At 37.0% G+C, this 72,089-nt stretch overlaps 1 protein-coding gene across 1 annotated transcript; it reads left to right on the top strand.

Annotated features, from left to right (window-relative positions):
• Nucleotides 1-10,311: 10,311 nt before the first annotated feature.
• Nucleotides 10,312-56,063, top strand: ADAM7 (ADAM metallopeptidase domain 7). The gene is given in 22 exon segments (XM_030879238.1): nt 10,312-10,496; nt 21,144-21,261; nt 22,622-22,698; nt 23,736-23,928; nt 25,215-25,268; nt 28,621-28,689; nt 31,466-31,635; nt 33,674-33,765; nt 35,253-35,385; nt 36,229-36,397; nt 37,837-37,926; nt 38,953-39,148; nt 39,555-39,657; nt 40,640-40,826; nt 44,968-45,048; nt 46,181-46,259; nt 46,785-46,870; nt 46,872-46,891; nt 47,480-47,579; nt 54,252-54,345; nt 55,597-55,705; nt 55,964-56,063. Coding segments are annotated over 22 exon segments (2,505 nt in total).
• The last annotated feature ends 16,026 nt before the right edge of the window (nt 56,064-72,089 follow it).

Here is a 72,089-nt window from a genome sequence, read left to right on the forward strand (position 1 = left end):
CAGTATGGTACTGGCACAAAAACAGAAATATAGATCAATGGTGCAGGATAGAAAGCCCAGAGATAAACCCACACACATATGGTCACCTAATTTATGACAAAGGAAGCAAGAACATACAATGGAGAAAAGACAGCCTCTTCAATAAGTGGTGTTGGGAAAACTGGACAGCTACATGTAAAAGAATGAAACTACCTAACACCATACACAAAAATAAGCTCAAAATGGATTAAAGACCTAAATGTAAGACTGGACACTATAATAAAACTCTTAGAGGAAAACATAGGAAAAACACTCTTTGACATAAACCACAGCAAGATCTTTTTTGACCCACCTCCTAGAGTAATGAAAATAAAAACAAAAATGGGACCTAATGAAACGTAAAAGCTTTTGCACAGCAAAGGAAACCATGAACAAGATGCAAAGACAACCCTCAGAATGGGAGAAAATATTTGCAAATGAAGTAATGGACAAAGGATTAATCTCCAAAATATACAAACAGCTCATGGAGTTCATATCAAAAAAGCAAACAATCCAATTAAAAAATGGTGGAAGACCTAAATAGACATTTCACCAAAGAATACATACAGATGGCCAAGAGGCACATGAAAAGATGCTCAACATCACTCATTATTAGAGAAATGCAAATCAAAACTACAATGAGGTATCACCTCACACCAGTAAGAATGGCCATCATCAAAAAATCTACAAACAATAAATGCTGGAGAGGGTGTGGAGAAAAGGGAACATTTTTGCACTGTTGGTGGGAATGTAAATTGATACAGACACTATGGAGAACAGTACAGAGGTTCCTTAAAAAACTAAAAATAGAACTACCATATGACCCAGCAATCCCACTACTGGGCATATACCCTGAGAAAGCCATAATTCAAAAGGACACATGTACCCCAATGTTCATTGCAGCACTATTTACAATAGCCAGGACATAGAAACAACCTATATGTCCAACGCTAGATGAATGGATAAAGAAGATGTAGTACATATATACAATGGAATATTACTCAACCATAAAAAGGAATGAAAGAGTGCCATTTACAGAGACATGGATAGACCTAGAGTCTGTTATACAGAGTGAAGTAAGCCAGAAAGAGAAAAACAAATATCGTATATTAACGCATATATGTGGAATCTAGAAAAGTGGTACCGATGAACATATTTGCAGGGCAGGAAGAGAGATGTAGACGTAAAGAATGGACATGTGGACATGGGGGGGAAGGGGAGGGTGGGACGAATTTGGAGATTAGGTTTGACATAAATACACTACCATGTGTAAAATAGCTAGCTAGTGGGAACCTGCTGTACAGCTCAGGGAGCTCAGCTCGGTGCTCTGTGATGACCTAGGTGGGTGGGATGGGGGTGTGGGAGGGAGGTCCAAGGGGGAGGAGATGTGGGTGTACATGTGGCTGATTCACTTCATTGTGCAGCAGAAACTAACACAACATTGTAAAGCAATTTTACTCCAATAAAATAAATAAATAAATAAAGTGTACTGGACTTCCCTCTGATAGTCTTTTCAGCATGGACTCTAGAACTTTTAGCATGGATCTAGAGTAGCCTTTTAGAGCATGAATCTAGCACTAGCTTAGCCTTACTACTAAGATGTGATCCCCCCTTACTCTACTGAATGTTCTGAGTGATGAACAAAGTCTCTCCATTCTGGTTCTGAATTTAGCTCGTAGAATTACTAGCTGAGCTTTTGTAACTGTTTGGTTTATTACTCCTCTGTAATTATTCTTTCTTCAGAAGTCACTATTTTCCTGATTCACGAAGTTTTCTGTTACACACATGCACAAATTTTTGTTCATCCATGAACTCTATGGACCCAATGTCAGATTTCTGGAGCACTTTCTCTGCTACACTGATCTACAAATCCTATCTTCCTAAGGATTCTCCCACCCAATTGAACTCTCTCCTCAATTCAGCAGAACCATAGGCTATGTTTGTGTTTCCTCTTCTTGTGCTGCATTTCAGGTTGAAATCAAGGTTACTGTGGGGCTTCCTTGTTTGTTTCCCTTATTTCAGGGAAGCCTATTGTCTAATTTCTAAAAATATCATTACATATAATTTGTTCTGTTTTCTGGTTGTCTATAGTATAAACCCAAATTTCGATACCCCGTAATGAGGAAATTGGAAATATTTGGACCTATTTTTTCTTATTCCATTCATCAGCTATCTGTGGATTTTGGAGAAAAGAACACCTAAGTTTATTTTGTCACCTTAACACCTATAGTTTCAAAGCAGTGAAGAATAACATTTTAACCATAACATATGGTATTTGGATGCAGTTATCCTAACAAAACTTTGTTCTTATTGTAAAATATAAGAAAAATCCAATCCCTTTAAATAAACGCTAAATACAAAGATAAAACGCATCATGAATTTATAAACATAAGTGTACCTCCCACTCACAGAAGCTATTCCATGTACTCCATTTCTCATCACTAGATAAAAGGGCAGGAAGAAACTTATTTTAGAGCACTGTACATCGATCTCATGATTGAAATGCAATCATTTCCAGTTCTTGAAGTTCTTATTCAAACCAGAACTATATGTCTTTTTATTCACAGTGTTTTTCCATTCAATACAGGCATACTGCAGGTTCAGTTCCAGACCACTACAATAAAGTGAATATCAAAATAAAGCAAATCACATGAAGTTTTTGGTTTCCCAATGCATATAAAAGTTATGTTTACACTATACTGTAGTTTATTAAATGTGCAATAGCATTATATCCAAAAAAGTACATACCCTTATTAAAAATACTTTATTGCTGAAAAATGCTAACCATCATCTGAGACTTCAGTGAGTCATAGCAGTAACATCAAAGATCACTGACCACAGACCACCATGACAAATAGAATGAAAATGAAAAAGTTTGAAATATTGAGAGAATTACCAAAATGTGACAAAGAGACACAAAGTGGGCAAATGCTGTTGAAAAAACGGCACTGACAGACTTGCTTTATGCAGGATTGCCACAAGCTTTCAATTTCTAAAAAAACACAATATCTATGAAGTACAATAAAATGAGGTATGCTTGTAAATATTTTTTGTTTGTTTTATGGGAATTCTACACGCCTGGTCTGCATGCCTTGGCCTGGCCACTTATTCTTTCTAAACTTCACTATTCATAGCTTAAGACATAAGGATAATTTCTATTTTACTAGCTTACAAGGTATTACCAGGATCACATGAGATAATCTATGAGGTACCTTTTTTAGATGTATTGAGCTATATATATATCATACACATGTTTGTGGAGTCCCAATGTCCTTGACATAAGCCATTATAAGGTATGTGAGAATATTTATTTTACTAAGAAGTTACTTTGATAGTGTATGTCCTGAGTCTCTCTTCCTGAAAAGCATTTGATTTTAACTATATGGAGAACTGGAACATTTGCATGCATTTCATTAAGAAAAGTAATGGGATCTCCAATTAGTATAGTCAAATATTTATTCATTATCCTCAGATTTAAATTAGCTTTTAAAAAATCATATATCTCCCTTAATTGGTAATCCACAGGAAAAAAAACAAAAAGAAAAAAAACTAGTAAATATGAATATCAAGGCTTATTGCCTGGTCTCTCTCTCTCTTCTAATCTATCATCCTATCCATACCAACCTACTTATTCCTACACTGGGTAGTTAAAAAAATTGTTAAGGTAACTAATAATGATACATAATACACGAAGATGAAAACATCAATTTGAAGCAAGCAACAAAAAGTAAACCTCTGGTTTTTTAAATATTCATCTTTATTAATTTTGTCCTCAATGTGAATAAGAGGTGTTCTGGATCAGAGAGAGATTAGTTATTAGTATTTCCATAATAATAGCTGTATTGTTTCCTTTGCTCCACTCTTACCCCAAGACAACACAATGAAAGCCAGATGGGAAAACTTATTTGAGTGGTCAGATACTCCCTAAGCAAGAAATGGAGAAAAATGGATTTTCTCAGCTGTCTCATGGCTGTCTTTCTCTCCAGTCCAAAAAGAAGACAGAAAAACCTTTGTTCCTTAGAGACAGGATGGAAAAGTTTCTAAGTTCTTACTCTAATCTTTTGGAATATAAATATATCACTCCAAAGGCCAGAGATGCCCCAGACTTTCAGGCTTCTATGACCTATAGATATACCTCCAAGGTCCCAGGTCTCATTTTCCATTGAAATTTTAACTCATACTTGTACCTATGGAATTAGATAAATGTCACTGGAGTTCTCTCACTCTCTATACTGGTGTATTATCTTCTCATGGCTTATTCTTAGGTCAGAGTACAAAATTTCTACAAAATTTATTCAGAAGATCCTTGATCTGCAGAGACACAAAAATATTTTCTCTATATTGCACAGTCATACAATGGCAAGATCATAAAATTTATATGAACAGCAAAAGTAGGAGAAAGTAGCTCTAGGTTAAGTCCTTGAAATTTCTCTTTTAATAAATCTCAGAAATCAACTAATTTCCTAGTTAAGAGACTCTCTCTTTAGAGTAAAATACATATACATAAGTCCTGTGCATATACACACACAGAAAACAACCAAGCAGAAAAAATATCCATTATTTTCACTCAAAAAAAGTGACTATGTTTTGTTTTGTTTTTGTTTTACTTCCACTTGGGAAATTAAAATAAGCTTCACAGAAATTAGAGAACCAAAATATTTTGTTGTAAAATAGAGAGAAAAACTCATTAGGTTGACTTAAATGTTCTTTTGATTTTACCTTTTCAGATAAAGGGCTTTTTGCCCAGGGCATGTTATTGAAGTCAGATTTCCTTATTAGGAACAGAGCACTTTAGAGCTAGAAGAATCCTTCAATATTTAACAACCCTAATGGAATCAGAGCTAATTTTAGAAAATGTATGTCTAGGATACATATTGATTTGTAGTACTAATGAAGTTTGTGTTTCTTCAGAATTATATATTTCCAGTTACCTTTCTATGTTCTTATTACCCAGATGGGCTTTCTAACTGCTTTAAATCATAAATCTTTTAAAATTAGTATATCTTTTTAAAATTTTAATTTATTTTCTATTGGAGTATAGTTGATTTGCCATACTGTGTTAGTTTCACGTGTACAGCAAAGTGATTCAGCTATACATATACATATATCCATTCTTTTTCAGATTTTTTTCCCACATAGATTATTACAGAATATTGAGTACAGTTCCCTGTACTATACAGTAGGTCCTTGTTGATTATCTATTTTATATAAAGTAGTGTGTATATGTTACTCCCAAACTCCTAATTATCCCTCCCCCCACCTTTCCCCTTTGGTAACCATAAGTTTGTTTTTGAAGCCTGTGAGTCTGTTTCTGTTTTGTAAATCATAAATGTTGACAGGAGGTAGATGCTTGGGATTTTTAAAAAAGGTATTGACCTTTATTAGAGTCAGTGTGATATCCTGAAAAGCACTGGCTTTGTAGAATACAGACTTGGTTGGAATCCTTACTCTACCACTTACCACCTGTATGAAATTGGAAAGTGAGATAGGTTTACTCACCTATGAAATTACCCCCCATTAATACATGAGGACACAGGATGTAGAGGCACTGGATGAAGTATGATTACATGCTGCAAACTTTTGGCAGTTTAACAGAGATATATAAATTGCTAGCTGTGTGTGAGAGACACAGTAATCACTAAACCCATGGAAAATAATTTTAGTAAATTTCTAAAATAGAAATCATTTTTCTCTTTGTTCAATCTCTGATGGACCATCTAAATATCTCTGACTTTCCATAGCTCTGCCTTCTTCACCAACAGGAGGGTAACTCAAGACACAGTTGGAAAACTTCTTGTGCATCTTTTGAGAACTGCATTCGTTTGCATCACTTATACTGACAAGATCATTTACACACTTTCAACGAAGAGTGGTGCCTCAGTGTCCAGGAAAAGAATGCCTAGAAACTTCATTATGAGATTAAATACTCTAAAAGACAAGTTGGGCTTTCTTTCAACAAAAAAGATAAAGCGTTATGTAACACAGTGAGCAAAACAAATTGTTCCATTTTTGTTTCTTCTTGCTTTTCTGTTTTTTACTATGTGTGTGTGTACATGTCTGTGTGTATATGTGCAGTACTCTGTAACTTAGGCTATTTGAGAGGACTTCTATTCAACTCTTTTCTCCAGATTTCCACTTCAGTTCCTCTTAAGAGCTCTGATCGGTAAAATGTAATGCAGCAACCTCAATACTATTGAATATTTATCTCCTCAATGGTTCAAAACTTTAAAAACAAACAAAGGAAAAATACACTGACAAAAACAACATTGCCTAAGACACGAGTTGGTATATATTTTCTGTAAGGGACTAGATAGTGAGTATTTTAGGCTTTGTGGGTCATGTGGTCTCTGATGTAACAACTACTTCTCTGCAGTAGCCATAGACAATACATAAACAAAGGGGTGTGGCTAAGTTCCAATAAAATTTTATTTATAAAACTGGTGGCCCACAGACCATCATATCACAACCCCTGGCTCATAAAATACAATGGATGCAATTTTATTTCTTAATTTTGTGGAATATCACAGAGCAACCTTCCAAATAGTGGGTTACAAATCATTACATTTAATATTCCACACTAAATACAGCTGGAATATCCTGTCTCTAGCAAGGAAAACTCCCAGGAATAAAATCCCTCCATCTGAGGGATAGGATTGAAATTTACCAATGTGAGTGAAAACTAAATTAAGATAAAACTGATAAAATTCTCCTTCCTGGTCAGAAGATCTGGTACAATCAACACCATTTTCTCCTTTCTCCACTCCAATTCATCATGCCAGATGTCCTTATCATATGAGAAACAGGTCTGACAACATTTTTTCTGTGTTTAAAATTCTAACAGCTATTGTCTTCAGGATAAAGTATCATTCTGTTACTCTGGCAAACTGACTTCTTCATATTCCATCTTCAACCTACCTGGAAAGCCTTCTTTCATGGCACAATCCACCTCCCCAATCCCATTTAACATGTTCCATTGTTAACATCTCCATTGATCACCCAATCAAAGGATCTGTCAGAATTTTAGATATGAGTTGACTTCATCTACATTGTTTTTAAACAATTTCATTTAACTTCATAGCAATACTCTCCTAGAGAGTTCATACCTTTGAGCAAATCTCATCATTCCATTAATATCCAACTAATTTTTTTTTTTGTCCTGCTTAAAAGACTATTACAGTTTCTACAAGAATGTATTACTCAGTTGAAGCAACTGAGAAAGTTCAACAAAGGAATGGCAGAAGCAAAGATTAGAGGGGCTCAAGCCGTAACAACAAACAAAAGAGGAAAACATAACACAAAAACAAAACAAAAGCATACTTCCTCACTTCATAGGAAGAGAATGAGAGTAAATAATTTTCTTGGGTGACGTCTCCTTAAGAATTAGGGAAAAATAAGTATGATTCTTAAAAGAAGAAACCAATGAAAAAAATTAAAACTCTCAATCTCAACTTTCTCTTTCTATTTCTGCTTCTAATCATGGCCACTAGCAGGCAGCAGGACCATCACCAACAAAGCACCGTGGAAAGCAAAGGCTCAAAATACTCCATATTTGCATGGCACGTGGCTAGAGTTTGAAACTGGAAGGGAATTTCAAACCTTATGCAGAGGCTGGTTACTTTGAAGGATTAAAAGTATTTTTTTTTTTTGAGATTATCACTACTGTAGGATTTCTCTGTTATGCTCAGAAGTGAGAGAGCAGGATAATGGGAACCTCACACATTGTCTAAGGGACTTGGGCATACACAAAGCTCCACCATTTGCTGATTACCCTTGAATGGGTGAATTTCCTTTTTGAGACTCAGTTTTTTCATCTGTACTAAATTATTATTTAATTTAACTACCACATACTGTTAACACTGAACGAGCAAGTGACTGACAGAGTGAATGCTCAGGGTATAAGTTTTATTTCACCAAGCTTTTAATTTCAAGGCTGAATCAAGACTGTGCATTCTGAGTTAAGGAATATCCAGGTGCCAATACCCCTCCCTCCCTTAATGTTCTCTTTGTGAGGTGACAACTTTGGCCCCATGCGGAGCTTCTGGCACAGGTTTGAGGGCCATTCCCAGCCTCTGCTCCACGATTAATGAAGTGCTGCTGGTACAGTAACATCGAGATCAAGCTGTGCCGGAAGGTATAACTGTGGGTGAAAGCAGTCTACAGAGTTTGAATGGGCAGACTGTAGAGATGGTATCACATTCTTTCCCATTTTCAGAAGAAAGGCACGATCGATATCCAAGTTATTCGAAATATTACTATGACCCTGACTCCTACTACTTGATGGTCCATGAATAGCCCTTAGTCACAGTGATTAGGGGGCTTTTAAGCAGGCTTAGGTTAGCTACACAGAGACCCAAAGAAGCTCCCATTTTCAGGAAAATGAGAATTATTGTGAAATTTTTGTTCAGTCCCAGTGAATCCATAATATTTATCATCTGTTCTATAAAATGAGTGTAGCAATAATGTTATGATAAATTATAATCAAGTTCTTACATTACTATTTATTGAGTACCAACAACATGCAAGGTCTGGTACTGTTAGACTCCGCAGGTGACATGTGAATGCTCGCCGTGGTCTCTGTCTTCAAAGGGCTTGCACATATTTCAGAAGATAAAGTGAAAATTATACTAATAATTTCTATGACTGCGAATATTTGAGAGCAGTGATAGGCAGAGGGTAACTTCAGATATATCACTTTATTAAGAAATAAACAAACTTACTCAATACTGTGGATTCCACTATATCTAGTCTACCATAACAAGCAGAGAAGAAAGACTCACTCAAAGGTACTCACATACCAACATGCAGACTGTAGAGCAGAGCTAGGCAGGGTATCAGGAGTCAGGGGAAGGAAGGAGCAGCACGTGCTATGCTGGGAATAGGGGTAATAGAAGTATCATGAAGAATGTGGTACTAGATGTGTTGGGTTCAGGGAGGGTAGACAGGGGATGATGGCCCCTCACCCCAGACAGTGATTTATTATATTTGTCAAATTGGAGGCAAAGGGTGGCATAGAATGAAGCATATGATGAAGCCACAAAAGACTGACAAGTATACTCTGAGTTCTGTTTAATCAACCTTGAATAAAGATGTTTCAGCTGAAATTGTAGGCAGATGAAAGGAGGGCCAACTGTGTAGAACTCCCACAGGCATGCTGATAAAAGGAGCAGGGGCACCAAGAACTGAACGGGCCAACCAACCAAACGGTCACTTGGCTAAAAGTAAAGTCCTTACACCGTTTTGTTGATAATCTTAAAATATTGTGCAAACAGTGGCTAGATAGGATAACTTATGTCTCCTTACATATGACCATCCATGCTATTAAGAAATCCTCTTCAGAAAGGCATAAGAGGCCAGAATCTCAGTCATTCATTGGTAATACTCAGTTTCTTGAAAAGAAAATATAAGCTATATGGACAATATCCTGAAATAAATGGTTAATTTACACAAAAAAGTTTATTGAGGGTCTGTTAAATGCAAGGAACAAGCCTAAGCATTGGGGGTATAGTACCAAACAGGAAAAAATCTCTACATTACATTTTAGAACAGGCAGAGGATGAAAAATAAATACATGAATAAAAAAAAGTCTTCACTGACCAGGTCCTAAGAAGCCTTCATTCACCAAGTGGGAAGGGGGGTACGGAGTGCTTAGATATTTGTTCAAAGACAGGTGCAATCTAAAATAGAGTGAACAGAGAACGTCTTGGTGAAAAGGTACTGAGGAAAGAGCTAAAAGAGGTGAGGGAGGGAGCCATAGGGATGTTGCCTTGAAGCGACAATGGGCTAGCGTGTCCATCCTGGGTACAGGGAGAAGGACAGAGTAGCTGAAGAGAGCTGAGAAGAGCCAGTGATGAGGTCCAAGAGTCACAGGGCTCCAGACCATGTAGGGACTTGTAAACCTCCACAAGGAATTTAGCTGCCACTCACCATTAGGTGGCAAGCCACTGGAGGATACCAAACACAGGAATTGACGTGGCATTGCTTCCATTTTAAGATGATCACTAACTACTTTTGGAAAAGAGACTACGAGGGAGAGGCAAGGATAGACATGGTGAAACCACTGGTCAGGAGGTTACTGTAGTAACAAACAGACTGTGGATTTGCTCAGAGTGGTAGCAGTGGAGGAGATGAGAAAAGATTAGACGCAGAGTATATTCTGAAAGAAGAGCTTTTGGAGCTTCCTGAGAGATGGTGTATGGAATGTGAGAGAAAGAGAGGTGCCCAGGCCAACATCAAGGTCTTTGGCTTGAGTAGCTATTTTGATTGACAGCATTGTCATTTCCTGAGATGAGCGGGATGTGCGGAGGTGCAGTTTTGGGGATGAAAATCAGGACTTTTGTTTCTGTGTATACTGGATTTGTTATGCTCACTAGACATCAAAATGGAGATGCCAAACGGACAACTGGAGTCAAGGAAATAATTCTGGGACCTATGAATTTGGCAATCAACAGCAGCGCAATAGTTTTTAAGACATGTGATTTGTTGAGATCTCCAAGGGAATAAGTATAGACAGAAAAGAGAATAAGTTCAAAGAGTGAGACCTGAGACCCTCCAATGTTTAAAGGTCTGGGATATGTGGAGAAATGAGTGAATCAAAGTAAAAAAAAAAGCATCTAACGAGAGAGAAAAAGCAGGGCTTCCTTTCCAGTAAGGATAGTGTATCAAAAAAAAAGAGAGGGTCAAATGACAAATTGAATATGACCAAGAAATGAAATTGGGACTGAAAATTAACCACAAATTTAAAATATGGAGATCATTGGTGACCTTGATGAGTAATTTCAGTACAGTAGTGGGTACAAAAGAGATTGTCTCTTGTACCTGACTGGAGTGGCTTAAAGAGAGAATGAAGAACTGAGAACAGTGATTATAGATAGCTCCTTGAGAAGTTTTTGCTATAAAAGGAAAATAGCAAGGTTTCTGGAAGGGCATGAGAGATCAAGAGAGTTACTATAAATTGTTTAAAAATGAAAATTACAGCTTGTTGAGGAGTGAAGTGAAGGTGTGACATAGTTCTGTAGGAATTGGACTTATGGATAGGATCATGAATGCTATCACTTATGCAACTGGAGAAAATCTAATTGCATTTCATTTCATACCCTGTCACCACTTGGCTTTAAATCTATGTTGTTTAAACATTTTGACCTTACCGAAGTTAGTGTATTCCCTAAAGCTCTTATGAAACAGTTAAATTGAAGGTGAGAAATAATGTCAACCCTTCAACAAAATTGAGAGTCGTATATGTATTATGCACTATTCATTAATTATCTTATTAATCTACACAGTGATCTTGTGTAGGAAGCACTATTATCTTTAATTTGCCACGAGGAAACCAAAACTCTAGGAATATTAAGTAATTTGTTCAATGTCACTAGTTAAGTAATGTGACTTTCAGAATTAAGAGGTGAAATTTCTATGCACTCTTTTTAGTCTGGGTCTGCCATTCCCCAGGAATAACCTTGTCCTTTTGGGTAGCAGAGTGAGTCAATTTTTTTATGGCTCTTGTTGCATTTATAACATGACATTTACTATGCATATTAATTTGTGGAAAGTAGGGTAATGATGAAAAAAAAAACTCCGAACTTGTCATTATTCTATCAAGTCAAAATTTCTACTTACAGTGAAGAGGTCTTGGGAAAGGAGAAAAAAATTCAGTAAAAGCATGGAAACATAGCATCCTGATGTTAAAAAAAAATCTTAAAGATCAAATAATCTGATATTCCCAATTTATAAATAAGGCACTGGGGCCCAGAAAATAAGTGATTTGGCAGAGGTAGCAGAATTAGTCACAGGTGAACACAGAGTTCCTGATTTTGAATCTAGTGTTCTTTTCAATGCACTTAAAACACAATTAATGGGCTGAAACTAGCTTCTACAAAAAGAATTGCAAGTTCCCCTTAATTAACGTGGTTTTGGAGTACTTTATAATGATATTTCTTTTAAAGTCAGACAGAAAACGCTAACCTTTATTCCAGTATTTCTGTGTGAAGTTTTTGCCATTTCTATTGTAATTTGAATAAGATTTTTTTTTTATTCACTTCATTCTCTTCATTCACTTGAATTTACTGCCCCTTTTCTTCATGTTTCTCTTGGCAAAGGACATACAAGAATAAGCATTTTGAGTCTGCAGAGTGCGCCGCCGTTTCTGACTTAGAATATATTCTTTATCATCTGTCATGCTTCCTGGGCCTCCACTATTGTGAATTCACTCTGTTAAGTCCTTAAGAAGGGGGGCTTCCCTGGTGGCGCAGTGGTTGAGAGTCCACCTGCCGTTGCAGGGGACACGGGTTCGTGCCCCGGTCTGGGAAGATCCCACGTGCCGCGGAGCGGCTGGGCCTGTGAGCCATGGCTGCTAACCCTGAGCGTCCGGAGCCTGTGCTCCGCAACGGGAGAGGCCACAACAGTGAGAGGCCCACATACCGCAAAAAAAAAAAAAGGAAAAAAAAAGAAGGGGTGAGGGATTGCTCTTTAAGTTGCTGGCTAGGAGAGGGGGAGGTGGACTGAGGGAAAGAAAGAGAGAAGGACGCTCAGGACGGCAAGCCTGAAGGGGTACCTGGATTGTGAGGGAGGTCAAAGGGAGAAAGTGGACATGCGCTTCACAAAGCTGGGAAGCCCCCAAGACACATACTGCTTCACTGCTTGTTAAAGGGTGATCCTAGTAATGATAAGGATTGGACACAAGAATGTACAACCTCCAAACCCCTCCCTGAAACCAAGATGGCATTCGATTGGAGAACCTCCTATGAGAGGTTGCTTCACTAATTTGCAGCTAAGATATGAGCGGACAGAACGTTCTCATATTTGTCTAATTTTTAAAATCTGCTTTTGTCTGATAAGCAGACTTCCCAGAGCCACTTTGACAGAAATCTGCTTCAGGGATCACTGTTTGTTTCTAAAGCTTTATATACTTTAGTGATGATGTTAATTTAAACACAGAAAGCTGTGACCTGAGAGTGAGAATAAATTATAAACCAGTTATATTATAATATTGCACTATTCCACACTACTCACTTGATAGAGCTTTATGAGAAAAAATAAAGTTTCTTTTCCCCTCAAAAAAAGCACTAGTGTATAATAAGAACACAGAGCCATGCAGAAATTTTATCTTAATGTCTGCTTTTCACTTATTGATTATGGGTCATGAAGTTCCAAAAATTTTTCTTCTTTGGAAGTTGTTGGCTGTTTCACCTGGATTAGCCATGGATAATGTCACATCTCTAATCTTATAGACATGCTAGAAAGTTAGCTCAGCCATAACTAAAGGCATCAGACAAATGCCTTTAAGCCTTATCCTTTAACATGACACCATAAATAATTGGGATTTCACAATTGGTATTTTAAACATTGTTTATTCTAGTTTCCACAATTTAGACTGTAATAAAGGCAAGCTCAATATAGTTCCAACCTATCACCCAATTTAAAATGCTCTCTTTAACTGTCACTGTGAATGAAGCTGCTAAGTTCCATTTGATATGTGGATGAGTATTTGTTTGGTGATGGGTCAGATATGCTGAGTACGCCCATCAGTCTTCAACTATCTCTTGTAATGACCTGAAAGATTATCAGAAACTCTACTGGTAGAGATGCTCATTTGGATTAAAGTTGTTTCAATTACGTTCAAAATTTTTAGAAACACACGTGGATGTAGCCAGATAATAATCATGTTGCAAATTAGGTTTATTTCATTCAACAAATTTATATTGAATACAGTGTGTATATGCAAGGCACTGCTAGATTTGTGGTACCAGAGTAAGAAAAAGCCATTAGTTTGGTTGAGAACCACCTTGTTAGTGACTGTATATAACATTCCAAGAATCGAGCCCTGGATATCTGAGGTATTTAGATACTGAGGAGGGAAGGATGATGCAACAAATGAGACTAAGAAGAAGCAGTGAATAAGCACGGAGGAGATCCACAAATGAGCTAAACTCTTCAAAAGGTGAAAGTCATCAACAGTGTCAAAGGTTGTAAAAGGTCAAGTTAGTGAAGATTGAAAATTGACCACTGGATCTGGCAAAGGTGCAGATCAGCAGTAACATTGACAAGAAGTGTTTCATTGAGTAAAGGATGAAAAGTATGTTTGGAGTAATTTCAAGAGCAAATGGGGAGAGAGGAACTGTACATTCATCTTTCAAGAAGCTGTGCTATTAAAAGAAGTCAGGAAAGCAGTAGTAGCTGGGTGGAAGGTAGGGTGATGTAAAAGAAGAAATGCTTTTTGAAAAGATATAAAAATGGCAGCATATTTGTATATATACTAATTGAGAGTATTCAGTCTCGAGAAAGAACTTGCCAGAATGATGATATTGGGGCTAGGGGACAAGAAGAAACGGAATCCAATATATTAATGGTGGGTAGACCTTAGAGGAATGGGCAGTACATTTATAGAAACAAGAGAGAACTAGTCTCTTGTCTTAAGAGACTATTGTCTTAAGACTTAATCCAGACTAATATGAAAATTTCCAATATGAATCTACAAGATGAGCCTGGACAGGGCACGAAATCTACAAAATGAGTTGGGAGCATCTTGTAGTTCTAGAAAGTAAGGAAGCTCTCAAACAAACGAAAAAACAAACCCAAACCCACATTGATGGGAATATGTCAAGAGAACACAGGGGGCCAGCTGAAAGATCTCTCAGTGGCCAAAAGGACAATTTGAGCAACAAAGGCAATAACATGGTTTTGGACCATAACACAAAGTATCAGTTAATATCCATGAGCCCATATTGATATAAATAAAAGACTGAACAAGTAAATTAATGAGGGAGAATAGACAAATCTCCCATAAGGAAGAATCAAAAAATTGATGTAGAAACGTGCCCCCCGTCCCCGCCAGGAGGAGCCCTACCCTTTGAGCATGGGCTGTGCATAGTGATTTCCTTTCAAAGAGTGGACAGAATAATATGGAAGGAGGAAAAAGTATAACTTTACAGTGGAGAAAGCTGACAAATGCTACCTCAGCAAAGCAGTCCATGGTAACATCGGTAATAAGTCATGTTGACAGCATGTACTCTTTATATGATGTGATGAAAAGTGGCACTTGATTTTGTTTTCTATCAAGTCTCCATAACTCCAGTCTAAACATGAGAAAAACATCAGAAAAACCGAAATTGAGGGAAAGCCTACAAAAAACCTGACCAGTATGCTTCAAAACTGTCAAGGTCATCAAAAATAACGGAAGTCTGAAAAGCTATCACAATCTAGAGGAGCCTAAGGAGAAATGACAACTAAATATAATGTGTCCTGGATGGAATCCTAAAACAGTAAAAGGACATTAGACAAAAACTATGGAAATCTGGATAAATGTAGCCTTTAATTGATAATATCAATCTTGGTTCATTAGTTGTGACAAATATACCAGAGTAATATAAGGTGTTAACAACAGGAAAACCTGAGTTGTGGGGTCCATGGGAATTTTCTATATTGTCTATCCAATGTTTCTCTAAATCTAAAATGCTTCTAAAATTAAAATGAATTCAAAATTAAACAAAAATAAATATAATTCTAAAATAAAAAAAGTGAAAATGTTGTTTACTGACAGCAGAATGACAAGATGAAAAGCAATATTATCACATTTAACAATATTAACAGTTTCATTATATTAGCTAATATAAAATCCATATTCAAGCACTGAAATTTCAAAAGTCCCATTATAACATCTTGTTACACACACACACACACACACACACACACACACACCCCTATACATATAGTTATGTCGTAAGATGGGATTCAACCCTTCTTATTTGATTGAGCACCTAGTTTCTTGTCTGGCCATCTATGAATTCTGCATCTTTACAATAAAGTTCTAATTTTATATTAAACTTGTAATCAAAAAAGTCCTAACTAATGCGTTCCTCACATTCAACAAACACAAACCTCCCCTCTTCCTCCCTCAAAGCTGCCCCTCCTTCAAAAGATCCACCTTTCAGTGGTGAAAAAGTTAAACAAACCAGAAACCTGGGGCAACCCTTGACTCTTTTCTTTTGCCTCCTCTATCAAGCAATCACTAAGCCTTGAAGATTCTAGTATGTAAATAGTCTTTGGAATCATCTACTCGTCACTATCCCTGCAGCCACTCCCCTGCTCAAATCACCTGTACACCATCAATAACCTGTAAATTCTTTTTCTGCCTACAGTCGTGATTTCTGCTGATCCATTATCCACAGTAAGCAAGCCATCTAAAATACCAGACCAACTTCTGCATTCTTCTGCCTAAACCTTTTGCTTCTCTTTGCTCTTAGGCTAAAGTCCAAATCCTCTTAAGTGACTTAGTGGGCTGTACATGATTTGACTCTTTCCTAACTTTTCGTTTCTCATTTCTATTCAACTTACACTTGATCTTCTGGCAATATTAAACCTCTCTTTGTCCTTCAAATGTGTCAAGCTTCTTCCTACCTCAGGGCCTTTGCACGTGCTGTTCCTTGCCCCTGACCCCTCTTTTCAATCTCTCTCACACAGTCACTGAATTTCTCGTATTATGATGCTTATAATACCCAATTACATTTGCTTGATTTTTTCTTTGCCAAGCTGTGGCTTCCTTGAGGGCAGTGACCTGTATCTTGTGCACCACTGTTGAATAAATGAATAAACATATACCCATAATCCCATCAAGACATACAAATACAAATATGCTCATTAACATTTCACTATATTTATTTTATATCATATTTCTTTGTCTATCCATTCCTCTATCATCCATCCATCTTCCATCTTATTTTTATGCATACCAAATTATATTGCAGACATTAGTATACTTCCCCCTAAGTACTTCAGCAAGCATATCATTAGAGTTTAATATGTGCTGACAGTTTTTCTTTCGATGTAAAATCTTCATGCAACGAAATGCACAACCTCAAGTGTACATGCATTGAATTTTGATGAATGCACATACCTGTGTTACCCAAATTTCTATACAAGTGAATTATAAAAGAACTGTCACTCAGAAAATTTCCTCCTCCTCCTTCCTAGTCAACTTCTCTCAAAACCTGTTCACAGAGATTTTACTCATCATAGATTATTCTGTCCATTCTGGAAGTTTTTATAAATAGATTTACACTGCATGTACCCTTTGTGTAAGGCTTCTTTATTTTAGCATTCCATAGACAGAGATTCATTCATGTAGTTCATGTATCAGAAGTGTGGTTCTTTTCCTTTCTGAGTACTACTCCATGATGTGTATGTATATGTATATATATATATGTGTGTGTGTGTGTGTGTGTGTATATACATATATATATATGTATATACACATACACACACACACACATATATATATATACACATTAGCATTTTTTTATCCATTCTATTGATGGAGACCTTGGCTGTTTCCACACTTGGCTATCATGAGTAAAGCTTGAATGAGCATTCTTGTATAGTCCTTTTATAAATATATGTTTTCATTTCTCCTTGGTGAACGCCAAGGAGTGAAGTTTCTGGATCACAGGGTATGTATATGTTTAGTTTTATAAAAAATTGTCAGATCATTTTCCAAAATACTGTGAACAATGTATGAGAATTCTAGTTGCTCCAAATCCTCTTTGTCATTTTGTGTTCTCGCCCCTTTTTAATTTTAGTTATACTGGTGGGTTTGTGGTGATATTTCATTTTGGATAAGTTTTCAGTTCCCTGTTGAAAACTTTTTTATGTGATTATTTTCCATTTGTATATCTTCTGTAAAGTGTCTGTTTAAATATTTACCCATTTTTAATTGGATTAATTGTCCTTTACTGAGTTGAAGATCTTCATACAATTTGGAGATTAGCCCTTTGTCAGATATATTTCTTGTTAACTGTTTTCTCCATTCTGTTACTTTTTATATTCATTTTCTTAATATTCTTTTAAAAAGTAAAATTTATAATTTTGAAGAAATTTCAATTTACTAAATTTTCTAACGTTTTCAGGGTTTTAGCTTTTAGTTTTGGTCTATTATCATCTTGAATTTGTGTTTGTGTGTGTGTGTGTGTGTGTGTGTGTGTGTGTGTGTGTGTGTGTGTGTGTGTGTGTGTAATTTGAAGGTGGGTCAAGGTTCTTGGTTTTGCATATACATAGCCAGCCTTTTGTTGAATTGCCTTTCTTTGGATTGGATAGCTTTTGCACCTTTGACCAAAAGCAAATGACTATTTCTGAGTTCTCTATTTTATTCTGTTCACCTCCTTTTCAATCCCCAAGCTATGACCACATTGTCTTGATTACTGCAGCTTTAAAGTAAGTCTAAAAGCCAATGTGGGTAACTTATATAATTTTGCTCTTCTTTTGCAGAATTAAAAAAAATTCTAGATCCTTAGCATTTCTCTATAAAATTTAGAACTCACTTGTTAATTTTTATTTTTTAAAGAGCCTGCTAGAAGTTTGGTTGTGATTTTACTGAATTTATACATGAATTTAAAAGAATTGATATCAACAATATTGAGTCTTCGTGTTACATCTCTATATTAATTTAGATCTTTAATTTCTATCAACAATGTTTTGTAGTTTACAGTGTACAGCTCTCAGATGTCTTTGCTTAGATGTATTTCTACATATTTAATGCTTTCAGTGCTCTTGTAAGCAGAATTGTTTTTTATTATTTCATTTTTCTATTGTGAGGTCTTAATCTACGGATTTATCTATTGTTTCATAGATTACTTAGAGATTTTCATCAGCAAGTATTGGCAGTTGTATATCTTTCTTTCTAGTCATTATTCCTTTTATTTCTATGCTTTATTGTAATGGCTAGGAACTCCAGTACAATCTGAGTAGAAATAGAAGAGTTGGCAATATTACAGTATCCCTGATCTTAAGGGAAAAGTGATAAATATTGAATGATTAATATTATATTGCCAATAGACTTGTCATTTGTGTACTTTATGAGATTAAGATAGCTTCCTGAGAAGTTTACTGAAAGCATTTCATCTGTATCCATTGAAATGTCCATATGGTAATTTATACTGATTGATATTTGAATGTTAAACCATACTTGCATCCCTGTGATAAAACTCTCTTTGCTGTATACAGTTCACGAAGATTTTCTTAAGGATTCTGACACCATGTTAACGATAGATATTATTCTGCATTTTTAGTTTTGTGTGTGTGATGTCTTTGTCACATATTTAATATTAAGAGGTGAATTGGGAAGTGTTCTCAAAAATGAATTGGGAAGTGTTCTCTCTTCCTATATTTTCTGAAGAATGTTATTTTTAGATTGTTGAATAGAATTCACGAATGAAACTACCTGTGCCTTGAGGGACTTTTTGTGTGTATGTGTGTGGAGGAGGTTTTATGATTACAAATTCAATTTTATTGAGAGGGTTATTCAGATTTTCTATTTCATGTTATGTCAGTTTTAAATTGTAATTTACAAGGAAAATGTATATTTCATGTATGTTGTCAAATTTTTGGTATAAATTATTTCATAATATTCTCTGATTATTCTTTTAATATCTGTGGTACCTTTAATGATAACCTTTTTATAATTTCTAATACTGGTAATCTGAGTTCTCCCTCTTTTTTTTCTTGACAAATCTAAAGAGGTTTATCAATTTGTTGATCTTTTCAAATAACCACCCTTTGAATTTGTTTATTATTGCTATTATCTGTTTATTTCACTGAATCCATCTATTATCTTTATTATTTAATTTATTCCACTTACTTAGTGTTTACTTTTTTATGCAAACATTTGATCTTTTTGTCATAGTATTTAAAATATTTAAAACCATGACATTTCCTTCAAGCATTAATTTAGATGCAATTCAAACACCTTGACGTCTTTTATTTTTATTATCATTCCTTTCAAAATATTGTCTAATTTCTTTTAAGATTTCTTCTTTGATTCATGGATTATTTAAGAGTGGGTTATTTAATTTCCAATATTTGGTAGTTTTTACATACCCTTTCTCAAGCTTTGTATGATATCATTTTTAAAAACATGTATTGCAATTTGTTTTATGGCCAAACCTATGTTCTAATTTGTTAAACATACCTTGAAAAGAATATGTATTTTGCAGTTACTGGGTGAAGTGCTCTATAAACAACAATTAGGACAAAGTGGTTGACAGGATTATTTAGATCTTCTATTTTTACTTATATTACTTGTTTATCTGTTCTGTCAACTGCTGAGGGAGGAATGTCAAGACATTCAATTATGATTTGGAATTGTTTATCTTTTCAATTTTTAAAATATTTTCTTCATGTTTTGGAAGCTTAGCTATTAGGTTATACACATGTACTATTATTTTTTCTTTATGGTGAATTTACTCTTTTATCATTATGCCATTGTGGAATGCCCGTCTTTTGGGGAACTGTACTCTACCTGATATCAATGCAGCTTAGCTCCGCATTCACATATTTACTGTTTCCATAATATACTATTTTTCATGCCAACCTACCTGTGCCTTAACATTTAAAATGTGTCTCTTGTAAGATGGCAAGTAGTTGGGTTCTGCCTTTTTAGTGGATTCTGACAATCTGATTTCTAATTGGAAAGTTTAATCCATTAACATTTAATGTCATGAATGATATGGTTGTATTTAATATTGAATTTCTGTTTGCCTCTGATTTTGTGCCTCTGGTTTTCTCTTCCTGCCCTTCTTTGGATCTTTGAATTATTTGATTTCTTTTTTACTTTTATCTACTGGCTTTTTGTTTATCGATTGTTTTTATAGCAATATCTCTCTGCTTTAGTTTAAAGCTTTTGTTTTAGAGGTTACAATATTCACAGTTAATATTGTATAATTTCACGTAAAATGTAAAAACTTTGCAATCATAGTAAATCCATATCTATGTACATATGATACATATATCTTAATACATATTAACCCAACAGCTGTATATTTAGATAAAATATATATAGTATATATATTTATATATATGATGCATATACATCACAATTTTTTGCATTAATTTTGGCGCTTAAGGCAAGAACATTTTTACTTAGATAATATTTTCTCTAGGTTCTTCTCAAAATGATGCCTTGTTAAAACTGCCAGAATCTTTCACCATCTTTATCAAACCATGAAATCTAGGTAGAAAGGCTTTTCATGTGACTGGGATTGATTTTGCTTATTTGCTTTTAGCATAAGAGGATCTTGCTGAGAAGTGAAAGCAGCCTAGAGCCTTCATTCTCACATAACAGGTTTTATCTGCTAACTTTTTAGAATAAGCGAATCTCACTACCTCTCTGCCCTCTTTTCCAGGCAGTTCCTAGCCTCAGATTACAGTGAGACATACTACTCCACAAAAGGAGAGCAGATCACCAAGCATCCTCAGATCATGGTATCTTATGGGACCTTCCTATGTCTCTTCTCTGAAACTATTGTTTCCTCGTATGATTTTTAAATCCCATCCTAGCTTTACAAGCAGCTTCAGAAAGTGTTACATCAGAAATTACTCCTGCATTGACTACCATCACTGAATGATTCTAGAACAGAAACTATGACATTCTGACCTCTAAAGGAGATTGATCACTGCCTAACAAGCAAATCAATGACTGCTAATGTATTTTCCTTTACCACACTGACTTCTATGTACCCAAAATGGGGTTAAGTCTGGAGGAAGGGTAAAGCAGGACACCAGAGAAGTATAAGGTACCATGATGGAATAGTAATTAAGCTAAAGGATAAAACTTCAAGACATGAAACAAGTTTAAAACTTCCATCTAACTGACCCTTATGGGAGTCAAATCCTCTTGCCCTGTCCTTCTGATGCACCAACACTGAATCCTCTCCTTCATTCTCCAAATGAATCTTTGTTCATTAATCATGAATATTATTCCAATGGATATGAGTTCTATTTTTATATTTATTCCCCTTTACAGAACATGCCCACTGCAGCCTTCTAGCCAAGGATGACTTTATTCTCTTCTATTAAATGTATACTTTTAAACCATATTGCCTCTGTTTAAGGCAGCTATCAACTATGAAATCTCAGTCATAATGCAATCTTTGTAAAATAGAACAGTAAGAAAACTGGGTAACATTCTTTTATACAGTGAGTGGTTGTTCGTCTGTGAGAGTCTGCGGTCCAGGACCATGGAAAGTGTCACACATAGGCAGGAGCTGAACATAAGGAACTGATGGAAAGAGAAATTATTTGGCGGAATCACCATGGATGGAACACCCAGTAGGGAGTAATAAAGATACCAACTTGATCGAAGCAGAGAGGCAGGAGACAAAGCCACGAGGGGACGTGGTTGGAGAGTGAGACCTAATTTCTGCGATCATCAAAAATTTTGACTTTATTTCATAGGCAACTGGGGGAAATTTATAGTAATAGCACAGGAGGGGTAGTCTGATAGGATTTTAAGATGGATTAAAAAAGTACTATTTCAAAGGAAAAGGGTCACATTTCTGAGGTTAGCATCAACTAACAGACTCTTAAATTTGTGAGAGAAGAATTCATACACTGCTTCACACAAAGTAATCATGCAATTAAAATAAAAGGCTTCTAAAGTAGCTTCGAAATTTTCCGATGAAAGAATGCAGTGAATGAATGCATGAGTGAATGCAGAAATGAACATAAGTGTAGTTTGTGAAAATGAAATAATGATGTATTGTGAACATAAAATATGTAGGTATTAATATTTATATAATATCAATACATGTACTTACATCAGTAGCCTCTTCATCTATTTTAGGATCACTGTTTTTACCAAGGATCCATCATACATGAATTTGATTGTGCTGCCAGTATCAGCACATGTAACGGTCTGAGGTATGCACCATATCTTTCTACCTTTATGAGTTTTCCTATGAATTTTCAAAGACATTCACTTCTCTTTTCTTTTTAAGACCTTTAAATAGAAAAATTAATGGAAAAAAGCTACTGTATATTTTCAGCATGAGGATCCACTCCAGCCCATTGTTTATGTTCATTTTTGAAAAAAAGATGTAAAGCACAGCCCTAAGCAAGACAAGTTTTTCAGTATATGATCAAGGGATTCAGAGTTGGAAGGTGACTGGAACTCATCCAGCCTGTCCTCTCATGTTACAGATCAGGATACTGACATCAGAGACTTGCTCCTGAGCATTCATTTTGCTGGTGGTTGAACTCTGTCCAAAAACCAGGCCTCCTAATTTGTAGGCCTGTGAATTCCCACTGCATCACACCACAACGCTTCACAGCTTTTTACTAAATTAGGCAGTGTTTCCAGACTCTGGAAAGTAAAAAATGTCAGAAGTAAAGCCTATATTGTTGTCTCTAGATCTTGGGCTCAAGGACAAAGGAAGAAGATGTGGGGTGGCAAAGAGTAAAGAGCAAGAAACCTGTGTCTTCATTTTTGAGGATTTTACTTGAGTAGGTCCCAGAATTTTAAAGAATGGGAAACCCTTTAATGACACAATTACCACATAATAGTGTCTGTACCTTCATATATTTACTCTGTAATTAATGAATGATGGACATGAAAATTCACAAAATTTTTGCAAGAACTCACACTTGCCAGAGGTCCTCAACCCTGGGTGGGAATTGTTACTCTACCTATGCTTCAAAGGAGAGGTTGGGCTGTTAAACTTCTGAAAATCCAGATGAGCTGACTCTTAGAAAAGTTATTGAGTCAAAGGTTACATGCCATCTCACCTCTTTGTCTCTCAGAATACCTGGCTACATGCTTACCTGAGGCCTTGACTCTGCAGTTTCCCTTTCTTGAAAAGGCAAACTCCATAAAGTGGAACAGAGAAATATTGTGTAAGTAATGTAGCAGTAAAATGAAAGAGATCTTAAAGAGACAATTGTATTCCCAATTTCCACAGGGGGTTCTTCAGGGTGAGTGACCGAAGGTACCTCACTGAACCAGTGAAATATTCAGATGAAGGAGAACATGTGGTGTTCAAATATAAACCCCAGATGCAGCAACCTGCCAATTATTCCTGTACAGAGCTCAATTTTACCAGGACAGCTGTTCCAAATGACAATACTAAATCCATGGAAGACTCCAAAATGGAAGTGAGTGCCTTATTTTTAAATTATCTTTATCCCAAGTCAAATGCCTCTTACTTTCTTACTGATCTCAAGAGAGAGATTATGAGCCCCATTAATGAAGTGTATAGGCTGCCTGAATCTGAATCTTCATTGTTTGAAATCTGAAATGTCAAACTTTTGTTTTTGTTATCTATACAGAAAGTGTTCATTCCCTACAGCAAATCCCAGTTTGTCTCATCAGTTTCTAAGAAGGGGCATATCTACAATCCTACATATAGATTTATAGTATTAGGGCTATAAGTGGTTGGAAAGAATGAAATTTACATCTTGAAATCTCTCTTAGATATTGTCTTTTCTTTCCTTGTCTTTCCTGCCACTTTTTTGGGAGGAGCTGTTGATGATAAGCCAGGTTATCCCCCTTTCATCACGCCAAATATTCTAATTGTTAAGGTGGAATTTCCAGTAGAATGAAGGCACAATGATAGTCCTCCATATTTTAGGCTTTTCTATACTTGTTCATATCAACTTAAATCCCCTCTACATGTTAGCCTTTAAGATGTGTGAGTGTTTATTTTCTTCACATATCCACGGTGTAGACTGTGTCTGAAACTTACTAGATGCCTAATAGATGGGGTTTTTTGATTGAATAAATCAATAAATAAATGATCACTTAGTTCAGAAAAGAATGACAGTCAAATATTTGAACAATATGCCTCTGGTTTATATTCAAGAGCATATGCATGTACCTCAATGCATGACACTGAAAGCTGAAAACTTAGAATTTCTTGGTATTGTGTTTTATAAAATAAAAGATCTATAAATAACAACTTTCATATCTTTCCTTGGAATTGACACTCCCATAAATGGAGACTGGGAGATAGAAGAGGAGTAGAAGGAATACAGTCACTCCTGTTGGCCAGTTATATGTCTTGCTCTCAACTGTAAATGGTCCTTTTACATGAGCTTACTTAGTAAGCATTTACTTTGTAAATTAAAAAAAACCCTAAATGTTAAAAACTGGATTCATGATTCTTTGTTTATAATCCTTATTTTACCTGAAAGACTAAACAAAAATAAAAAGGGTAATAAAATATGGAATGTTGTTTCAGGTTTACTAGAATCTGATGCATAGAACCACACGTTTTAATAATATAGTGGGTTTTATTTACCTACATTTCTAGAATTATTAGATATACTCCTGCATGTCAACTTCCAATAATACTAACATTTCTCACCTTGAAAATTTTAGCTTAAAATGTTAAGATAAGAGACATTAACCGTACTTCATTCAATTTTCCATAAATTTCCAGAGTATGGAAAAGGAAAAGTATATTGAACTGTTCATTGTTGCTGATGATAACATGGTAAGTTTTCAGAGAAACATTTGCTCCCCATTCATTCTTATAAAACTATAGTTGTGATTTTTAACAAAGAGAAAGTAGTATTTCAATCAGAATTCCATTCCAGGTTCCATGTTCTGTTTTTAGCTTCCCCAAACAGGCATATATAAGAGATGATAATGTCCTTTGGCAGTACAGCAGACTAAGCCAAAATAGAACCTCCCTCCACATCATGAACATACGGAACTGATGAACAAATTCAAAAAATTGAAAATATGTTCACCATCTATAGTTGAGCTAAAAAAAACACAGAAAATCTCCAAGTGCTAAAAATGAGGCAGAGAATCTCCATCGAAACAGTAACTAAAATTCAAAGGCATGGTGACACAACACACAGTATACAGAATATATTGCATAAGGCCCAGAGCCACAAAGGGCTGTCCCATCTCTGAAAGGAAACTGGAAAAGCTCTCTAGTGAAACTGCAGAGAGAAAGGAAACGTTTTGTTTGTCTGCCTGTAGCAATGGGCAGGGAAAATGTTATGCATGAGAAAACAAAATCCTAAGCCTGTGTCCTGCACTGATGTGGAGCATGACATACTTTTCTTTAGATACAGAAATGCCACGCCAAGCTTTCAACAAAAAAACTGATCAGAAATTCGGTAAACTGCTAGACTCCAAGTCAAAAATGCCCTATAATCATAATCCAAGGTAAAACTAATCACACGAGGAAGAGTCAACCAACATAATGAAAAGAAGAATGAGCTCTCCAAGAACTGCAAATCATCCAACGATATTTCAGATTATACATCTTACAGCAGAGTATAAAAAGATATACAACAACAACAAAAAACATGGTTACAGGGTAAGAAGGGTTGTTTTTTACATCTCTATTAGAAAATTTTAGGCTAAGCAGGGAAAAAATTCAACAAAAATAGAAAAGATCTGAACCACATAAATATAGGTTTGATCTAATCAATTGATGGATGTATACTGCAACCAGAAAAAAGACAATATGTATTCATTTCAAGTTCAAACAAAACATTTTCAAGAATTAAACTGACATTTTGCCACAAAGGAAGTAAAACAGATAGGAAAGATATATATGGAGAAGATCACTGCCTTTTTTTAACCACAACCAAACTGGAAGGTATAACAAAAAAATTGTTAAACTAGACTACAAAACGAAAATTGATTTGGAAACTAAAAGAAAAATACATTGCCAAATATTAATTGACTAAACAAGTCAAATCTGAAAGTATGAAATATTTATAATAGCAAAAAGAAAACATTAGTTGAGATAAATTTTTCTAGATGCAGGTGGCATAACAGTAATTAGAAGGACATTTATAGACAAACATTTATATTAAAAAAGAAAGAAATTTAATGAATTAAGAGTCTAACTGGAAAAGTTAGAACATAAACACAGAATAAAACCAAAAAAGAGAAGGAAAAATAATTTTAAGAATGAGTAAAATTGATAAAAAGCACAAGACAAAAAGAAACAAAGTCAAATGCTAGTCCCTTGGAAAGATAAATGAAATAGAGGAACTTCTGACAATACTTATTAAGACAAAAATAGAAGTATAAATAAAATTAGGAATGAAAGAAAAACATAACTATAAATATAGGAAAGGTTATATGTATATCATTAAAAAATATATGTACAACCTTGTGCCAATAAATTTATGAGTAGAAGAATGTAGTACAATGTTAAGAAGCTGACTTGAGAAGAAATAGGAAACTCCAAAAAGAATGTTACATAGTTTTAAAGTTAAACAAGTAGTCCACAATCTACTGACAAATAACTAGGCTCAGATGAGTTTAAAGACAAATTTTACCAAAATTTATTGTAACAGAAAACCCCATTTTTTATACACTGTTTTCAAGAATAGGAAACATTCTTCACACATTTCATAGTTATTATAACGTTCATATTAGTTATCTACTGCTGTGTAACAAACTACCCAAAACTTAGTGTGGGTCATTTATACAGTTGCAGTAATCTGGTGTTTCCACTGGGCTGGCTGGATGGTGTAACCTGGCCTTAGCCACTTGTCTGGTACATAGTGTTGGGTTTGGCCCACGTGTCCCAAGTAGACAAGCCCGTTCTTCTGGTATTATAGCTGGGCATCAAAACATCATGAGAGACCAGGCTTCAATGTACAAGAGCTTTTCAAGCTTCTGCTTATAGGACACTTATAAATGTCTTATTAACTAAAGTCATATGGCCAAGTCTAGAATCAATGGTTGAGGGAACCACACATCGGTGCAGATACCCGGAAGAGTGATTCCTTAAGGGTCATTACCATAACAACCTATGATGATACTGATAACAAATCCAGACAAGAAAGTAAAATTATAAGCCAATCTCACTTACAAATACGACTGCAAATACCCTAAAAATATTTGCAAACCCAATCCAGCACATATCAAAAGAAAAAGTGTGCATAACAATGAAGGTTTACTCTAGTAATGCAATGGATTTGATGATTAAGAGGACATTTATGGGCCTATCAGGAATAGTTTCAGTAGAATAGTGGCATTTAAATCAATGAGTAGTAAGTTGAGGAGTGGGTAGGAAATGAAAATTAAAGGGATTCTAATGTAATATCTTTGGGGGTATTCAGATATTTAAGATAACAGGCGAGCAATGGAATGTTAACTATAGGATAATTGCAGCATTCAGAAAAGGCATTTTTTAAATTATTATTATAAAAGAAGCTTGACCACTTGCATGTATCTCTACGGGATACCTTATGTTATTATTAAGTGTATTTTATTAGGTCTAAACTGATAATGTTGAGAACAAGTACAAATAGGGAATCCATTTGTAAGAAGAGAACAACATAGAAAATTAGCTGGAGCAGGAAACTGCTTTGTCTTCTTAGCCTTTTCCTGGAGAGAAAGGAGGGGAAACCACAATTTCTTGTCCCTCTCCATCCTATCCCTGGCTCCAGGTCCTTGATTACATGCTCCTTAGTTTGTAGCCACCATGGATACAGGAGTGCGGACAAAGTTGTTTTTTGCAATATAATGGTTGCTGTGGAGCTTTAGTAAGTTTTGTTATGAATATGGACTCTAAAGCACACTTATCAGTTGGTTTAATAAATCAACGTAATGTAATATATTTAATGTGAAGAGGGAACAGAGTCATAAAGAAAACCTTAAAGTAGTGCCAAGGTGAAGCATGACTTTTGAAACTGCTATATCTAGTTACTTTATATAAAACATGTTATTTCTGCATAAGTTGCCCAGATATTTTAGCCCTCTGGAAGGAAAGCCAATGAATTTTTTTCTTCGAAATATCTCATGATGTTGAATTTTTATTCAACTCCTATGATTAATGAGTATTGATTTGATGTCTATATTTCCAGTATCGCAAGAATAATCACCCTAACAAACTGAGGAATCGAGTTTGGGGAATGGTCAATTTTGTCAACATGGTAAGATTTGATACAGTCTGAATCAAGCCAAAAACACAAATGGAAAGAAACTTTTAGGATAGATCTCTGCTGGATTTTTGTAGTAATACTGATATTAAGACAGCCCAAAACATAACAGTTCACCAAGTAGTCTAGCAAAATTCCATTGAAAAAAAAATCACAGCAACAAATGCATCATAGCTCTAAGTTTTTGGTTTTCTAAGTAAATGACACTTAATATTTACATAAGTTTCAAATATTGGTCACTATCACAAAATTTATAAAGCAATGTACAAAGATTTGAATACCCATCATGAGTAGATCAAATCCACTATTTTAAATCACTCTTCCATGACCTCTGCATAGCAAAAAGTCTTTCAAGCTATAATTTATTGCCCATGTTTAGACAGAGAAATCAGGGGAAATATTTCTGTAAAATTCACTAAAATGATTAATTCGTCTAACATGAAATGAACTAGTATCCTGTCAAAGAAGCAAGACTGTGAATTATACACATCTTTTTAAAGCTGACTCCTTCCAACCAGCTCCATTACCAGGATAAAGAGGCCCCAAAGAAAGACACTGTAAGAAATCGCTCCTTTAGATCAGTGGTTTTTGCATTCACCAGCTGAAGAACATTTGATCTTTTTCTAGTTTTTCACTAGGATGTTTGGGGCCTGAATCAGACCTGAGTGCACTGAATTCCCAGGGTAGATGAGGCCACCAGTTTTGCTCCGCAGATGGGGGAAGCCACGGGCTGAACTCTGTTCAAGTTCCGCAGTTGAATGGGCTATGTAGCGTCTCACAGTGAGGGTCCCTGGTCAGACAGGCTGAAGTCTATATTCAGCAATGAGCGGGGCTGCAAATTAAATTCCCTGCTTGGGCACAGCAGGAGAAGCAGCCCTGAAACTGGTAAAGCTCTTTGTTTGCTGCCTTAACTCAAGCTGACCCCAAGTTTCCCAGCTGAATAGGAGTACTGGCTTTGCTTGCAGACTACTGGCTCTGTCTGCCCTTCTCTCAGCTTGAGCACCGCTGGGATGCATATCTTTCAGGTGTTCTCACCAGCCCTTCGGGTCAGATGGGGCTGGAAAACAGTCTCCACAGTGCGCGGGGCTGTCTCAGCCCCCTAGCATGGGCAGGAGGCGGAGGAATTGCTTCAGGGTACTCTCAATTTCCCAAACAGGACTGGAGGGGCTGAGAGCTACCATTAGCCTTGGATATAAATGAATTCCTTTCCTGGGCATAGTGGGGAGCTCCCACACCCAGTACTGGCTTTGCTCTGGGGGTGATCTCAAGTGCTGCTTCTCCTGTTTCTTATATCTTGCAATTGTCTTTATCACTCCTCTAACACTGACCCAAATATAAGACTCTAACTCTCTCCTTGGGGTCCCATCTCCAAGATTGTTGCACATTGCTGAACTTTTACTAAAGATTTTCAGTTCAGACTGGGGGCTCATACCACAAACAATTTAAAGTAGCACAGTCTAAAAGTCCTTGACTCTTCCCGTCATATCTCTTCTTACTGGCCCTTTATCCTCCACACTCATTATTTCACTGCATCCTTTCTCACTTTACTTTCATGTCTTCACCTCTTTTGTCTCAGAAATTCCAAAGTTCTTTCTCAACAACCTTCCAAATATGTATATCCAAACCCATCCAAGCATTCTGTAGATAAAATATGGCTTTATTTTATAGGATATTTTTTCACTAGAAGAGAATACATCCATAGAATAACAAATATTGTTCCCATTTGCACTTGAATCCAGTTTTATGGACCTAAAGCCCACCCACGAATGTAGAGAATTCAAAGGTTAAAAAAATTATCTTGCTTGGTGGGACCTAATTCATAAGGTTTATTCCACAATACGATCAGAGCCAAAAGGAATGGACATCTAGTTAGGTTTGAGATCATGATTTAACTAAAGGTCGGCTTGGTGCTTTGTGACAGCCTGGAGGGGTGGGATAGGGAGGGTGGGAGGGAGGGAGACGCAAGAGGGAAGAGATATGGGAACATATGTATATGTATAACTGATTCACTTTGTTATAAAGCAGAAACTAACACACCATTGTAAAGCAATTATACCCCAATAAAGATGTTAAAAAAAAAAAAAGTTTATGAGAACCATAGTTCTCACGGTTATGAAATGACTTAAACTCTTAAACTCTTTTGTCGTGGCATCAAAGTACCTATCAACTAGGTGTTTACAAAAGCAGATGGGAGTAGGGGTGAGAATCCTTGGGCTACAACTATTTCTGTCTGTTTTGAGGCTTTGAGCAATCCCCAATAAGATTTCTTACACAACAAAGTAGTTCCAAAAATCAAACATGGGGAACAAACATGAAAGCTAAGCTATGGGTTTTTGAAAACAATATCAACTTTCTAATCTGCTACAGAACAAACTCATGACCTAAGTAGAGAGATGAATAAAGAACATTCATTCCATTATGTGCCACTGTTCATAAATTCATATTTTCAGGTCAGGTATAATCTCAGAGCTTTAGTAAATTATTTATTTTAGACATATCCTGAGCCCAGTGTATGTAAGGATTATAATAGTTCAAGGAGAATCAGGTGTTTTTGGTCAAGTTTCTTTGTTGGTCACGGCAATTCACCCAGTATTCTGGACGATTCAACTCTACATTCTGCTTCAATACAACTGTTTGTAAAATGAGGTCTAAACTTTTGCTTATGTACTTCACACATTAAAATTACTTTTTTTAATGTAAAGGAATATAGCCATGATAAAGGATCCTTCTGCAACTTGACATTGTGAAAAATTATTTCTCCTTTGAACAGATCTATAAAACCTTGGACATTCAAGTGACATTAGTTGGCCTTGAAATATGGACAAATGGAGACAAAATAGGTATAGATTCTAAAATAGAAACGACCTTATTACGTTTTTCGGCTTGGCAAGAAATAATCCTTTAAAAGAGGAAGAATTTTGATCATGTTATGTTACTCAGGTATGTCGCTGCTCTATTTTCCTGCACATCTTAGGTGGATTATTAAAAAAGAAAACAAAACAAATAAACCAAAATACTTTTTAAAGCAGCTGATTTTTGGATAAAAGCCACAGGAACAAAAACGTTATGTGTAGCTATACAGAGCATTTCCAGGTGAGCTTGTAAATAACCTTTCTTCCTAATAATGATTAATATCAGAAATGAAAACCCTGAAATATTCATGTTGCTGGGCAGAGTTGAAAATGTCATTAGGTAAGCAAAGCACCCTTAGAATCCATTTACTTTACTTATCAGCATCCAGTTTGAACTCTCTTCAGCCTTCCACGCCATGCCATTTCAACACTGCACCGAAACCCACCTTTCTGAGAAAGCACTTCATTTTCTGGACATTTTCCCTCAACAGAGTGTGCGCATCCAGACCAGCTCTTCAAGAGCATCTATACTTAAGATAACAGATTATTAATCTGATAAATTAAACCTGCCACAGCTTTAATGTTCCTAAGTAAAGGGTTGGATTTTTCTGTAATACTAGGTCATTAATTCCTTAAAAGGGGGGCTATTTTTACCACTTTGTCATTCAAAATACCTAGTACACTATTCAGCCTATAGGAAAATGATAAATTATGGTGGAACTGATCTGACATCAACTTTGTGTTTCACATAGTCCTGTCACCATAAGGAATGTTAAATTAGGGAAGAACAAATTTGAAGCAGTGGAGTCTTTTAGCATCTCTTTTGATGTCCTTAAAGCTACTATATAAGAGTGGTATCCACTTTAACTATTTCATCTACCTATATTACCAGTATTTCTCCTAAAGTCTACAAACATAGCCTGCAAATATGCTTTCTATCGTTATCTAAATGTTAACTTTCAGTCTGAACTCAGAACTGTGAAGCTTCCAATGCCCATAGTCAGAGGTCAGGTTCAGCCCTTTGGCAGACTGATGAGTGAACCAGACCTCCAAATATCATTTCTGATTTTCATATCCAGGATGGTCCACAACACATATCTCCAGGGGAGTAGTGGTTGGGTTCAGATATTCACGTACTACTGTGCCCCAAAATTATGGAGATACAGTAAAATATTATCATGACCTTCACAGCAGGCAAGATTAGCTCTATTTGCCTATTCCTTGGATGTATGTCTTAAAATACTTAATAAATTAGCCTAGGAAAATTAACTTGGTATAAGTAGACAATCTTTTACTTCCATGTGTGTCTCTTACTCTGAGCAGTAGCTTCACCACCAATAGTATGTCTACAAATAGAGATATGGGGGAGTGCTACTAAATGACTTTAAAATGTAGGGACAGAAACATATCAGTAGTGAAGAAAGAAATACAGCATATCTCCTTGATCAGAAAAGTTAAACACTGAAAGGGGTCATCTAGCCTGACTAGCTTTCTTGTATTTGAACCGTCTCTATTATACTCTATGTACGGCCCTTCAGCCTATGATAGTTCTTTTTAAAGTGGTCCAACTCTAAATATTCTTCTTGAAAGCATATGAAATTTGGCTCCCTTTAATATACACATGTACATCTGTCTTTTTAGATAACCCAGGAATAGACCTGTTTTCACATGACAAGTGTTTTAAATGTTTGATTATACTTATCAAATCCTCTATGAGTTTCTACGGTTGATTAATTTTTTTGTTTTAATTTTCCACCACGGCAAATTAATCGTGGTGTTGAGTCCATTCACTATGTTGCATTTTACCCTCTGAACACTTTAAACTTTTTTGGTCTTTTAAGTGGTGTTATCCAAAGTTGAGTGTAGGGCAAACTGAAGTCAAGTCAAATGGACTCTGACCTTATTATTATTTTTGGGGGGAAAGTACTCTTTTATGATTTCAACTCAAGACTACATTGACTTTCTCAATGCCTCTAAAATACCACAGGTTTAAAATGAGCTTCATATCAACCAAGGTCATCCTCAATTCCAGAACTCCAGTGCCAAGGCACTAGCATTGGGGGGGTTCACTGCACTTCAGTGTTTGTGTTAACTGAACTACGAGTTTATTTATATCTCGTTCATAGTGGAAAGTGGCTCTAAGCACATGCACAAGGAACTTCCTATTCAGGGGGTATATGCCTGCCCTATTATTCCTCCAGTGTCGTTAAGGTGGGCTGTGTTTTATTTATGTTGTATTACTTAATCAAAATGCTTACCTTAGATTTCTGTAATCTTCTGTGTCCTATTGAAAGGGACCATGTATGCATCCTGTCATACATTCCCACCAAAATGTCATGATGAAACTGTCATGTTTCCGTTATTAAATGGGAAATGTTTTATTAAAAACTATAGATAAATAATGAAGATAAACCAGTGTTTTCCGAGTTTATATGAATGTCATACACAAATTAACCTACAAAGATTAGGAAATCTCTTTTGCATATTAAATATAGTTATTTATAAGGACACGTGATGTACATAAAACTTGATGGCTGGTTTAGCAAGTAAGGATAATTGTTCTTATGTGGAAAATATCATACGTAGATGGCTTTACCATTCACTTTCAAAAAGCCTAAAACCTACATACTGCTGACTCCCCTTGTTTACCTGATCCTTTCCCAAGTCACTACACTTCTAGTAAATGCTGCCCAAATAACACTAAGACATTCTTTAAGATATCAAGGTTTGAAAGGAAAAAAAAAAAAAAAGGATATGCACAAAGACTATGAAAATACATTACAAAATTTGTTTAAAAAAAAAAGATATCAAGGTTTGGGTTGATTTCCTATAGTGTCTCTGCCTAATTGTTGTTATGCTTAAGCAAGTCTTGTAAGACCTTGAACTTAAAAGCCAGTACTTATTAAAATGGCTACCTGATTTATTATTCCTATGGTTCTTTTTATGATTACGCCTTTGCCCATGGTATTTTAGAAACAAAATTTTGCATAATAGAGTCAAATTAATCTAATATAGGCTGTCCACTCCAACTATGACAGTATAACCCATCCAGGACACATTTTAAATGTCATATGAGTAAGATGAAATCACCAAATTAGGGGTGTTTTACTTTTACAGTAACCTGATATCCCACCCCTCTTTGGAAATTTAATTTTTTTCATTAATATAGAGATTAAAACATGAAATAGAACTAAGAACAGAGATAACTATCAACTCTGTGTTGGATTTTACATTACTGATCTTCTGACTTTTTTCATAGTGGTAACTGCCTCTTCATGATTGTATAACATTATCGCCTAATGTGAGACTATGAATTGGAAACCCAAAACTCACATATTTTTATTTTTACTCCCTTTGAATATCTAATAATAGAAGACAATCAATAATGTTTATTTTATTGTGTAGGATTTTAATTAATAAATTTGTAAAAATGAGTCTATATAAAACCAACAATGACTGCACCAAAAAAAAAAAAATTTCAAAGTGTTAGTGTTAGAGACATCCAAAAGGTTACTTGTCCAACCTCATTATATAACTGAAGAAACTAAGGTGCAAGAACGGAAGATAACTAAGTCCACGACCTCTTAGATAAAATACTAGTTAACCGGAAGCTAGAAACCAGCTCTCAACCACTAGTTCAAAGCTTTATGTACTGTAGTGTACTATCTTACAGAACTTTCTAATGCACATCTTTTTTGGCATCAGGATCCTTGACCTGTGACGTAAATGCCATTGCAAGCAGAATGGCACATCAGTTGGGGCATGACCTTGGGATGCGGCATGATGATTACCCATGTACCTGTACTTTGGGAAAATGCGTGATGGATAGTGATGGAAGGTGAGGCTTAAACAACATAGAGAATATATTTCAATATTGGGGGAGTGGCTTTGAGTAAAACTCAATATTGTAGGGACATATGGTTATTATCTGGAAGTTTCCTGATATCTCCTGGGTAAGAACTCAGTAACTGATATCTAATTTTACATCATTATCTACATAATTAGTAATATTTTGGGGGGACCATAACATCCCACTCAAACATATCCAAGACTTTAAAAGTCCATCTGTATCCAATCATTGTATCAATAATAATAACAAAGGAGTCAAAACAAAAGGAAGATGGAAGGGAGGCAAGTTTCAGCTTCAAAAGAAATATATCACATTCCTAAGACGTGTAAGAGCGTACTATATATTAATAGTTTGTTTCAGAAAATGTTTATAGAGAACTACTTTGCGCCAGGCACTGTGTTAACTAGTGCTTATTTTTAAAAACTTTGAACACGAGTCAGTCCCTGTATTGAGAAGCTTGTATTCTTGCATGGATGGTAGGCAAATATATAGATTATTTCAAGTGGGGCAAATAAAAAGTGATATGGGAGCAGCAGGCACAATTGGTCGGAACCATGGGCTTCAGGAAGGATATTCTGGAGGATACATAGTCTGAGTATTTTCACTAAAATAGTATGTGTTGGCTGTGTTTCAATAAGACATTTTCTATAATAAAGAGCCCAGCTACTACTCTGCTGTAACAGTGAGACAAGAGTAAAAAAGGTAAATGGACCTTGAGTCTATCATTTACGTATGTTTTTTTGTTCTAAATTCTTCATAGAACTTTCATAGCTGTTCTACCACTATGCATTGATATGATTAATCTTTACTTTTAACTCATCCTATCTCTAGCATTCCTGCACTAAAATTCAGTAAATGCAGCAAAACCCAGCAATATCTCAAGGATTACAAGCCAACGTGCATGTTCAATATTCCATTTTCTGATAAGTTAAGTGATTATCCATATTGTGGAAACAAGAGGTTGGACGATGGAGAAGAGTGTGATTGTGGCCCTGTTCAGGTATTTGCAAATGATGTTGCCTTTACATTTACAAAGTGTAACCTCAGCTAGAATCTAGACAGGGATGTAGCCATTAATCAACCATGGTAATTCTTGTAAAGCTTTAAAAACTGTGCTTTAAAAAAAAAAATGGAAACAAGTTGTTGGTGCAGCCTCAATGCAAGGCTTCTTACCAAGTCATGTAATGATCTTGCTGGAGATTCAAAGCATCACATTAGCCTGGTTTATACATTAATTGGCTCCTCTTGTGAGAAGGGCTCATAGGTGTCGTTAAGTCTGATCTCTCATGCACGGTAGGAATCTGTTCTACAAAATCCCTCACAGTCAGTCAATCGAGTTTTACTCAGGGTCTTATGAGGTTAGTCTATATCCCTGTTGACCAGTTCACATTATTAGAAAAGTTAATTGAGCAGAAACCTTCTAAACTTACACATATTCATTGCAGTCTCTGGTACATTTAGAATAAGCCTTGGAGGCATATTTTAAATTAATTCTTATTCTGCTTTTCTCTAACATAGGAGCTTTTTCTTTCAAGAGGTCATCATATAGGTATGTGTCCTAGATAATGACTTCTCACATTATCAAGTGCTTATAAATCACCTGGGCATGTTGTTAAAGTGTGGATTCTGATTCAGTAGGTCTGGAGTGGAACTGAGATCCTATTCCTACCAACCTGCAAGGCTGTCTAAGGCCGCCGGTCCAAGGACCACATTTTAAGTAGCTATTTTCTAGACACTGCACAATTCAAAATTCACTCTGGCTATGAAGAGACTCCAAGATCAGAGCGGAGGCAGCGAAGGTCCAGAGGTTACAGCTTCTATTTTTCAAATGTCTCAGATTAAATGGAAAGAGAATCCTAACTTTGGAAAGTGATGCTTTTGCCTATGTGCATTTTTTGGAATAGTCCTACAGTTTCATTCCAACACTTGAAGTACCTTACATGACAGGATGCAGACAATATTTTGCAGTCTTAACTTTGTTTCAGCAGATAGGGTCTAAGTGTCCATCCTGTTATTATTATCTAACGATGCATTCTGTTAAAAGTTCAGCCATAAATATTTAGCATCTTGAGGACAATATAAAATCAGAAGTTGTATTATCTCACACCCAACATTTAGCATGAGAAGCAGCAGGACTCTTCCAGAGAACAGAAGTCATCAGGAGAATGGAAGGTCACAAACTCCGGGCTTTGTATGCTACCAGTGAGAATCATTAGTTGTGGAGTACTGAAGAGCACAAGGGAAGGAAACAAAGTAAAAGTCCCAAACACCAGCTGCACGCAGTAGTCTTTGTATACATATCATAGTCAAGGACCATGTATTGGATTTAACTCTGAAAAACAATTATGGCTAAATTGCATAGAAGCACCACAAATTAACTCTTCAAACAGGAGCCAAACTACAAACTGCTTCTAATTTTTCATTTTTGATTATTGCCAGGAATGCACTAATCCTTGCTGTGAGGCACACAAATGTATGTTGAAGCCAGGATTTAGTTGTGCAGAAGGAGAATGCTGTGAATCTCGACAGGTAAGATCCTTTGCTAGGACTGGGTTTCTCTGTTTTCAGTTTATTAAGTATACATAGAACCAAAGAGTCGTCTGGCCACTGAATGACCTTCCACCACTAATCCCAGATTGGAGCTAAGATTGCTCCTACCCAATACAGCCTCTTCTGAGATGCTCAGACTTCTAAATACTAAGCAGTGTTATGGTCTGGAGAGTGGAGAAGCAGGTAAGCAGTGCTTGGACTTTTAGGAGTGGAGTTATACGGCTAACATGATTCTTGCTTTTTTTGTCGATCATTACCAACCTATTTGACCTCAGCTGAGGGGGAAAATGGCATCCCAACAACAGTGAACTGAAAGGGAAAAGGGTTATCCTGGAATTGGAAAGTGACAGTGACTAGTAGCTGGAGATATATTCCTAGGAAAGATGACCAAAAGTCCAAATGCCTCTGTCTAAGGGTTTATTGACACTTCTTTCACGCCACTAGATTGCGAACTGACAAAGGAAAGGAAGTGTGTTTTATTCATCTTCAAATTTTTCCAAAACCCAGCACAAATTAAATGCATATTGAATGGCTGAATGAGAGAGAATATTTCCATGTCGTGCCCTCCAGCAGTGAGAGCCTGGGTATGTTTTTAGTTCATCTGAAAAGATCTGATTTATTGGGAGTGGTGATTCCTCATTAGAGTCAGGCGTTCCCAGCTGCGCGTGTACGGTGGGGTGGGGTGTGAGAAAGGCATGTACTAAAGGGATGAAGAAGGCAAGATGAACAAAACATATGCTTCATTTCTCCATTTTATGTCCATTCCAACTCTTCTCAGTGCTGCTCTAATACCAAATTTCAAAAACACCAACTTGTCGTTCCTAAAATCACATAAAAACCAAGAATGCTAATAATTCTCAGTGGAGTGGAGAGGGAAGTCATGATCCATCCTTAAAACTTTTTTAGATAAATTAAATGGGTCAACCTCCTTACTTCCTCCTACTTACTGAACCTTTCCTAACCTATGGATGTCCAAGATTCAATCTATTCATTTTTCTTCAACAGTTGAAAAAAGCAGCGTCTATATGCAGACCAGCAAAAGATGAGTGTGATTTTCCTGAGATGTGTACTGGCCACTCTTCCGGGTGTCCTAAGGACCAATTCCAAATAAATGGATTTCCTTGCAAGAATGCAAAAGGCTACTGCTTCATGGGGAATTGTCCCACCCGGGATGATCAGTGCTCTGAAGTGTTTGATAAAGGCGAGAGACAATTACAGTGAATGATTGATAAAGGTAACAGCCGTTATTTCTGTTACTGTCCCTTAGGAATCTGGGGACAAGATTGGAGATAATGCCATTTGTGGCAGATATTACCTGGCACCTTTCTGAATAATACCTTTCATATTCATTGACTTTACCTCTAATATTAATTGACTAGCTCGGTATGTGGGTTAAGGTATGTTTCTTTCTTTTTTATATTCATATTCCTTCCTAAAATATCCTCCCGAGGCAATAGGATAGTTTTTAAGTTATTTAGTTGTCCCATTCTGCTTCACTGCTACATGACACTGAAATTTCAATTATATTAGAAAAGTAAGGCATTTTATGATTTGTCATATTCATGCTTTCAATGTTTTACTTTTATCATACCATTTTTGGGTCCCAGAGGCAAAAGACAGTTCTGATATCTGCTACAAGATGAATAAAATTGGAAATAAATTTGGATACTGCAAACACACGAAACACGTATTAATTCCTTGTGAAGAAAAGTACGTGCCCTCTCAGAGTGTTTTGCAAAATCAGAACAGCTCTTGTTCTGACAGCTGCCAGCCTGTTTTTACTGAGGAGATTAGGAAGAAAGGGAAGCAAGAAGGGAGAGAGCACACATCCCTGATGGAATTAACAGGCATTTATGTTCTGTATTTTGTAACTGAAAGTCATGGAACACAAGGAGGAAAGATGGGAAAGATTTAAGATTCTTAGGAAGAAAGGGAGGAAAAGAAGCTACAAAAAAAAGAGAGAAAGAAGCAAACAGAAGGAGGGCGAAAATAAGTAGAAAAGGGGAGAAGAGGAAAAAAGAAGGAAAGCCATCAGAAGAAAGAAAGGTAGACGCTGAAGTTGAAGACAGAATGGGACAATTGGATGTTAGATCTGATTTTTAAAAAGCATGTGCTGACCCTCACTTCTGGGTTTGTTTCTGACATTTGGCAAGGCTTTCTGTGTGCCCCCAAACAGGATCTGGACTGAAAACAACAATAATAAAAACCTAGAATCAAGTTCAACTTTGCTTCTAAATATAATCCTAAAAATGGGCAGTAGCTTAACTTCTCTCACTTCCAATTGCGGCCTAATCTGTGGGGGGGGGGTTATAATGATAGCAACTTCATAGATTTGTTGTGAGAATCAACTGATGTGCTCCACGCAAGAAAGAGTAAGAAGGAAATCTTAATATCCTGATTCAAGTTATGCTAATTCAAATTACTAATAAGAAATATTCTCCTGTAAACTTGAGCTAATATTGCTTTATGAGAATTACATAGATATCATAAAGAAATACAATCATTTTACATCTTTGTCTACTCATCTCAGTTTCCAGGGTCAGGAAACAGGGTCCAACAGTTTACCCAGCCTCTCCTCTCTGACAAGCCTGGTTTAGAAAAACATGACCGGGCCACTTCACTTCCAACCTAGTCTCTAACGTTCTATTGTATTTCTGGTCCCAAGTGTGAGAATACTCTTCCTTTCCTTCAGAGGTATCAAATGTGGAAAGATATTCTGCACAGGTGGGCAGCATTCTTCTGTCCTTGGAGAAGAAAAGATCTATCACCTTAAGAAGGCTCTGAAGCAGAATGCCACTGAATGCAAAACTTTTTTTTTATACCACGATTCTAAGGATTTTGGCCTGGTTGCTCCTGGAACAAAATGTGGAGATGGACTGGTAAGATGAGGGCCCTTTGTTTTATTAAAACTGCTTGTCCAGTCACTTAAAACCTCATTGGATCCTATAAATGGTTCCAGAGGGCTTATATATGGGAACACAGAAAAAAACTCTGCAGTATTTTTTTTAATTGAGCAGAGTAGCAATAACACTATAGTAAATATTCATTTTGCTTAATATTTGTTATACAAATTATGAAAATATTATAAATGTGCTTAATTAGTGTCTTACAGTAGATGCTCAATAAAATTATAGACTGATTTTTTAAAAAAATTCATTTGACTATGAAGTAGCCATAGAATCTTCATTTATTTTATTCATTCAGACATATTTACTGGGCACATACTATGGTGCCAGTGTCTGTGCAGGACACACTTGATGTAAAGATGAGTGTACTTGAGAATTTCGTAGATTAAATTAAGTGTATCACTACAATCTAACTCAACTGTTTTCATGGTGATGTGATCAATGTGCACGAGTCCAAAGGAAGTGACTGACTTTACTTGTAGAACACAGAGTGGCATCTTCTGATGCCATTAAATGAGCAACATTTCACCTTTGACTTTATGAACAACATTTTTCAACACACAGAAGATGAGAAAAGACTTTTTAAAAAGAAATATACCTACATAATACGCAAAGGTACAAGTGTATGGCATAGACAGGTAGCTGACAATTTCAGAGTGACTGGCACTCCGAGTGAAATGGCAAAAAATTAAATTGAACAGGTAGAGTGAAGCCTGACTGGAAAGGCTTTATCACTCCAAGAAGAAAACGTGAGAATGTAAACTAAAAACAGTAGCCATCTCATCAAGGTTTATAAACAAAAGAATATTTGAAAAAATATAACGCCGTAGAGAAAATCAGCAATTTTGAAGTTGAGCAGTTTCTGTGATATGCACCACCCCCTGACACTGCCATCCACAAGCATTACAGTATCATTCATATAATGAGATAGATAAATGAATTGGAAAGTAAAAATTCAGCATGTAAAAGCAGAATCAGAATTTAATAATTTCATAGAGACCTCTATTTCAAGTCCATAGATTTAATTATACAGTTTCCCATTGAAAGACTAAATAAACATAAAAATGGCGAGGAGTTAATAGCTGTGAAAATTTGGGTATGTGTACCAACCACAAACTAGAAAGTTCAAGGACGTTCAGTAAGATAGAGTATATGAGGCATTGGTTTGAAGAAAATATCGAATAATTTTCTACTCACTTCAGGTAAGGAAAATCAGCCAGAGGTACAAAGCAAACGTACGACATCCCTTTCACAGAATGGCAGGAATTAAGCCAAGAAGTTGATAGGGGAGCAGTTATTAAGGAACACTTCGTGATTGTGCAAACACATCACGACCATGTACCACCACATTGAGTGCCTAATTCCTTCTAGAGAAATCTTAGTACAGAAGTGCGCCACTCACAATGGTACCAATTCTTGAACCAATTCCTATTGAGGGAATCTATGCATAGCAAACGCTAGTCTGTAGAGGTATCACAAGGACACTACTGACAGAATTTGTCATTTTCATATTTATTCTGAGATACTATTTTTTAGACTTGAGGAACTTTAAATGCCTAAAAACATTCTAGTTTCTCTTAGTAGTTATTCTTTCTGGGTAAATTTTAATTTGGCATGGGAAAAGAGGACAAACATATCCCATTACCCCTGGGTGCCCTTTTCCTTAGTTATACTATAGAACTTACAACATAGATAAGAAAAAAAGATGAAAAGTAAAAGACGAGAAACAGTAAGAGAGAAAGATAGTAGACTGCAGAGAGAATGAGAGTAGAGGAGAGAAGAGAAGAAAGAGAGGAAATTAGTTAATTCTTTCATTCTCTACCAGAGAAGAATTGCTCAAAAACTGTCTCTGTAGTTATCTCTTTATTAAACATACAGAACAGCAAAATCAAAATAAAATACATCTCAGTATTTTCCTTTAGTTGAGCCTGAAATACCTGAAGTGAGGTCTACGTGGGTTTTAAAACAATGTTTCTCACTGTTTAATCATGTATATAGAAAACCCATTCTATAAGCATAAGGAAAGAAGATAAACAACAGACATAAGAGAATTCAGTACAGTGAACAAAGGAGACCAGTCTGAGATATCAAAGATGATAGTCTCCTATGAAACAGATGCATTTTTAAAAAGACGAAAATCCTATAGAAATAAGTTAAATTTATATTTTATACTATTTAGAAGAATATTAAATCTATAAAAATGATATAATTTGAAATCAAGAAGCACTGCCTTCAAAGTGCAAAATGAATCGTGATTGCCTGTTTATATGCAATTTATGCAGTAAGCCATGGAATAGAAACTCCAGGGGAAAAAAAAAAAGGAAATTGGAAGCTAAACTTCTTAACACAGAAAAATAAGATAAGGAAATTTTTTAAAATAAAAGAAAATGAATAAAAGCAAGAGAAACAGTGCTAAGAAACCTGATACAGTGTTAATAGGAATTCTAGATAAAGGAAACAGAATAGAGGTAAAAAAATGTAATTAAGGAAATAATACTCAACAATGTCCCTGAGCTTAGGAATGAATAAAGTAAAAACTCAGTACCGGGAAAAAATCATAAAAATAAATGAGCATTTAGACTTATCTTCATACCATGAAGTCAACAATAAAGAAAATGTTCTATGAGCACAAAAGAAGGCAAGTATTATTTTTCAATAGGAAAAATTATCAAGTCACCATCGTATGTATCCCCAACAAAAAATGCCGGAAGATAATGCAGCAAAATCCACAGTTTTGGGAAACAGAAATATGGTGACCCTAAAACCATATATATAACCAAGCTATTATTCAGAGTGTAAAGTAATAGAACAACACCCGCACAACCTTATGATTAAGACGATATACAGTAAAATTAGACAGCATTTATTTTCTGAAAAGAAGAATAGTCAAGTACTCCAGCCAACTGGAAAATGAATTTAAATTGAAGTGATATCTGCACTTTCGTATTCACTGCAACATTATTCACAATAGCCAAAGGAAACAATTTAAATGTCCTTGGACAGGTGAATGGATAATGAAAATGTGATTATATACACATATATGTGACTTTATATATATATATATATATATATATATGAATATTATTTAGCCTTAAAAAATAGAAATCCTTTTTAACAACATGGATGAACTTGGATATTTCACTTATGCTAAGCAAAATAAGCCAGACACAGAAAGACAAATACTGTATGATCTCACTTATATGTGGAATCTAAAAAAATTAAAGTCACAGTAGCAGGAAGGAGAATGATGGTTGCTGAGGACGAGGGGTAGGGAAAACAGAGAGACATTGGTTAAAGGATACAAACTCTCTGTTATAAAATGAATAACTTTTGGAGATCTAATGTAAAGCATGGTGACTATAGTTAATAATACCGTAATGTGTACCTGAAATTTTCTGAGAAGTAGATCTTAGGTGTTATCACAAAAAAAGTAACTATTTGATGTGATGGGTGGGTTAATTAGGTTGTTTGTGGTCATCTCACAATGTATAAGAGTACCTAAAGTCATCACGATATACACTTTAAATATATACAATTTTTAATTGTTAATTATACCTCAATAGAGTTGGAAAAACATTTCCAGATGTAAGCTTTTTTTCTAAAGAAACAGGTAAAACTAAAAAAAACAGTTGACAAATAAATGAGCTAAGATAAGCCAGGCAATAACCACAAGCAACACAACAACAGTAATTTGGTCATAAAACCTACCCCCCAAAACGAGCATAATTTAAAAGGAAAGTAATAAGTATAAATAAGAAGATTAATTGATTTTGACAAAATGCCCAACCAGCAACTGTGAAATAAACGATCATAGATCCTTATCAAATCAGGAAAAAACCTCATAGAAGGAATAGAAGAAATTGCTGCAATTACAATGGTGGAATCTTTGATAGATTAACATTTGAAGAATTAATAAGGACATAGGCATTATAATAATTAATGTTTGTATACAACAGTATTTGAATGTGCAGTACACATTTCAAATGACCATTGAATATTTATAGAGGATTTCTTCTTCCACAGAAGATTCTACATGTGGTTTTTCACAACAGAACAAATGATGCAAATTCTAAGAGCAAGTAATTCTAATTCATCTTGGTGACTTCATTTCTAGGTGTGCAGCAATGGTGAATGTGTGACTACTGCACAGGCCTACAATTCAACCAACTGCTCCTCTCAGTGCAATGAAAATTCTGTAAGGTTTGACTCCTTTTAAAATTAGTGTCTTACCAGTCATTTATTTACACAAGACTTCATTCCTGAGCCCATGTATAAGTGCAGGTGTGCACATGAGCGTGTATGTATGTATGTATATACGTACGTATAGTGATTTTTAAATAAAATAGGCATTTGGGATCCATTTTTTTCATGTATCATCAATAATATTGATCCAAAAGCCAAACCAAGTATTATACATAGATAATGCCAGTGTTGCAAGTATATGTCTTATCATTGGACTGGTAATCTAGAAACCCAGGAGCTTACATATGAATGAAGTTTAAACCTGAAGTTTAACATTGGATCTATCATAATTTCACTTACAGTTAAATTACACCAATATCAACATTAGCCTAAAGCTTTTGAGAAAAACAATAAAAGCAATTTTTTTCACTCATTTAACACTGTTCAATACTAGCAGTACCTAGCAGTTTGCATGTGTGGGTAACATCTTTCCTAAGCCAAATTAATCAGTAACACGTATACAGAGTTGTACTCTTTCAATTATTTTACATATACATTAAATTTTAAAAGCTTCATAACAACATTAAAAGATAAGTACTATTTCTATGCCCACTTTTAGAGATGGCGAACCAGTCGCACTGATGGTATGCGCAAGGAAAAGCTGAGAATTCAGGACAGAAAGAGTGTGTGTTCTTAACCATTACACAATGCTCTTTGATGAACTAAACATTATGCCATCACTCTTTTCCCACATTAATATTATCTCACTGTTACTAAGCCTAGTTAGAGTCTCCTCTTTGGCTATGACATGTCCAGCTCTAGCCGGGCTGTTCATTTAATAAGATTTATGGCTTCTGGAAAAATAAGTCAAACTACCTGGCTCATCTGGTTTTGAATTTGTCAGGATCATTCTCTTGTTCCAAGGCCATCTTCAAAGACAGCTGCTCCTTGTATTTTGTTTGCTTATTTTTCCCAACGTTGATTTTGGTATGTTTAGTTAATTAATCAATAAAAAGTTCATGAGTGCGTGGGTGTGTGTGTTTTTGGGTGTGTGTGTTTGATGTAGAGCTGGCACTAAGCTAAATGAGCTTCAAAACACAACTTACCTCAGTCCTTTGATGAATTATGATTTACGGCTCTTCCAGGTGGATGATGGTGAACTTGAGTGCCAGTGTGAGGCAGTACAGGCATCTGCGGAATGGGAGGAAACCTTAAATGTTACCAGTGAGCATCCTAGATTAATATAATATCCTTCATATATCAAAAGCCTCACCAGTGAGAATGCTTTTTGCTTATATTCTAAGTCCACTGCACATATGTTGTATTTCTGTATGGATTTGTATGGTCTTCTTGGTACATTGGATATTTAAATACCCAAGTTTGAATTTACTAAAATTTCTTTTTAGAATGAACGTATCTCCTTCTAGTTAAATTTGGATGAGTTCTTCTAAGAACCCGTAACACAGTAAGGCCTTTTCTATAGTCAATAACTGACAATCCAACTTTTCCTGCTGACTGTGATTCCCTTAAACACAATGGAATCTTGGGTGGAGTGTTAATTGTTAATACAGATAATAATTTGTGCAATGTTTTGGTCTTTTACTTTATTTAAAAAAATAACTGGTGGAGGGAGAATTAAAGCCCTTTAAGGAAGGAATAAGCAGAATTGTAACAGCTCAGTTAAGTGTTAATATTCCATCGTCCTAAAGTTGATGTCCTGGCTGAAGTTCATGTGTCTTAATGTTACAGATATCTCCATCCTGGTGGTTGGGCTCATCCTGGTTATTATTGGTGTTGTGGTTGTCATAGTATTAATTCGTTACAAAAAATGTATTAAAGTTGAAGCAAGTTCAAAGGTATGTCTGTATTCTCTCTGTGTTGAAGGGGACCATGACTGAGACTATGTAAGCTTTATGGCCATAGAGATGGGAGAAAAGTATAAGCCTCTTACTGAAGGCCAAGTAGATTAGTAATAAGTCAGGCTTTTACACACTTTGCTCTCATTGAAATGTTTATCCCAGTGACTCCCAAACTTTGCTGCACACTGGAATCAAAAGGGATTTAGGATTGACATACATATACTACTATGTATAAAATAGATAACTAATGAGAACAGACTGTACAGCACAGAGAACTCTACCCAATGCTCTGTGGTGACCTAAATGGGAAGGAAATCCAAGGAAGAGGGGATATTTCTATACGCGTGGCTGATTCACCTTGCTACACAGCAGAAACTAACACAACACTGTAAAGCAACTATACTCCAATTTTTTTTTAAAAGGAGATTTAAAAAAAATACTAAATTTGATTCCTCCATCAGATTTAATTGTTATAGAGTGTAACATGAGTATCAGTCTTTAAAAAATCTCCAAGATGATTTAATATTAACCACTGGCTTACCTCATACTTTAGCTGGTATCAACATTCAATTCCTTTCTTGACAGCCCACCGAGAGAAACCCTAGGAGTGGAGAATAAAGGATACTTTGGTGATGAGCAGCAGACAAGGACTGAGTCCATCTTACCTGGTATTCACCCCCTACATGTTAGAAAATATCATTCGCACTAGTTAATCAATTTAAAAAGTAGTTGTATGTATGTTTGAAGTGGAACTATCCCTAAGCTAAGTGAGGTGGGAAATGCAGAATGGTCTAACCTGATTCCACACCAATAACCTTCCGTTGACAGGTGGGGAAGGAGAGGACGGCAGGACTCAAACATACCAAGACACTATTTCAGAGCAGAATGGTTAAATAAAATACTAATTTGTGCATGACTGGAAAAATGTACAAGCATAAACCATATTCTGGGATATGAAACAAATCTTAATAAATTTAAAAGAATTGGGGTCATACAAAATATGTTCTCAAAATAAAATTCTATTAGAGATCAGTATGAGAAAAATACTGGGAAAAATCTTTTTCTCGTAAAAAATTTAAAATGTACAAGACTAAATGATAGTGTTAAGAGATAAATATTCGGGGGTAAAAGTATAATCACATGCAAGGAGGAGGTCACTATTATAAGTTGGGAAAGTGGCTAATTTGGGGGGAGGAAGTGGGTGACAGTAATGATAGGAAACTTGAAATGGCAAAGTTTTATTCCTTAATCAGTGCAGTGATTGCAAGGATATTTACCTTAAATGGTTCATTAAGCCATGAATCTGTTTTGTGTGTGTTTTTTATCTGTATTGTATTTTCCCAAGAAATGACTAAAAATGAATAAGGGCAACAATGCCAATTATTAGTGGGGATATAGAGAGTAAAAACTCTCATAAAAGCTAATGAAACTTTAAATGGTACAACCAATAGGTAAAATTCATACTATACCCTAAACGTGATCATACACATTCACTGTAATCCAGCAATTCCTGTCATTATGAACACACCGAACAGAAATGTGACATGTGTATATCGGAAAACATCAACAATAATGTTCCAACAGCATTATTTGCAAAAAGTGAAAATAATACGAATGTCCAATAACGCTACAGAGAAGGAAAAACGAACAAACTACTGACATTTACAACATACTATTGTATGTGATATCTTACTGTCACACACTCTTAGACAACACACCGAACCTAAAAGCAAACTGTATGATTCAACTTATATAAATTCAAACTGACAAAACTACTCTATGGTATTAGAAGTCAGGGTAGTCGTACCACAGGGAAGATTTTCAGAGGGAATGGTTAAAGTTTTATGTTTTGATCTGGGTGGGGTTCGGTTACCCGTAGGTGCTCATTTTTAAAAATTCACCCACCTCATACTTTCTGTTTGTACATTTCTTTGTGTATCTTTTACATTAAAAGAAAAGTTTATTAAAATGACACCCATAGCAATATATGAAAACCTAATAAAAAAGCTGACAATCCTGTAAAAGTCCCTGCAAGCAGTGGCTTGTTCAGCACCTTTAACAACAACTATGATTTCCAAAGCATTTGATTCAGTGGAAAAAAAAAAAAAAATGTGAGTGCTGGTTAGGAAGCTACAAAAGCATTCCTTTTAAAAAAGTTAACCAGTGAGGAAAGAATTTGCGATAAGATTATACCGATGAAACTGCCCACTAGGACCTAAGTTTTGAAGGAAGTATGAACTGATCCTTGTTAGATGCAAATGCCAATGAAAATATAATGGTGCTAGTATTTTAAAATTAGGATTTTTTTTTTTTTTTGGTTAGTGGTAATCTTGCTCCACGTCTCCAGAGATTCTGAATGCTTTACCCCAACTCTTCATGTCCCAAAAGCCCCGTGCTTTTTACTGTACAATATTACAGAACAAGCTCCCACCCTACCCCCAGGAACACATATATGACATTATAGTAGAAAGGCTTTTACTGAACTTCTCTTACTTATGTCTGTATAGTTACCCTTTCTCTGGTAATATGATGGTTGATCATTTTTATCCAATCATACATTTTATTATGCCAGTGGTGACCCAAATCAACAAGTCTACATTGTCCACGCAAATGAAAGGAAAATATTGTGTAATAATTTTTTAAGCTTACACTGAGATTTTCTGATATGAGAACACAGGATGCTAATATCAGGTTTAAATAAGAAACTGAATGTAAATGCACTTAGCACCGTGTCTGGTATATATTTAGCACTTAATATGTGTTAAGTGTCTACTATGCCTCATGCACTGTCACAGTAACTTCCCTAATTACATTTTCTTTAAATTAATGTGCAAAACAGTTGCACTCCCAGAGAACGGATTCAGGTGAACTTAGCCTGAGCGTATGATCAATGATAGATAGTCATCAGAGGTTCAAATAGAGCCTGGGGCATATTTATATTGAATACAAAATCCTTAAGGGCTTTTTGGATTTTTAGTTAAATGGGGGAACTTAGAAGTAGAGCTTAATAAATATTTGTTAAATATATGAACGAATTTAATTAACCATATAGCATAATATATTATAAATACAGATTGTATAGGACAGTTTGGGTCCTTGAATCTCTTATTTAGGTTTTTTGTATTATTTGTCATAAAATTATATGAATAATAATGATTTAGCTGACTCCTGTCTGATACATTAGTTACCCATCAAAGGCCAGTTCTCAGCAAAATTGTGGTTTGGAAAAGATCTGTGTTTGGTGTCCTTTCCCAGTTACATTAATGATATTTGGTTAGCTTTTCTGTCTGGTACCCAGTGCCTCTCCTAGGTCCTGTTTCCACTGAACCATGCTGCCTGGTTGTATTAATGTCCACGGGGCGGGGGGGGGTTAAAAGAAAGCACTTCAAAAAGGGTAACTTCGCAGGGCACATCTGCATTACAATAGTAAGTTCTGGAAATCCTCACAGACCTCCAAGGTCCAAAGGGATGTGCCTGGTTGTGGAATTTCAGGCATGCAGACAATTAGAGACTCTAAGATTTGGAAGTTAACAGACTGACCTTGAACTACTCATATCATAACATGTAAAGAAACTCCCACTCTTATATGTATGCTTGATGTACAGATAAGTTGTTAAGACTCATCCATCGCAAGAGAACAACCTAGGCAAGATATGGTCTCTGTGTGTTTCAGTATCTGTACATTTACTAGGACTGTATCCTAGAGACGACTAGCAAATGTATTTTGTAGGCTCGGAAAACAGTCATAGTTGTTTGAGCCCTAACTGCAGGTTAAGAGTATCTCTTTTCGTCAGCCAAGAACTGCAGAGTCCTCGGAGAGACGTCAACCAGTTTCTTGAGTCCGCACTACATCACGCTGGTATGGTCCCTTGGCTCTTTTCTGTTGGTTGTGCTGGTCTGTGTACATTTCACTAATAATCTTGGTACCTCTTAACCACTCATTGGTCCCTTGAAAATTTCCAACAGTATAACATGGCTCTCTGACTTGAGGCAGAAACAGGAACGTCCTACTTCTCAGCAGGGCTGGGATTAGGGTGATAAAGAGCACAGTGACTCTTGTAAGCACACAGTCAGATACCGTCATTATTTAAAATACTGACTGTGCTCATCATGAATTCTTGGGAATTAGTTCTGATTTTTTTTTTAAAAAACAACACATTAACGTATTATTGATTGTGATCACAGAGTTTGTTTGCACCCCTTAAATGCTGCTCCTGGGACAAATGCCTCGCTCACCTCGCCCTGGTCCCAGCCCTGGTTCTCAGGGGTCAAACCCAATGACAGCTTCCAGAGAGGCCTTGATCAGCAGAGGGCTTTCGGCTAACTGAGGAGATGTCTTCCCTGAATAAATATTGATGAGAAAGAAACAAATTAGCTAAATCAGCCCACACATGCACGAGAGACACGAAGCCAAAAAAGAGATATTACCAGGTTTCTAAGAGCCCCTGTACCACTGGAATCTTTATCTACACCTGTATCCTCAAGGTCACACAGAACACTTCCTATTCAGAACTGGACGCCGAAATCACCAAGACTCTCAACTACATCTTTGTAAACTCAGCAATTCTCATTACGCATTGTTCAATGGCCAGAAGGGTGTGATTAAGGTAGTGTTCAGTCTGTGGCTCCACAGAATCTGCCTGTCACACAAAAGGGTCTCAGAACGTGCTGTATAGTCAGGGTGGCATGGAATGAGCATATCTCCCCATGCCCTGCTCCACCAGCACAGTCCCTTTTTATAAATTGGTTTTACTGGGATTTCAACTGAGATGTTTTTTGAAGGAAAGCTCTAGTACTTGAAAAATGTTTGGCAATCTTACCAAATATATTGTTGGAGAGAGTTACAATCAGGATAACAAGGAAACCTGGCTTCTGATAAAACGTCACTTATCCTGAACTATCATTGCCTCACCCCACCCCCATCCCCTCCATTCCCTAGCGATTTACAGTCTCAGGTTTTTCATGGATCAAAAAGAGGTGGTCTGTGTGTATATGTGCTCATGTGTATGTGTGCCTGTGTGTGAAATCTGGTTTGGTTCCTGACACAGATTTTTCAAATGCTAGCCTCCTTTTGTGTTCTTTGTCTACTCATTGATTGGAGAGATCCTCTGTTCTTATCAAAAGATTAGGAAGGTTGAAATTGTTTCCCCTGATATGCTTAAATTTCTAACTGATAAATTCAGCAGTGCATGTTTTAGTCCAAGAGTTTTCAACCTTACTGAAGGAGCAAGCTAGAATTCAACAGTGTCAGAGTCTGAATACATTTTAGAAATAACAACAAAAACAAAATTTCTTTCTCAAACTTTTCTTGGATAGAGTATACATACCCATGGGTTCTCATGAGGTATTTTAAAGGACATAACAGTACTGGTAATCATAGAAGAGGTATCCTTTCTAATGGAACAGTTTTTTTCATGATTACTTTGTCCAAGTTTTCACTTACAAATCAATAACTGACTATGCCCCAGGAATGATTTCACTTTTGAATTATTAGGTCTGATGTCAGAATATTTATCAAAAAATTGTGATTTTTGCCAAAGGGAGACAAAATGAGCATTCAGAGTTTTTGTTTTCATTCCTTCATTCATCCATTCAGTGACTTTTGTTGAGTCCCTGCAATGTACTGGGTTAATGTGAAGCTTTCCCCAAGAAAGCATTCTTAGTAGAACTACTGCCCAATACACTTTCCCTGTTGGGATGGAGAAGACAAGACTTTTCTAATGGTCCCTCCACTCCACAAGGATGAACCTGTCTCATACTGGGGAGTAGAAAGAGATGCTCCTTAGTGCAAGCAAACTGGCTTCTTGTATTGAAAAATAAAATGATTTTCTTTCTTTTGTGATAGGCTTGTTGATTTTATTTTATAATGACGGCTTAATTAGCCATGGCTAAGGCGATCTGGGAGAATGTGAATAAATGAAGTACAACAGAATCCAGAAAGGTTACTGTAATTAGTAGATATAAATGAAATATAACATGCTTATAGATTTTGCAGAAAACAATCTACTTTTAACCATCGCTTTTTATTTAGAGATTGAAATTGGATATCCAAAACGGCCGTGCAAGGCTAGGCTGAGGATTCCGGATGCAAGATCGTCTTAACCTTCCCTAGATGTTTGCTACACATATTTCTGGTAGTTTTTCCAATGTTTTTTATCCAGACAGAAAACGGTGAAGAGAAACAACATCTTCTGTAATATTTACCTGTAGAATGGCATAGACATAGGCTACCAAAAAAATCTACCATTTTTCAAATGCTCCTTAGCTTAATACAAAAAATAGTCTTCTTGCTCTAGGATTTTCTTACAAAATATTAATCTAATTACTTAAAAAAAAAGAAGAGTCAAAACTTAGAGGATAGTAAATTACAACGCTGAGTCTAAGAAGTAAAACATCTCTTATAACAGGTTATTTCTTTGGGAACATAAAAGTACTTATCTTAATTTGAACCTGACATAATTACCATTAATTATGGCTTAAATAAACTTCTCTCCTGTAGAGATGCCAAGGAAATCTGTGCAGGAAACATCAGATTCCACTAGTTAATTAAAAGGTAGACAGTGAAAGAGGGAAAAGAATAGTCACTTTAACTACAAAAATCCTTCTTAAACTTGTGGTGGCAGCCAAAGAGGACATGAAATGCTCCTGTTAATTCTAAATGACTAGAAGTTAATTCAAAATCCCTTATTTTTTAGAATTCCTTAAGAACGTGACAGAAAAGTCAGAGCATTACAAAAATTTCAGAAAATTGACTCCAGCAGAGAAGAAAGACAATTCCCACGAAGGACTTTTGAGATCCTTACAATATACGGGTTTGAGCACTTCCTGTGCGATTTCTGCACTGTTTCCTTCCCTTCCTGTCAGTTGACGGTGATGCGCGGGATTGTCCTGGGAATGATTTCAGCTCCTTCTTATACGGGGGCTCCTCAAAGTGTTCTCATGGGTTCTCTTATTTTCTTTTTTGTTAACTGCTAAAGCTATCTGCAATTATTTTTTCACTTACTGAAATAAAGTTTTCAAGGGCTAACTGCAAATTTTCTGATTCAATGAAATAAAGACTGCAAATCAAAGAAGAAAGCGGATGGTTCTTGGTGAATTTCTGTGGCTCTGCTGACTGGTTGATGGGAGAGTGAGTGAAATCAGCAAAGGACAGCAGTGACTCAGCACTTTGTACCCAGTGTGCTTTCAAAAAGCATCTGTTTTTCTAATCAAAGCTATTCCTTTAAGAAACAAAACTGGCACCTTGGATGGGCAATGAATTCATGCACCGAGGGCATTTACCAGCCTGTGGTAATGAAACAAGGTTTCACAGTATATATTGATAGGTGTTATAGATTTAATTTGTCCCATTTTCCAGAGTGACATGAGTCTGGTCTGGGTAGGAGATACAGAGTCTGCCTCCGTGCTCTGGCCTCCACAAAAGTGCCTGTCTCCTGCGTATCCTCCACAGGGTAAGTCGGACACTTAAAAAAGAGATGATGAATACTTACCTGATTAAAATAAATCTTTATATGTAAAAAGAAAGAAAGAAAGAAACAATACCGATAAAGGCATGCTTAATGCAAAATATACTAATTGAAATATTTTATGTAAATTTTTGAGAAAAGAGAAATTCCATATCATATACACTAGCCTCATTAAAGCAAACAAATAATCCTCATGTCCAAGACAAATATCATATGATATTGCTTATATGTGGAATCTAAAAAAAAAATGGTACAAATGAACTTATTTACAGAACAAAGAGTCACAGATGTAGAAAACAAACTTATGGTTGGCAGGGGAAGCAGGGGGAAGCAGGGGTCGGGGGAGGGTTAAATTGGGAGACTGGGATTGAGATGCACACACTACTATATATAAAACAGATAACTAATAAGGACCTATTGTATAGCACAGGGAACTCTACTCAATACTCTGTAATGACCTATATGGGAAAAGAATCTAAAGAAGAGTGGATATATGTATATGTATAAATGATTCACTTTGCTGTACATTTGAAACTAACACAACACTGTAAATCAACTATAAATGATTTTTTTTTAAAAGACAAAATGAAGGGATGTTCACATATCCATATTTGCCTGAACAATACGTGTTGATGAACAATGTACATTTTGGTGATATTCCCCCTTTAATAGAATCATTTTCTTGATTTTTTTTTTTTTTTTATTTTTCCCATATCTCTTTCAGAAAACTCCCCTCATGGTGTCCTTTCCGAGGACGTCACTCATGTCCTCTGTCTTGGGCTCCACATTCAGCTAACTACCAATTTCTAGTGATTTCTTATTTTTCAAATTTCTTCTCTCCAGTTATAAATATGTCTGGAATTCCCTAAGTCCTCCTGCTTCATTGCTTCCTGCCTAGATAATCACTCTAGTCTTCTAATCTGCTTCCCTGTTTTTCAAATAACCCCAGGGGCCTTCTGACAATCGAGCCTCTTTTTAATTTCAGGTGGTATTCACCATGCTTGCCCATACTACTCAACCTGGGCCTTAGAGACTTTACCTACAGTCCTTTCAAATGCTGCCTCTCTCTGCTCTATTTCTTAGGGATCTTCTTCTTCCAATATTGTCAACAGATTAGGAAGCATTTTCACAGCCATCCCCTACTAGTGGGCCCCTTGTAGGCCCAGTTCTGTCCCTGGTTATGGAGCCAGTTATGATTTCATAGCCTTGATATTTCTAGCTCTTGTCACCTCCCAGGGTTTGAATCCTTTCCCTTGAACCCACAGGCACTGACAGAACTCCTGGTGGGAATGGACGTACCTGCTAGACCTACTGTCCGAGCACCTCTGCCTCCCACCTCAGCCCCGTAAGTGCCTTGCTGCCCTGCCACGAATAAATAACCCTTCCTGATGCTACTACTTGCCTCAACTTAGACGGAGCTTGCTACGGGTCTGGGATATTGTGTCTTGGGATGCTGGGCTGTGCTTACAGCTGGGTCATGTGCCCTCTGCCCTGGACAGAGGCAGATTTATCGGCAAGCTCATGAAGCTGGGGCTTCAGGGCCCATCACATGCACTGCTCCTTCCAAGACCTTTTATATAACTTTGTATTTACATTTTTTAAGGACATTCAGTGGGCTGGTTTGGGTTGGTGAGCAGGAAGTCAAACGACTGATCAGCAAAAGCGCCGACAGAAAACAAACAGGACAAAGATATGCATCTTAGTTAGGCTGAGGTTTAGTCATAGGGAGGGCGAGAGTGGACTGACCTGAAATGGGAAGAGGCGGGTATGGGCATGAGAGAAGCATGGCAGGTTTGACAAGCCCCCAACACCATCCCACCCCCACCTGGGGGGTGAGTACCTGAGAGAGCACCACAGAGGAAAATCCAAGGCATGAGTGAAACCCAGCTGAACTTTGACGATGCTCCCCAGCCCAGGCACAGATCAAGGGCAGAGGGCCAAAGGTATATCGGCTCCCAGAATTTGAGCAAAACTGCTGCCCAAACCTCTGACCTGTGAGTGATACAGAACCAGGGAAACCCACAGAAATCAGTAAAATATAAAAAGAAGTCAAACTGAGCAGAGACGTGAGTAGCTGTACATTGCAGGGGGTGGAGGGCAGTTGGGGGATAGATTCTGCAGTTTAACTTCACACAAAATCACTTTAAAAAATTCTCCAGGGCTTCCCTGGTGGCGCAGTGGTTGAGAGTCCGCCTGCCGATGCAGGGGACACGGGTTCCTGCCCCGGTCCGGGAAGATCCCACATGCCGCGGAGCAGCTGGGCCCGTGAGCCGTGGCCGCTGAGCCTGTGCTCCGCAAAGGGAGAGGCCACAACAGTGAGAGGCCCGCGTACCGCAAAAAAAAAAAAAAAGTCTCCAAAAAAAAAAATCAGAATCCATATTTGTTATAATATATTGTCTAAATGCTACAGTGCCAAGGAATCTCAAGTATATTTTTACATCATTTCTGCCAGGAATGCAGTGATGGTGACCCAAACGAAAACAAGACAAAACCAGCATTGCCAATAGCATCCATTACAGTCCTGCCTCGGTATCTGTGGAGGATTGGCTCCAGGGCCCCCCAAAGAAAACTCCTCCCAAGCTCAAGTCTCTTACATAAAACGGCAAAGTATCTGCATATAACCTAAGCATATCCTCCCAGTATACTTTAAGTCATTTCTAGATTACTTGTAATACCCAATACAATGAAAACAGTAGCTTTGTAAATAGTTGTAAATAAAATGTAAATGCTATGTAAATAGTGGCTGGGATGTGGCAAGTTCAAGTTTTGCTTTTTGGAAAGTTGTGAATTTTTTAAAAAATATTTTTTCATCCTCAGTTGGTTGAATCCCTGCATGCAGAGCTCATGATTACAAAGGGATGACTGTATTCTCAAATATCAACCAGCTCCATATACCCAATTTGCCTCTTTCTCAAAGCATCTGTACTGACACGAGATTGTGGAATTAAAAAAAATCCACACATTTTAGCACACACATGTGCTAAAACTGGGAAATATATTCTAAAGAAAGGTAATAACCTCCTTATAAACATGCATATATATGTGGCAGGTCTGTCTGTACCTGACAACCCATCAATGAAGTTCTTAGAATGGTCACTAGGTGGCGACATAGGAAACTAAATCTCCTGTAAGCGGGCAGCTTGTTGGACCATTTCATCCCTTTGTCAGACAACACCAGGCCGTCAAAATCATGACTTTAAATAAACGTACTAAGAAATGTGTTAAAGTCCTGTTCTTGATTATTAAGGAGGTAACTCTGTGAATTTAGCCAGACGCAACTTCCTGTCTGCCAGGGTCGTGGGTTGAGGTAGAAAAATAGGGATCATTATCACTGAACAAAAGGGGAGCTGGGCTGGCAGCCTGAAAGCTATGATTGGAGATTTTAAATTGGAAAGACAAATACTATTTATTCTCAGTTCTCCAATCCAGTCTTCTTGAAGCTGACCTGTCAATAGTCCCAAATAACCCAGTCTCCTGAAGACTCCTGTGAGGTTTTGCTTTTGTTTTTAAATTTTGTATTATCTGTGTACTTATTTTTTAGAAGGCCGGCAGATTAGCCACTTCTGCCATGGAAACTTGAAGAGCTCCCCCTTTTCCAGGGACACCTAATGGATAGAAAATGTCAGGAAAAGCCACAGCCTGTGTGACATGACTTTTTGGTGGACCCTTGATGACAACTGATCATCACCAAAGACTGAGAAATATTGATTAGACTCCTGAGCTCATTGGAAGCTTCCTGATCACTTTCTAACTGAAGGTCAGGCTTTTAAGAAACTCAAAAGCCGTTCTGTAAGGAAGTGGCTGCCTCATGGCCTTGACAGAATCCATTAACATCTTTCTCCAGGAAAAGCGGTAACCGTGAGCTATACGTAATGGATATTGATTGCTAAGGAAAGAAGATACATATAACTTTAAACCTCAGAGGTCTCCAGGAATGAAAGACATAGAAAAAGATGTCTTCAGCGTCACCCGAGTGCCAGCTCAGAAGAAATTATGCCAGAGCTGTCTTAGAGAATCTTAGATAACTGAATGTAAAACCCAGTGTTCTTGCCATGGATACCAGCAATTTGCTACAAGGAGAGCAAGTACAGCATTTACTGAGTGCACACTCTTTGTTAAGCATTATTCTAAGCACTTCATATGTATAATTTCATTTTAAAATTAAAACAATTCTGAGTGAACTAATATTATTATTCTCATTTTATAGTTTGAGAAAACCAAGGTCAAAAGTCAAATAATCCACCGAAAGAGACACAGCTGATTCAATTACATAGTCAGGACATCAACCCAGGAAGTCTAACTCCAAAGAGTACGCTTTCAATCAATCCCACGCTGCTGGTGTAAATATACTTTTGATTATATTATAGGGAAAACGCAGAGACCTCCTCCAAATTCAGACTCCTGGAAAGGAAATTAAGATATCTCACTCCCATTCTCATTTTCCATCCACCAAACTTCCCACCCTTTGCAGCCTCAGGGACAACGATTCATGGGTTAACACAGCAAGGAAAGAAAAGGGAAGCCAGGCAGCAGAGTCACCTCACGATTTAGCCGATTTACCCTAGTTGAGATGCTGCTGTCCACAGAGAGCTGTGTCTGGGGATACAGCTGAGGCTTTAATACCTTTTGCCGTTCTCCTGGCCACTCCCTAGGGGGTGCTTGTGATCCTGGAATCTTTTCTGTGTTTTACAACTACTTCAGGTTCTGGACGATGCTTTCTCAACAGAACGGGGCTCTCCCTGGGTGATGTTTTAGTTCAGTTTAGCATGCCTGGGAAACTGTCTGATGCTGCCTCCACCAACTGTGTTCAGGGAAGGAAAACCAGGAGAATTATTGACACTTAGCAGCTGATGGGTCACGGGGTGGCAGGCATCAATAAAGAGGCAGAACCCTCTGATGAAGCCTTCTTTCTTGCTTTAATAATAATAAAAAAGTGCCCCAGATGAGTGGTCACCTTTCACAGGTAAGGAAAGAGAGGGTATCTGTACTGCACCCTTTCAGACTCCAGGCACCTGCTAGACCTTTACACACTTCTCCTGGGATGTCCACTGCAAAGTTCTGTGACAACTATTATTTTATAGACAAGGAAACTAACGATAAGTGGTCCCCAGACATACAGCTGTAAACGGGCCTCAGACTAAAAAAAGCATGATCTGAACTGTCACCCATTCCAGTTTTGAGGCTGGAGTGGGTAACAGTCAGGCACCAATGTAACAACAACATAACAGGTCGCCGGTGAACGACCTAAGAGTTTATTCCTGGGGAATGTGACTTTGATCTAGAAAGGGGTTGCCCAACGAAGAGCAGTAGGTGGGCCTCGGTTTTGGCCATAAAGCAACAGATATCAATTTCATTTTTTACACCTTCTCCACGTTCTTTGAAGTAATGATTAGAGGGAAGAAAATATTCAAAGGTCTGTCGTCATTCCAAAAGGACTCAAAAAAACGACTTGCTGGATAGAAAAACATGAATGATTTTAGGCAAATCCTCCAGCATTTAAAAATCATTCTCATCCCATATTTAAACTTTTCCATTCCTCACTTTATCAGGATCAGCTTCTTGATATAAAAGTTTATGATGATGGTCCGGGAAAGGTGACATTCTTTTAAAAAAAGAAGAAATCTGAGGTCCTGACTCTGGAACGTGCTTCTTCAGGTCCACCCAGCAAAGTAGCTGGAGATTAGTTTGATCTCAGAAATGTGTGTGATGCTCTCTCTGAAGAGGGACTTAGATTTAGATATCATTATCTTCTGCAGTTTTTAGGCTGCCCAGGAAAGGAAAAGAAATGATCTTCTGAGATTGGTTCAAGATGGCGGAGAAGAAGGACTTACTCTCACTTCCTCTTGCGAGAGCACCCACATCACAGCTAACTGCTGAACAATCAACGACAGGAAGACACTGGAACTCACCAAAAAAGATACCCCACATCCAAAGACAAAGGAGAAACCACAATGGGATGGTAGGAGGGGCACAATCACAATAAAATCAAATCCCATAACCACTGGGTGGGTGACTCACAAACTGGAGAACAATTCCACAGAAGTCCACCCACTGGAGTGAAGGTTCTGAGCCCAATGTCAGGCTTACCAACCTGGGGGTCCAGCAACTGGAGGAGGAATTCCGAGAGAATTAGACTTTGAAGGCTAGCGGGATTTGACTGCAGGACTTTGACAGGACTGAGGGAAACAGAGACTCCACTCTTGGAGGGCACACACAAAGTAGTGTGCACATCGGGACCCAGGGGAACGAGCAGTGACCCCATAGGAGATTGAACCAGACCTACCTGCTAGTGTTGGAGGGTCTCCTGCAGAGGTGGGGGGTAGCTGTGGCTCACCGCGGGGACAAAGACACTGGCAGCAGAAGTTCTGGGAAGTACTCCTTGGTGTGAGGCCTCCCAGAGTCGGCCATTAGCCCCACCGAAGAGCCTGAGGAGGCTCCAGTGTTGGGTCACCTCAGGCCAAACAACCAACAGGGAGGGAACCCAGCCCCACCCATCAGCAGACAAGTGGATTAAAGTTTTACTGAGCTCTGCCCAACAGAGCAACGCCCAGCTCTACCCACCACCACTCCCTCCCATCAGGAAACTTGCACAAGCCTCTTAGATAGCCTCATCCACCAGAGGGCAGACAGCAGAAGCAAGAACTACAATCCTGCAGCCTGTGGAACAAAAACCACATTCACAGAAAGACAGACAAGATGAAAGGGCAGAGGGCTATGTACCAGATGAAGGAACAAGATAAAACCCCAGAAAAACAACTAAATGAAGCAGAGACAGGAAACCTTACAGAAAAAGAATTCAGAATAATGGTAGTGAAGATGATCCAGGACCTTGGAAAAAGAATGGAGGCAAAGATCAAGAAGGTGCAAGAAATGTTTAACAAAGACCTAGAAGAATTAAAGAACAAACAAACAAAGAGGAACAATACAGTAACAAATGAAAAATACACTAGAAGGAATCAATAGCAGAAAAACTGAGGCAGAAGAACGGATAAGTGACCTGGAAGACAGAGTGGTGGAGTTCGCTACTGTGGAACGGAATAAAGAAAAAAGAATGAAAAAAAATGAAGACAGCCTAAGAGCCCTCTGGGACAACACTAAATGCAACAAAATTTGCATTATAGGGGTCCCAGAAGGAGAAGAGAAAGAGAAAGGACCCAAGAAAATATCTGAAGAGATTACAGTCGAAAAATTCCCTAACATGGTAAAGGAAATAGCCAAACAAGTCCAGGAAGCACAGAGAGTCCGATACAGGATAAACCCAAGGAGAAACACACTAAGACACATAGTAATCGAATTGGCAAAAATTAAAGACACAGAAAAATTACTGAAAGCAGCAAGGGAAAAATGACAAATAACATACAAGGGAACTCCCATAAGGTTAACAGCTGATTTCTCTGCAGAAATTCTACAAGCCAGAAAGGAGTGGCATGATATACTTAAAGTGATGAAAGGGAAGAACCTACAACCAAGATTACTCTACCAGCAAGGATCTCATTCAGATTCGATGGAGAAATCAAAAGCTTTACAGACAAGCAAAAGCTAACAGAATTCAGCACCACCAAACTAGCTCTACAACAAATGCTAAAGGAAATTCTCTAAGTGGGAAACACAAGAGAAGAAAAGGACCTATGAAAACAAACCCAAAACAATTAAGAAAATGGTCATAGGAACATACATATCGATAATTACCTCAAAGGTGAAAGGATTAAATGCTCCAACTAAAAGACACAGGCTCGCTGAATGGATACAAAAACAAGACTCGTATATATGCTGTCTAAAAGAGACCCACTTCAGACCTAGGGACACATACAGACTGAAAGTGAGGGGATGGAAAAAGATATTCCATGCAAATGGAAATCAAAAGAAAGCTGGAGTAGCAGTACTCATATCAGATAAAATAGACTTTAAAACACAGAATGTTAGAAGAGACAAGGAAGGACACTACATAATGATCAAGGGATCAATCCAAGGAGAAGATATAGCAACTATAAATATATATGCACCCAACATAGGAGCACCTCAGTACATAAGGCAACTGCTAACAGCTATAAAAGAGGAAATCGACAGTAACACAATAATAGTGGGGGACTTTAACACCTCACTTACACCACTGGACAGATCATCCAAAATGAAAATAAATAAAGAAACAAAAGCTTTAAATGACACAACAGACCAGATAGATTTAATTGATATTTATAGGACATTCCATCCAAAAACAGATTACACTTTCTTCTCAAGTGTGCACGAAACATTCTCCAAGATAGATCACATCTTGGGACACAAATCAAGCCTCAGTAAATTTAAGAAAACTGAAATCATATCAAGCATCTTTTCTGACCACATCGCTATGAGATTAGAAATGAATTACACGGAAAAAAATGTAAAAAACACAAACACAAGGAGGCTAAACAATACGTTACTAAATAACCAAGAGATCACTGAAGAAATCAAAGAGGAAATCAAAAAATACCTAGAGACAAATGACAATGAAAACACGACAATCCAAAACCTATAGGATGCAGCAAAAGCAGTTCTAAGAGGGAAGTTTATAGCAATACAAGCCTACCTCAAGAAACAAGAAAAATCTCAAGCAAACAATCTAACCTTACACCTAAAGGAACTAGAGAAAGAAAAACAAACAAAACCCAAAGTTAGCAGAAGGAAAGAAATCATACAGATCAGAGCAGGAATAAATGAAATAGAAACAAAGAAAACAATGGCAAGGATCAATAAAACTAAAAGCTGGTTCTTTGAGAAGATAAAATTGATAAACCATTAGCCAGACTCATCAAGCAAAAGAAGCAGAGGACTCAAATCAATAAAATTAGAAATGAAAAAGAAGTTACAACAGACACTGCAGAAATACAAAGCATCCTAAGAGACTACTACAAACAACTATATGCCAATAAAATGGACAATCTGGAAGAAATGGACAAATTCTTAGAAAGCTATAACCTTCTAAGAATGAACCAGGAAGAAATAGAAAATATGAATAGACCAATCACAAGTAACGAAATTGAAACTGTGATTTAAAATCGTCCAACAAACAAAAGTCCAGGACCAGATGGCTTCACAGGTGAATTCTATCAAACATTCAGAGAAGAGCTAACACCCATCCTTCTCAAATGCTTCCAAAAAATTGCAGAGAAAGGAAAACTCCCAAACTCATTCTATGTGGCCACCATCACCCTGATACCAAAACCAGACAAAGATACTACAAAAACAGAAAATTACAGACCAATATCACTGATGAATATAGATGCAAAAATCCTCAACAAAATACTAGCAAACAGAATCCAGCAACAAATTAAAAGGATCATACTCCATGATCAAGTGGGATTTATCCCAGAGATTCAAGGATTCTTCAATATATGAAAATCAATCAATGTGATATACCATATTAACAAATTGAAGGTTAAAAGCCATATGATCATCTCAATAGGTGCAGAAAAAGCTTTAGACAAAATTCAACACCCATTTATGATAAAAGAACTCTCCAGAAACTGGGCATAGAGGGAACCTACCTCAACATAATAAAGGCCATATACAACAAACCCACAGCAAACATCATTCTCAATGGTGAAAAAATGGAAGCATTTCCTCTAAGATCAGGAACAAGACAAGGATGTCCACTCTCACACTACTACTCAACATGGTTTTGGAAGTCCTAGCCATGGCAATCAGAGAAGAAAAAGAAATAAAAGGAATCCAAATAAGAAAAGAAGAAGTAAAGCTGTCACTGTTTGCAGATGATATGATACTATACATAGAGAATCCTAAAGATGCCACAAGAAAACTACTAGAACTAATCAATGAATTTGGTAAAGTTGCAGGATACAAAATTAATGCACAGAAATCTCTTGCTTTCCTATACACTAGTTATGAAAAATCTTAAAGAGAAATTAAGGAAACAGTCCCATTTACCACTGCAACAAAAAGAATAAAATACCTAGGAATAAACCTACCTAGGGAGACAAAAGACCTGTATGCAGAAAACTATAAGACACTGGTGAAAGAAATTAAAGATGATACAAACAGATGGAGAGATATACCAGGTTCTTGGATTGGAAGAATCAATGTTGTGAAAATGACTATACTACCCAAAGCAATCTACAGATTCAATGCAATCCCTATCAAATTACCAATGGCATTTTTTAGAGAACTAGAACAAAAAATCTTAAAATTTGTATGGAGACACAAAAGATCCTGAATAGTCAAAGCTGTCTTGAGGGAGAAAAACAGAACTGAAGGAATCATACTCCCTGACTTCAGACAATACTATAAAGCTACAGTAATCAAGACAATATGGTACTGGCACAAAAACAGAAATATAGATCAATGGAACAGGACAGAAAGCCCATAGATAGGCCCACGTACCTATGGTCAACTAATCTATGACAAAGGAGGCAAGGACATACAATGGAGAAAAGATAGTCTCTTCAATAAATGGTGCTGGGAAAACTGGACAGCTACATGTAAAAGAATGAAATTAGGACACTCCCTAACACCATACACAAAAATAAATTCAAAATGGATTAGAGACCTAAATGTAAGATGGAACACTACAAAACTCTTAGAGGAAAACATAGGAAGAGCACTCTTTGACATAAATCACAGCAAGATTTTTTTTGATCCACCTCCTACAGTAATGGAAATAAAAACAAAACTAAACAAATGGGACCTAATGAAACTTAACAGCTTTTACACAGCAAAGGAAACTACAAATAAGATGAAAAGACAACCCTCAGACTGTGAGAAAATGTTTGCAAATGAATCAACGGACAAAGGATTAATCTCCAAAATATATAAACAGCTCATGCAGCTCAATATTAAAAATACAAACAACCCAATCCGAAAATGGGCAGAAGACCTAAACAGACATTTCTCCAAAGAAGACATACAGATGGCCAAGAAGCACATGAAAAGCTGCTCAACATCACTAATTATTAGAGAAATGCAAATCAAAACTGCAGTGAGGTATCACCTCACACCAGTAAGAATGGCCATCATCAGAAAATCTACAAACAACAAATGCTGGAAAGGGTGTGGAGAAAAGGGTAGGGTACCCTCTTGCACTGTTGGTGGGAATGTAAATTGATGCAGCCACTATGGAGAACAGTATGGAGGTTCCTTAAAAAGCTAAAAATAGAACTACCATATGACCCAGCAATCCCACTATTGGGCGTATACCCTGAGAAAACCATAATTCAAAAAGAGTCATGTACCCCAATGTTCATTGCAGCACTATTTACAATAGCCAGGACAGGGAAGCAACCTAAGTGCCTATCGACAGATGAATGCATAAAGAAGTTTTGATACATATATACAATGGAATATTACTCAGCCATAAAAAGGAACGAAATTGGGTCATTTGTAGAGACATGGATGGATCTAGGGACTATCATACAGAGTGAAGTAAGTCAGAAGGAGAAAAACAGATATCGTATATTAACGCATATATGTGGAACCTAAAAAAATGGTACAGATGAACCGGTTTGCAGGGCAGAAATTGAGACACAGATGTAGAGAACAAACGTATGGATACAAAGGGGGGAAAGTGGCGGGGGTGGTGGTGGTGGGATGAATTGGGAGATTGGGATTGACATGTATCCACCATTATGTATAAAATGGATAACTAATAAGAACGTGCTATATAAAAATCAATAAAATAAAATTAAAAAAAAAAGAAATGGTCTTCCATGTAGCACACTGAGCACATCTGATGCCTCAGTACTGAGGCACTGCCAAGCAATTCAGAATAGAAATCAATTCATCCCATCTCATTAGTGATGCTTTGATGTTTTAACAGGTTTCTATGCTGAAAATCTCACCAGCTGGACCCTGTGCCACTCAACATCCCACCTTCAGAACTGAATTATCAGACACAAGGCCAATGTAATGTCATACTCCTGCCTGGGTTCACTTGGATCTTCAACTGAGAGAACGCTCAGAAAGAAGAGTGAGAAATCTAAAAAAGAGTGGATATATCTATATGTACATGGATAACTGACTCACTTTGCTGTACAGCAGAAACTAACAAAATATTGTAAAGCAACTATACTCTAATACAAGTGAATTTTAAAAAAAGGGAAAGATGGGGCTTGCCTGGTGGCGCAGTGGTTGACAGTCTGCCTGCTGATGCAGGGGACAAGCGTTCGTACCCCGGTCAGGGAAGATCCCACATGCCGCGGAGCGGCTGGGCCCGTGAGCCATGGCCGCTGGGCCTGCGCGTCCGGAGCCTGTGCTCCGCAACGGGAGAGGCCACAGCAGTGAGAGGCCTGCGAACCGCAAAAAAAAAAAAAAAAAAAAGGAAAGGAGAGTGATAGAATGAACATCATTTCAGGATCACAGAACAGCCAAAATATGACCTTCTTCACTAGGAACTCCCCCACTCAGTGACACTTCTAAAAGCAAACAAGCAAAAACTAGAAACAGAGACCAATAATCCTTGTAAATTTCAGAGGGGAAAAAAATGGCATAAAAATAACAAAATGAATCACAAATATGGATTGATAGCATTTAGGTTCTTCTTGTTTCATTATCCATTTACTTCATTATTCAATAAGGATTCATTGCACACTTGCTGTGTTGGAGGTATTGTTCTAGGGACATGAAGATATACAGGTAGATAAAGCTCTGCCCTAAGAAACCCAACCCTCACGGGAAAGCAAAACAGGCCTCTAAATAGATGGTCATAAAATAGTGTGATGCAAGGCACAAAGGAGGAAGGCAGTAGATGGGGTTGCCCAGGGGAAGGAAGAGGAGGTGTGTACCATTTGGCAGAGTGGAGAAGCCTTCAAAAAGGCATGTGAGTTTCCAGATAGAAAGTACCCACCTTAAAAGTTACAGTGTAATATAGCTGATTCACTTTGTTATACAGCAGAAACCAGCACAACATTATACAGCAATTATACTCCAATAAAGATGTTAAAAAGGACTTCCCTGGTGACGCAGTGGTTAAGAATCCGCCTGCCAATGCAGGGGACGCGGGTTCGAGCCCTGGTCTGGGAAGATCCCACGTGCCACAGACCAACGAAGCCTGTGCACCACAACTACTGAGCCTGCACTCTAGAGCCCACGAGCCGTGATGGTTGAAGCCCGCGTGCTTAGAGCCGTGCTCCACAACAAGAGAAGCCACCGCAATGAGAAGCCCGCGTGCAGCAACGAAGACCTGATGCAGCCAAAAATTAATTAATTAAAAAAAAGTTATAGTGTACTGAAATTTCAAATCACCAGTTTTAAAAAGAAGAACTCAAAACCTCAGAGGCAAGTTATAGGTTATAAAGAGGAATCAAAATCAGGGATATCATTATATTTCTCAATACCGTATAGGAGGTTAGGAGAAAACAGATCAATGCCTTCAAATACTGAGGAAAAATGTTTTTCAAACCGGAAGTCTAAACTCAGCTAAACTTCATAATCAAGTATGAAGGTAGAATAAACATTTTCACCATGCAAGCTTTCAAAATTTTAGCTGTTATTCACCTACTGGAAGTTGGTAGAGGAGGTGCTCCAAAATGTAAGAGAATAAAAGGATATAGAAGACAAAAGATTTGAGGAACAGATGATTCAACATAGTAGAAAAGTAAAGGAAATTTCCCAGATGTGGGTGGAGGGAGGTCCCAGGATGACTGCTGTCCTAGGGAGTCCCAGAAAGTCGCTGGTCAGATTGCAGAAAGGATAGAAAGCTCCAGAAGAGACGTCCTCAAGAGGAGATAAACAAAAACACAATAGTGGACCTGGCTGAGAACAAAGTGTCTTTACCATCCTGAGATGTGGTTTCCAGTTCTTCTAGAGCAGTGGTTCTCAGTGAGGGTGATTTTGTTCTTCAGGAGACATATGACAATGTCTGGAGACATTTTTGGTTGTTCCAACTAGATGGAGGTGTTAGAAGGAGACCAGTGACGCATCTAAATATCCTACAATGCACAAGACAGCCTCCTGCCCTTTACCATCCCATCCAAGAATTATCAGACCAAATTATCAATAGATCCAAGGTAAAAAAAAAAACCCTGTCCTGGAGAGTTTAATACAAAAAAATTTTAATGGGGCTATTTGAAATCCAAGGAAAAAAATGTACAAGGAAAGAAACGTAATCACCTATACTGTGCTGTTCAACTATGAGCGATATTTAAAACAACTGTGCTATACCTATTTTGGAAAGATTAGGAAACAAGTGGTAAGAAGAAGGAGATGAAAGAGTGGTGAGTCTTTATCGTTCTCAGATGGAAGATGGTAGATAATTCCTAAATTGACAAATGTACCAATGGAAACATAAGTGACTTATTTAGAAATATGGAGGTATCTGGTAGTGGAAATAACTTACAGTACTGGCTGTTTAGTGTATAGTGACTGGGAAAGTATGGGGCAGGAGCTCCTATCTTTCATTATAAATCTTGAATATCATTTGATATTTTAAACTATATGTATGTTTCATGAAAAAAAAATACCTTTAATGGACATAAGTTCTCTGTTCATCCTGAGACCCAGTAATCTAATTCAGAAATTAGACTTCTGGTACATGTAAATGAGTAAATAACTTAGACAATTTCGATGAAAATGTAATATTTTAATTTTCTGATTGAGACACCAAAAGATGCAATTTTTCTGATCTTTGCAAAATATTTTCCTTTATACTTCAAGTTGGTTTCCCCCAGTGGAGAATTCAGGCTGGGCAGACTAAAGGGAGTGTATAGAGGGGCTGATTCATCAAGCACCAAGATGGTTCCATCAACATCCTGCCAGAGGGTCCATGTAAAATTGTGATTAAGAGACATAATTGAGGCTGACCCAAAGAGACATGTGCAGAGTGGGTCCTTAAACTGCAATACAGGAAGCATCAAGAGCCCACATAGTGAAAATCAACTGGAATTGGAGAGCTTGGCAATTTGGAGAGAACTGGCTGGAGTGAGAAGACTAGGAGGTGTCCTGGAATAACTAGAGGGGTGGGAGCCCATGACCGCCACTAAGGTTGTGCAAATTCTCCATAGACATCAGCATCTGTGAGTTCACCCAGTAAAGAGGAGGGAGCAGAGAAGAATGTCACACTATCTCATGAAAGGAAGACTCAAAAATTGAACAAATACACAAAGGGTAAATTGTTCTTTTACTGTGAAATTCGATGCATGACCTCTGTAAACCACCTTAAATTAATGAAATAGATGAGATTACCAGTCTTCAAGTGATCAAGACAGAACCCTGCTTTGCTGCAATGCTGAAACAGCATCACTGGACGACAGTGTCACTAGAAATCTGATTGACTTCACAAAGCATCCTGCTTTTGACTAAGGAGTCTAGCATTGAGGGCTTGTTTCTTCTGGGAAATGGGTTTACTTACCTCTTTGCTTTAAGGGGCACTGCTAACATAGGCCTGTTATAATCAGGTCTTCAATAATACACAAGGATTTTTTTAAGTGATTTACTATTTTAATTAGATGTGGTGGTGATTAAACTATCTTGCATTACACTACAGTAGTTAGAAGATGACAGTGCAGTTTTCTTCTTATTACTGAGAATAATTTTTATTAGCAGATTCAGAGGATGCACGCATGTATAAGTAGAGATGGCTTTTAAAAGAGGAATAGCTATGTCACAAGAAAAATATTAAAAATCCACTAAGCTAATGATGCTAACACTTGCATTCGTGTGGTTAAAATCCTTGTCTTTTTCTTACCAAATTTTTCAGCTATGCATATTGTTCAGTATATAATTTTTCTCTTAATCACAGGAGGTACAAAGTTGCTCCTTAAGACAATTGCATTTGGGCATGATATTAGAAATAGAAGAACTACAAGTTTGGTTTTAGTTAGTTTTTTATAAAGCCCATGAAAACCAAGGAAATTATGGTATTTCTAATGGCAACCAGAGTAGGGTAGGAAGCTCAAGACATGGTCTGCAGTACACCTTGGTGCTGTGTGGGTTTGAGTTGGTTTGGGAGGTAAGGATATATCTGATAGGAAACAAAAGATAATTTAAATCATCCTTGTTATCAAGTCACTTATATCAGCTTGGGAATAAAGGCTAATTTGTCGAGAAAAAAATCCCGTGTTAAGTGTCAAGCACTCACCTCAGATAGAAGAGGAACACAGTGTGAACTACCTCACGTGTGAACGTCTATGGGTTTGAACCCCAAAGACCTTGCAAAACACTGTCTTTCAGGCTCCAAACTTTGGCCATTGCAGGGAAGAGAAAGTAAAGGAGGCAAGGAAATGAGTAAATTTCTCTCTATACGTTTGCATAATTTACTAGTTAAAAGCAAAGGAGATTACTTTTTGTAATTTAAAAAGAAATAATGTGTTTTTTAAGATAGATAAATGAGTCACGCCTGATTTCCCATCTCCATTCTCAGCATAGAAAATGGCTTGTTGATGTCCTAAACAGAGTCAGAACCAGAACAGATAATCTTCTGTAATAAGGGCATCGCATCCTCGGCCTCTGCTACCACAGAAGGTGGATTGTTAAGTGCATTTTCAGCCCCACTGCCCACCCCTCTCCTAAGTAAAAAGCCACTCAGAGTTCCCCCTCTACCCTGTGTGCTACTGGGGGAGAAGCACTTAGGATGAAGATATTTGGTCATTCTTTACTTCAATGTGGCTTCTATACTGAATAATATGAGAGAGAAATCCTAGTTTTAAAAAAACTTGGGAGGACACTAAGTATACTTTAGATGCTTTACCATCTTTTTTTTTTAACATATTTTTTGGAGTATAATTGCTTTGCAATGGTGTTTTAGTTTCTGCTTTATAACAAAGTGAATCAGCTACACATATACACATATCCCCATATCTCCTACCATCTTTTTTAGACTCTCCTGAAACCCTAATCACACATTTTTCCAAAATAGCAAATTCTCTTCTTGCTACTCTTTTCATTGACATTCATCAATTACCCACATTGAGTGCGGCATCTGTGATCTGCCTAGACCCTGTTGGCTACAACATCAAAATTCTGCTTAGTTTCACGCAGAGGTGGGGAGAATATTCACCCTTTTTCCTGGTTTGGTGCCACATGCAATTCACATGAGCCCTAAAACAGATCAGTTTCTATACAGTTAAGTCATGAAAATCTCATGAAACTCAGTTTCCTACGATCTTAGGAAACAGGCAAAAAGAAAAAAATTTAATAATTCTCTCCATCCTTCTCATTAGGCCCTGCTCCTATTCACAGCACCCCTGTCAGGCATAAAATATGGATACAAAGAGACATGGCTGACAGGGGCATGAGGAAGGAAGGCTTGGCCTAGAGGGATTGAGTTCCAATACAGAAGCGTGCACGCTGAGGGGGTAGGGAAGGGTGTAAGCGGCAGAGGTAAGAAATTCAAAATTACAAAGGTTGGACTAATCAGAAAAGCTTTGATGGAGAAGATAAAGCCAACTTGACCTTGATAGAGAAGAAGGATTTGGGACTAGAGAGCCTGGAGTGCATTTCAGGGGTGGGTAACATTTATGTAAAGATAACGAGGTAGAACATTAAAAGACTGTGGACAGCAGGTGCTGGGGAGTCAGGGGAGATGGGGTTGAATGGGTCAACAAAGCCATTCAATAGAAGAGCTTGAAAGCTAGTTAGAAATATTTAAATTAAGACTCCACAGAAAGGGTACAAAGGAACTTATCTACAAAACAGAGAGTCACATATGTAGAAAACAAACTTATGGCTATCAGTGGTAAGGCGGGGAGGGATGAACTGGGAGACTGGGATTGACACATACACACTATGAGATATAAAATAGA

The sequence above is a fragment of the Globicephala melas genome, chromosome 6, assembly GCF_963455315.2.
Source record: "Globicephala melas chromosome 6, mGloMel1.2, whole genome shotgun sequence".
Classification (NCBI taxonomy): Eukaryota; Metazoa; Chordata; class Mammalia; order Artiodactyla; family Delphinidae; genus Globicephala; species Globicephala melas.